Here is a 70,760-nt window from a genome sequence, read left to right as displayed (position 1 = left end):
ACTTCGCCATCGCAGTTATTCCTCAAAAGACTTCTTCGGTGATCTAAAAGCCAGTTTGGCAAAACTAAACAATTAGCAGTACTCGTATGAGAGAGAGATAAGTTCGCGTCATTCCCCCATTAAAAGAATATATAGTTATTGTTATTAATATTATTATTTATTGTACATGGTAGTTGATTATAAATTGTCCATGATAATCTTTTATTATTGAATTTTACATATAAGTAGCGTATTTGCATATTTATTGTATTTTCTTTTTTTAACGTTAACAGTATCGAGTATTTAAAGTTTGTATGTTTAAATGTTCAAAATATATTTTACTTGGACAACCCGACATTTGCCATTTATTTCAGTGGCGGCGGAAGGTTCATATTTTGGGGGGGGGGACAATATATTTAAAAATGGATGAAAGCTGGTTGTATCAAGGATCCTATATGTTAGAAGGATAGGTAGCCCTCCGGCCAGCCCGTGGTTCCAGAACGCCGGCAGCGCCGTCGATATTAAGAGAGCCTCTAAACGTGGGACGTCTTGTTTCTATTCCCTCAAGGACAAATTTTGGCGGTGCCTCCTCCATGTTTTGTCCTTGACGGAATCTAAAGACGGATTCTCTATCGCGCATGACCCACCGACGGCGCTGCCATTTTTCGTCCCTCGCCAGGATCCTTGGTTGTATACTTGTTAATCTTTTCTTCATCTTTGTGCTTTGCGACAGATGGTGAATCTGAATCATCAGATTTGGCCCTATTTGATTTTTTTGCTTTATCACCAAAATTGTTAAAATAGTCCTTTATTGTTCTCTTACCGTTCATTTTTATTTTTAATTATGGTTTTATAATAACAATAATAAAAAATCAATAGATTATTAGATCCACTGATCCAGTCGCCGTCGGTAAAGTTACTGAAAACTGTCGGTTGCAGAATGCTAACCTAAGCTAAAGTTTTTTTGTTTTTTTTTTAGAGTCACACGATATGATGTCGGCTAGAGCCTTAGACACCAACCCTAAGCTAAAGTTAGACAAGCCGTTGTGGTAGTGTATGTAGTCTCTAAACTAATTTAATTATTTATTCGTATCACCAGTATCATTTCTTGATAAGTGGCTGGCTGCTAGCGCTACAATTTATACGCGTGTGTTTTGTTGTTATTTAGTCATTTCGAATGTTTACTCGAGCATGAAGTTCAATAAAAAAAGCCTTTTGGGGGGGGGGGGCAACATATACCTGGTCCCCACCACTGATTTATTTAATTAGTAATTATACCCTAGACCACCCTAGCATTAAAGGTAATACCTCTAGACACTTTGAGACCAGTATTTTCTTTGGTAACGAGAACCTTATTTGCTGGCGCTAGGGAAACCTACAACACATTTTAAGGTTACTATTTACCTTGGAGTAGATAAACATGGAGGGGAAAATTCCGTATCTCTAACGTTGAGTGTCTTCCCCCATCATTACTACCAAAGGACTACCATAATTCCTAGCAGTTTTGGTAGGGTCCTACGTTTCGGCGACACCTATATTCGAAAAAAAGTATACTTATCGTCTGCTCGTATTCAAACTTGACAACAATAAAAGTTTGCTGCTTGAATTAAATTTTATGAATTATTATAGTTTTAATTAATTGCTGCTATTATAACAAAAGTTAGTTGTCTTTGCAATGAAAAAATACTGTTGTTTTCAAAACTGTAAAAGTGATTCAAGCTATTTTTCTCAGGTAATCCATATTTTCACGAAAAAAAGTACCCTTTGAAGGCTTTAATGCTCCTTTTATTTGTTTAGATAAAATACTATACGTATGATCTCCAAAGTTAAATCTTTTAAACGACATTTTAAAAAACAATCGCGAAAGAAATTCTATTATCACAGGCTTAACAGCTGATACTCATCCGAGCTACTCCAAGGCGACACGTACGCGCCCCTACCAAAACCGCAAGGGCTTCTGGGTACCGTACAGCCGTATAGATGACGCGCTCTAATTTCCTCTCCATGTTTATCTACTCCAAGTATTTACAACGTAAGAAATAGCGTTATTTGAACTTATTTCTTAAAGGATTCCTTAGAGCGTGAATGATCCGCGCAGTAGAGTTGAAAATCCCAGTTTAACGAATTTTGGCGGCCTTAAGTGTCCAAAAAGGGAATCTTTTCCTGCTCGTAACTACGCTATTGACAACGACGGTCAACTTGACAGTATTTGCGATACCAGATTCAATTCTTCGACTGGAGAGGATTACAGGGCATATAACCTCTAGTCTTCTGTAGCTTCTCTCCCAAAAGAGTTCCAACAAAGGGCCTCTCCTCCCAAAAGAATTCTAACATTGACCGCTCGCTCCTACTGGCTTTTGTTGGACAGGTACTCGGATCTACCATCTCTTTTCTTCGAAAGCCTTCAACTTTCGTAAGGTGATACCTGAAAAAGTAGACGTTGTAGCCTATGAGATTCCAATCTGGCCACAACACCCCTCTGATATCATCCGTAAGTTCCCAGTAACCCGGTTACTTTTGTCTTCTTTTGGGTACAAAAAGGCTTTTGTTTAAATAAAATGTATCATAAATACCAGGGGCGTAGGAATGTTCTAGAAGTTGGAGGGGGCAAAGAGAAACGGAAACGGGTCTGGAGAATGGTTTTAAATTTTTAATGGAGTGTAGCTTCTCCGAATGCGTGTGTACTTTTTACCACTACGTAAATTGGACTGAAAAGACTGAAATTTAAACACAGTTGAGGTAATATAAGCTTCATATGCTTTTAAAATGAGAATTTGAGCCTTTTGAAGATTTCAACTGACCAAAAAGTTGGAGGGGGCAATAACATTAGTTGCCCCTCCCAGCAAAATTATAGGGAGGGGCATTGCCCCCCCTGCCCCTCCCGGTTCCTACGCCCCTGATAAATAAGTTAGGCCCAAAGGTTTTAACGTAGGCGCATGTCTAATTGGTCTATTGCTGCAGTGCTACTGGCTACAGCAGCGGGTTCTAACTAGGAGGATTCAAGTAAACCTGGAGTGGTCGTCTCCAGTTTTAGGCGGCGCAGTAAAAAATAATAATAATAATAATAATCAGCTAGGCTAATACCCAAGGACATAACAAGTATCGCCATCTATCGTAGAGCCTATACACTTTTAATCGGATTTTCGTCTGCTAGTTTTTCTATTCGCGTATTTCTAGTCCCGTGTTTTTAGTAGGAATAGACAATAGATGTTTTTTTTTCGCCTGTTCTGGGTTTTTTGAGCAGGTTAAAAAGTGTAGCCCTATGACGTCAATTTACTGCAATTCTATCTTGACGAAAAAAACGAGTTGGAGTAAGAAGGGAGTAGTTAAAGGTTAAAGGTTATATATTTGTTTTGTTTTTAAGATGGCGACCGGTGGTGAGATCATCAATAGAGGACTCATTTTTCTTATTTATTTAATAATAATAATAATCAGCTAGGCTAATACCCAAGACACCACCTTAGGTCTAAGTCATCAAGCAACTTTTAAAGTCATTAAATAGCATTTAAAAATTGGATATTCGTTATTAAAAGCTTGCCACATGTGAAGATGTTCAAAACCCGTTATGTTTTCGTGAAACGAAATTTAAGCAGACGAATTTTCTATATAAGCTACACCTCCTTTCGAGGAGGAGTAAAAAGTGTAACGTTTGAGCTCTGGAACAACGGGACAAAATTCGGGACAGGGTAAATCTAACCCCGAGAACAGGCGAATAAAACGTTTTAGGGTAAAAAGTTTCACTTTTTGTCCTGGGACAGGCGAAAAAAAATCACCTTATGAATTTTAATATTTGAAAACTAGCAGACCAATTTTTTAAAAACATGTAGAAAAGGTGGGGCTAAACTCGTATGTCCGCGATTCTGGCTCGCGCTGCGTTGCCGTAGAGATAGAGGGGGGAGGTCGTAGTGGGGGAATACACTTTTCTATTCCAGGGTACCGAGTTTTCATATTCCTAGGTTCTAAAAGGTGTTCCACGGAACATACTCTGTAAAATGTATTTATTTTATTTAACCTACGTTGTCATTATCTTCAGCTATCTGAAAATTAAGACCTGAATAACCTGATGAGTTGGTCTTTGGAAGCACTAGTCTTCATACTCTGTAAAATGTATTTATTTTATTTAACCTACGTTGTCATTATCTTCAGCTATCTGAAAATTAACACCTGAATAACCTGATGAGTTGGTCTTTCGAAGCACTAGTCTACATACTCTCTAAAATGTATTTATTTTATTTCACCTACGTTGTCAGTATCTTCAGCTATCTGAAAATTAAGACCTGAATAATCTGATCAGTTGGTCTTTCGAAGCACTAGTCTACATACTCTCTAAAATGTATTTATTTTATTTAACCTACGTTGTCATTATCTTCAGTTATCTGAGGTTCCGCCAGAATTAGGTGGATAATTTAGGGTTCCATAGCAAAAAAAAATTGGGAACCGCTGGGCTAGAAAAATTCTGTTTCCGTCGGAGAAAAACTATATTTTTTGAAGTTGGAAAAAAATAGAAACGGTTAAATCCTGCTAATTGCTTTTCGTTTTGGCCGAAATTCGGAAACTAAAAATAAATGGATTTCGGAAAAGGAAATATTCGGAATTTTTGTAACCAATCAATTTTACTCAGTGTCTATTCGTGGGGTTACTCTGAGATGGTTTAAAGAACATAATTTATCTTCCTCACTCATGCACGATTTCATAAAGTGTGTTCCCCTAATTGCGGCTGTCTAGCTTTTTCTAGAAGGACTGACGTCATCGACCACGGTGCTCCAATATTCAACATTGTTAAAGTAAATCCTAAATCATAACTCTCATTAAACTCTATGGAGAATTACACTATTTAGTAATTAATATTTCATAGATTTAAAAAAAAAATCGGAAACCAAATTAGTAGATTTGACACTACTTTCGGAAATAGAATGAAGTATTTTACAAAGTACAATACATTTCGGATCGGAATCGGGAGGGTGTTTTAAGAGGGCTTAATTTCGGAGCGGAAGAGCAAATGTCTCGAAGAGGCTCGGAGTGGCGGAATCGGGAGGGTGTTTTAAGAGGGCTTAATTTCGGAGCGGAAGGGCAAATGTCTCGAAGAGGCTCGGAGCGGCAGAATCAGGAGGGTGTTTTAAGAGGGCTTAATTTCGGAGCGGAAGAGCAAATGTCTCGAAGAGGCTCGGAGTGGCGGAATCGGGAGGGTGTTTTAAGAGGGCTTAATTTCGGAGCGGAAGAGCAAATGTCTCGAAGAGGCTCGGAGCGGCGGAATCGGGAGGGTGTTTTAAGAGGGCTTAAATTCGGAGCGGAAGAGCAAATGTCTCGAAGAGGCTCGGAGCGGAATCGGGAGGGTGTTTTAAGAGGGCTAAATTTCAGAGCGGAATCGGGAGTGTGTTTTAAGAGGGCTTAATTTCGGAGCGGAAGAGCAAATGTCTCGAAGATGCTCGGAGCGGCGGAATCGGGAGGGTGTTTTAAGATTGCTAAATTTCGGAGTGGAAGCGCAAATGTCTCGAAGAGGCTCGGAGCGGCGGAATCGGGAGGGTGTTTTAAGAGGGCTTAATTTCGGAGCGGAAGAGCAAATGTCTCGAAGATGCTCGGAGCGGCGGAATCGGGAGGGTGTTTTAAGATTGCTAAATTTTGGAGTGGAAGCGCAAATGTCTCGAAGAGGCTCGGAGCGGCGGAATCGGGAGGGTGTTTTAAGAGGGCTTAATTTAGGAGCGGAAGCGCAAATGTCTCGAAGAGGCTCAGAGTGGCGGAATCGGGAGGGTGTTTTAAGAGGGCTTAATTTCGGAGCGGAAGAGCAAATGTCTCGAAGAGGCTCGGAGTGGCGGAATCGGGAGGGTGTTTTAAGATTGCTAAATTTCGGAGTGGAAGCGCAAATGTCTCGAAGAGGCTCGGAGCGGCGGAATCGGGAGGGTGTTTTAAGAGGGCTTAATTTCGGAGCGGAAGAGCAAATGTCTCGAAGAGGCTCGGAGTGGCGGAATCGGGAGGGTGTTTTAAGAGGGCTTAATTTCGGAGCGGAAGAGCAAATGTCTCGAAGATGCTCGGAGCGGCGGAATCGGGAGGGTGTTTTAAGAGGGCTAAATTTCAGAGCGGAATCGGGAGGGTGTTTTAAGAGGGCTTAATTTCGGAGCGGAAGAGCAAATGTCTCGAAGAGGCTCGGAGCGGCGGAATCGGGAGGGTGTTTTAAGAGGGCTTAATTTCGGAGCGGAAGAGCAAATGTCTCGAAGAGGCTCGGAGCGGCGGAATCGGGAGGGTGTTCTAGGAGGGCTTAGTTTCGGAGCGGAAGAGCAAATATCTCGAAGAGGCTCGGAGCGGCGGAATCGGGAGGGTGTTTTAAGAGGGCTTAATTTCGGAGTGGAAGAGCAAATGTCTCGAAGAGGCTAAGAGCGGAATCGGGAGGGTGTTTTAAAAGGGCTAAATTTCAGAGCGGAAGAGCAAATGTCTCGAAGAGGCTCAGAGCGGAATTGGGAGGGTGTTTTAAGAGGGCTTAATTTCGGAGTGGAAGCGCAAATGTCTCGAAGAGGCTCGGAGCGGCGGAATCGGGAGGGTGTTTTAAGAGGGCTTAATTTCGGAGCGGAAGCGCAAATGTCTCGAAGAGGCTCGGAGTGGCGGAATCGGGAGGGTGTTTTAAGAGGGCTTAATTTCGGAGTGGAAGAGCAAATGTCTCGAAGAGGCTCAGAGCGGAATCGGGAAGGTGTTTTAAAAGGGCTAAATTTCGGAGCGAAAGAGCAAATGTCTCGAAGAGGCTCAGAGTGGAATCGGGAGGGTGTTTTAAGAGGGCTTAGTTTCGGAGCGGAAGAGCAAATATCTCGAAGAGGCTCGGAGCGGCGGAATCGGGAGGGTGTTTTAAGAGGGCTAAATTTAGGAGTGGAAGAGCAAATGTCTCGAAGAGGCTCAGAGCGGAATCGGGAAGATGTTTTAAAAGGGCTAAATTTCGGAGTGGAAGCGCAAATATCTCGAAGAGGCTCGGAGTGGCGGAATCGGGAGGGTGTTTTAAGATTGCTAAATTTCGGAGCGGAAGAGCAAATGTCTCGAAGTTGCTCGGAGCGGCGGAATCGGGAGGGTGTTTTAAGATTGCTAAATTTCGGAATGGAAGCGCAAATGTCTCGAAGAGGCTCGGAGCGGCGGAATCGGGAGGGTGTTTTAAGAGGGCTTAATTTCGGAGCGGAAGAGCAAATGTCTCGAAGATGCTCGGAGCGGCGGAATCGGGAGGGTGTTTTAAGATTGCTAAATTTCAGAGTGGAAGCGCAAATGTCTCGAAGAGGCTCGGAGTGGCGGAATCGGGGTGTGTTTTAAGAGGGCTTAATTTCGGAGCGGAAGCGCAAATGTCTCGAAGAGGCTCGGAGCGGCGGAATCGGGAGGGTGTTTTAAGAGGGCTTAGTTTCGGAGTGGAAGAGCAAATGTCTCGAAGAGGCTCGGATCGGCGGAATCGGGATGGTGTTTTAAGAGGGCTTAGTTTCGGAGCGGAAGAGCAAATGTCTCGAAGAGGCTCGGAGTGGCGGAATCGGGAGGGTGTTTTAAGATTGCTAAATTTCGGAGTGGAAGCGCAAATGTCTCGAAGAGGCTCGGAGCGGCGGAATCGGGAGGGTGTTTTAAGAGGGCTTAATTTCGGAGCGGAAGAGCAAATGTCTCGAAGATGCTCGGAGCGGCGGAATCGGGAGGGTGTTTTAAGATTGCTAAATTTCAGAGTGGAAGCGCAAATGTCTCGAAGAGGCTCGGAGTGGCGGAATCGGGGTGTGTTTTAAGAGGGCTTAATTTCGGAGCGGAAGCGCAAATGTCTCGAAGAGGCTCGGAGCGGCGGAATCGGGAGGGTGTTTTAAGAGGGCTTAGTTTCGGAGTGGAAGAGCAAATGTCTCGAAGAGGCTCGGATCGGCGGAATCGGGATGGTGTTTTAAGAGGGCTTAGTTTCGGAGCGGAAGAGCAAATGTCTCGAAGAGGCTCGGAGTGGCGGAATCGGGAGGGTGTTTTAAGATTGCTAAATTTCGGAGTGGAAGCGCAAATGTCTCGAAGAGGCTCGGAGCGGCGGAATCGGGAGGGTGTTTTAAGAGGGCTTAATTTCGGAGCGGAAGAGCAAATGTCTCGAAGAGGCTCGGAGTGGCGGAATCGGGAGGGTGTTTTAAGAGGGCTAAATTTCAGAGCGGAATCGGGAGTGTGTTTTAAGAGGGCTTAATTTCGGAGCGGAAGAGCAAATGTCTCGAAGAGGCTCGGAGTGGCGGAATCGGGAGGGTGTTTTAAGAGGGCTTAATTTCGGAGCGGAAGAGCAAATGTCTCGAAGATGCTCGGAGCGGCGGAATCGGGAGGGTGTTTTAAGATTGCTAAATTTCGGAGTGGAAGCGCAAATGTCTCGAAGAGGCTCGGAGCGGCGGAATCGGGAGGGTGTTTTAAGAGGGCTTAATTTCGGAGCGGAAGAGCAAATGTCTCGAAGATGCTCGGAGCGGCGGAATCGGGAGGGTGTTTTAAGATTGCTAAATTTCGGAGTGGAAGCGCAAATGTCTCGAAGAGGCTCGGAGCGGCGGAATCGGGAGGGTGTTTTAAGAGGGCTTAATTTCGGAGCGGAAGAGCAAATGTCTCGAAGATGCTCGGAGCGGCGGAATCGGGAGGGTGTTTTAAGATTGCTAAATTTCAGAGTGGAAGCGCAAATGTCTCGAAGAGGCTCGGAGTGGCGGAATCGGGAGGGTGTTTTAAGAGGGCTTAATTTCGGAGCGGAAGCGCAAATGTCTCGAAGAGGCTCGGAGTGGCGGAATCGGGAGGGTGTTTTAAGATTGCTAAATTTCGGAGTGGAAGCGCAAATGTCTCGAAGAGGCTCGGAGCGGCGGAATCGGGAGGGTGTTTTAAGAGGGCTTAATTTCGGAGCGGAAGAGCAAATGTCTCGAAGAGGCTTGGAGTGGCGGAATCGGGAGGGTGTTTTAAGAGGGCTTAATTTCGGAGCGGAAGAGCAAATGTCTCGAAGATGCTCGGAGCGGCGGAATCGGGAGGGTGTTTTAAGAGGGCTAAATTTCAGAGCGGAATCGGGAGTGTGTTTTAAGAGGGCTTAATTTCGGAGCGGAAGAGCAAATGTCTCGAAGAGGCTCGGAGCGGCGGAATCGGGAGGGTGTTTTAAGAGGGCTTAATTTCGGAGTGGAAGAGCAAATGTCTCGAAGAGGCTAAGAGCGGAATCGGGAGGGTGTTTTAAAAGGGCTAAATTTCAGAGCGGAAGAGCAAATGTCTCGAAGAGGCTCAGAGCGGAATTGGGAGGGTGTTTTAAGAGGGCTTAATTTCGGAGTGGAAGCGCAAATGTCTCGAAGAGGCTCGGAGCGGCGGAATCGGGAGGGTGTTTTAAGAGGGCTTAATTTCGGAGCGGAAGCGCAAATGTCTCGAAGAGGCTCGGAGTGGCGGAATCGGGAGGGTGTTTTAAGAGGGCTTAATTTCGGAGTGGAAGAGCAAATGTCTCGAAGAGGCTCAGAGCGGAATCGGGAAGGTGTTTTAAAAGGGCTAAATTTCGGAGCGAAAGAGCAAATGTCTCGAAGAGGCTCAGAGTGGAATCGGGAGGGTGTTTTAAGAGGGCTTAGTTTCGGAGCGGAAGAGCAAATATCTCGAAGAGGCTCGGAGCGGCGGAATCGGGAGGGTGTTTTAAGAGGGCTAAATTTAGGAGTGGAAGAGCAAATGTCTCGAAGAGGCTCAGAGCGGAATCGGGAAGATGTTTTAAAAGGGCTAAATTTCGGAGTGGAAGCGCAAATATCTCGAAGAGGCTCGGAGTGGCGGAATCGGGAGGGTGTTTTAAGATTGCTAAATTTCGGAGCGGAAGAGCAAATGTCTCGAAGTTGCTCGGAGCGGCGGAATCGGGAGGGTGTTTTAAGATTGCTAAATTTCGGAATGGAAGCGCAAATGTCTCGAAGAGGCTCGGAGCGGCGGAATCGGGAGGGTGTTTTAAGAGGGCTTAATTTCGGAGCGGAAGAGCAAATGTCTCGAAGATGCTCGGAGCGGCGGAATCGGGAGGGTGTTTTAAGATTGCTAAATTTCAGAGTGGAAGCGCAAATGTCTCGAAGAGGCTCGGAGTGGCGGAATCGGGGTGTGTTTTAAGAGGGCTTAATTTCGGAGCGGAAGCGCAAATGTCTCGAAGAGGCTCGGAGCGGCGGAATCGGGAGGGTGTTTTAAGAGGGCTTAGTTTCGGAGTGGAAGAGCAAATGTCTCGAAGAGGCTCGGAGCGGCGGAATCGGGATGGTGTTTTAAGAGGGCTTAGTTTCGGAGCGGAAGAGCAAATGTCTCGAAGAGGCTCGGAGCGGCGGAATCGGGAGGGTGTTTTAAGAGGGCTTAGTTTCGGAGCGGAAGAGCAAATATCTCGAAGAGGCTCTTAGCGGCGGAATCGGGAGGGTGTTTTAAGAGGGCCTAATTTCGGAGTGGAAGAGCAAATGTCTCGAAGAGGCTCGGAGCGGCGGAATCGGGTGGGTGTTTTAAGAGGGCTTAAATTCGGAGCGGAAGAGCAAATGTCTCGAAGAGGCTCGGAGCGGAATCGGGAGGGTGTTTTAAGAGGGCTAAATTTCAGAGCGGAATCGGGAGTGTGTGTTAAGAGGGCTTAATTTCGTAGTGGAAGAGCAAATGTCTCGAAGAGGCTCGGAGTGGCGGAATCGGGAGGGTGCTTTAAGAGGGCTTAATTTCGGAGCGGAAGAGCAAATGTCTCGAAGAGGCTCAGAGCGGAATCGGGAGGGTGTTTTAAGATTGCTAAATTTCGGAGTGGAAGCGCAAATATCTCGAAGAGGCTCGGAGCGGCGGAATCGGGAGGGTGTTTTAAGATTGCTAAATTTCGGAGTGGAAGCGCAAATATCTCGAAGAGGCTCGGAGTGGCGGAATCGGGAGGGTGTTTTAAGATTGCTAAATTTCGGAGTGGAAGCGCAAATATCTCGAAGAGGCTCGGAGTGGCGGAATCGGGAGGGTGTTTTAAGAGGGCTTAATTTCGGAGCGGAAGAGAAAATGTCTCGAAGAGGCTCGGAGTGGCGGAATCGGGAGGGTGTTTTAAGAGGGCTTAATTTCGGAGCGTAAGAGCAAATGTCTCGAAGAGGCTCGGAGCGGCGGAATCGGGAGGGTGTTTTAAGAGGGCTTAATTTCGGAGCGGAAGCGCAAATGTCTCGAAGAGGCTCGGAGTGGCGGAATCGGGGGGTGTTTTAAGAGGGCTTAATTTCGGAGCGGAAGCGCAAATGTCTCGAAGAGGCTCGGAGTGGCGGAATCGGGAGGGTGTTTTAAGATTGCTAAATTTCGGAGTGGAAGCGCAAATGTCTCGAAGAGGCTCGGAGCGGCGGAATCGGGAGGGTGTTTTAAGAGGGCTTAATTTCGGAGCGGAAGAGCAAATGTCTCGAAGAGGCTCGGAGTGGCGGAATCGGGAGGGTGTTTTAAGAGGGCTTAATTTCGGAGCGGAAGAGCAAATGTCTCGAAGATGCTCGGAGCGGCGGAATCGGGAGGGTGTTTTAAGAGGGCTAAATTTCAGAGCGGAATCGGGAGTGTGTTTTAAGAGGGCTTAATTTCGGAGCGGAAGAGCAAATGTCTCGAAGAGGCTCGGAGTGGCGGAATCGGGAGGGTGTTTTAAGAGGGCTTAATTTCGGAGCGGAAGAGCAAATGTCTCGAAGATGCTCGGAGCGGCGGAATCGGGAGGGTGTTTTAAGATTGCTAAATTTCGGAGTGGAAGCGCAAATGTCTCGAAGAGGCTCGGAGCGGCGGAATCGGGAGGGTGTTTTAAGAGGGCTTAATTTCGGAGCGGAAGAGCAAATGTCTCGAAGATGCTCGGAGCGGCGGAATCGGGAGGGTGTTTTAAGATTGCTAAAATTCGGAGTGGAAGCGCAAATGTCTCGAAGAGGCTCGGAGCGGCGGAATCGGGAGGGTGTTTTAAGAGGGCTAAATTTCAGAGCGGAATCGGGAGTGTGTTTTAAGAGGGCTTAATTTCGTAGTGGAAGAGCAAATGTCTCGAAGAGGCTCAGAGCGGAATCGGGAGGGTGTTTTAAGAGGGCTTAATTTCGGAGTGGAAGCGCAAATGTCTCGAAGAGGCTCGGAGCGGCGGAATCGGGAGGGTGTTTTAAGATTGCTAAATTTTGGACCGGAAGAGCAAATGTCTCGAAGATGCTCGGAGCGGCGGAATCGGGAGGGTGTTTTAAGAGGGCTTAATTTCGGAGTGGAAGCGCAAATGTCTCGAAGAGGCTCGGAGCGGCGGAATCGGGAGGGTGTTTTAAGATTGCTAAATTTTGGAGCGGAAGAGCAAATGTCTCGAAGATGCTCGGAGTGGCGGAATCGGGAGGGTGTTTTAAGAGGGCTTAATTTCGGAGCGGAAGAGCAAATTTCTCGAAGAGGCTCGGAGCGGCGGAATCGGGAGGGTGCTTTAAGAGGGCTTAATTTCGGAGCGGAAGAGAAAATGTCTCGAAGAGGCTCGGAGCGGCGGAATCGGGAGGGTGTTTTAAGAGGGCTTAATTTCGGAGCGGAAGCGCAAATGTCTCGAAGAGGCTCGGAGTGGCGGAATCGGGGGGTGTTTTAAGAGGGCTTAATTTCGGAGCGGAAGCGCAAATGTCTCGAAGAGGCTCGGAGCGGCGGAATCGGGAGGGTGTTTTAAGAGGGCTTAGTTTCGGAGTGGAAGAGCAAATGTCTCGAAGAGGCTCGGAATGGCGGAATCGGGAGGGTGTTTTAAGATTGCTAAATTTCGGAGTGGAAGCGCAAATGTCTCGAAGAGGCTCGGAGCGGCGGAATCGGGAGGGTGTTTTAAGAGGGCTTAATTTCGGAGTGGAAGCGCAAATGTCTCGAAGATGCTCGGAGCGGCGGAATCGGGAGGGTGTTTTAAGAGGGCTAAATTTCAGAGCGGAATCGGGAGTGTGTTTTAAGAGGGCTTAATTTCGGAGCGGAAGAGCAAATGTCTCGAAGAGGCTCGGAGTGGCGGAATCGGGAGGGTGTTTTAAGATTGCTAAATTTCGGAGTGGAAGCGCAAATGTCTCGAAGATGCTCGGAGCGGCGGAATCGGGAGGGTGTTTTAAGATTGCTAAATTTCGGAGTGGAAGCGCAAATGTCTCGAAGAGGCTCGGAGCGGCGGAATCGGGAGGGTGTTTTAAGAGGGCTTAATTTCGGAGCGGAAGAGCAAATGTCTCGAAGATGCTCGGAGCGGCGGAATCGGGAGGGTGTTTTAAGATTGCTAAAATTCGGAGTGGAAGCGCAAATGTCTCGAAGAGGCTCGGAGCGGCGGAATCGGGAGGGTGTTTTAAGAGGGCTAAATTTCAGAGCGGAATCGGGAGTGTGTTTTAAGAGGGCTTAATTTCGTAGTGGAAGAGCAAATGTCTCGAAGAGGCTCAGAGCGGAATCGGGAGGGTGTTTTAAGAGGGCTTAATTTCGGAGTGGAAGCGCAAATGTCTCGAAGAGGCTCGGAGCGGCGGAATCGGGAGGGTGTTTTAAGATTGCTAAATTTTGGACCGGAAGAGCAAATGTCTCGAAGATGCTCGGAGCGGCGGAATCGGGAGGGTGTTTTAAGAGGGCTTAATTTCGGAGTGGAAGCGCAAATGTCTCGAAGAGGCTCGGAGCGGCGGAATCGGGAGGGTGTTTTAAGATTGCTAAATTTTGGAGCGGAAGAGCAAATGTCTCGAAGATGCTCGGAGTGGCGGAATCGGGAGGGTGTTTTAAGAGGGCTTAATTTCGGAGCGGAAGAGCAAATTTCTCGAAGAGGCTCGGAGCGGCGGAATCGGGAGGGTGCTTTAAGAGGGCTTAATTTCGGAGCGGAAGAGAAAATGTCTCGAAGAGGCTCGGAGCGGCGGAATCGGGAGGGTGTTTTAAGAGGGCTTAATTTCGGAGCGGAAGCGCAAATGTCTCGAAGAGGCTCGGAGTGGCGGAATCGGGGGGTGTTTTAAGAGGGCTTAATTTCGGAGCGGAAGCGCAAATGTCTCGAAGAGGCTCGGAGCGGCGGAATCGGGAGGGTGTTTTAAGAGGGCTTAGTTTCGGAGTGGAAGAGCAAATGTCTCGAAGAGGCTCGGAATGGCGGAATCGGGAGGGTGTTTTAAGATTGCTAAATTTCGGAGTGGAAGCGCAAATGTCTCGAAGAGGCTCGGAGCGGCGGAATCGGGAGGGTGTTTTAAGAGGGCTTAATTTCGGAGTGGAAGCGCAAATGTCTCGAAGAGGCTCGGAGCGGCGGAATCGGGAGGGTGTTTTAAGATTGCTAAATTTCGGAGCGGAAGAGCAAATGTCTCGAAGAGGCTCGGAGCGGCGGAATCGGGAGGGTGTTTTAAGAGGGCTTAATTTCGGAGCGGAAGCGCAAATGTCTCGAAGAGGCTCGGAGTGGCGGAATCGGGGGGTGTTTTAAGAGGGCTTAATTTCGGAGCGGAAGCGCAAATGTCTCGAAGAGGCTCGGAGTGGCGGAATCGGGAGGGTGTTTTAAGATTGCTAAATTTCGGAGTGGAAGCGCAAATGTCTCGAAGAGGCTCGGAGCGGCGGAATCGGGAGGGTGTTTTAAGAGGGCTTAATTTCGGAGCGGAAGAGCAAATGTCTCGAAGAGGCTCGGAGTGGCGGAATCGGGAGGGTGTTTTAAGAGGGCTTAATTTCGGAGCGGAAGAGCAAATGTCTCGAAGATGCTCGGAGCGGCGGAATCGGGAGGGTGTTTTAAGAGGGCTAAATTTCAGAGCGGAATCGGGAGTGTGTTTTAAGAGGGCTTAATTTCGGAGCGGAAGAGCAAATGTCTCGAAGAGGCTCGGAGTGGCGGAATCGGGAGGGTGTTTTAAGAGGGCTTAATTTCGGAGCGGAAGAGCAAATGTCTCGAAGATGCTCGGAGCGGCGGAATCGGGAGGGTGTTTTAAGATTGCTAAATTTCGGAGTGGAAGCGCAAATGTCTCGAAGAGGCTCGGAGCGGCGGAATCGGGAGGGTGTTTTAAGAGGGCTTAATTTCGGAGCGGAAGAGCAAATGTCTCGAAGATGCTCGGAGCGGCGGAATCGGGAGGGTGTTTTAAGATTGCTAAAATTCGGAGTGGAAGCGCAAATGTCTCGAAGAGGCTCGGAGCGGCGGAATCGGGAGGGTGTTTTAAGAGGGCTAAATTTCAGAGCGGAATCGGGAGTGTGTTTTAAGAGGGCTTAATTTCGTAGTGGAAGAGCAAATGTCTCGAAGAGGCTCAGAGCGGAATCGGGAGGGTGTTTTAAGAGGGCTTAATTTCGGAGTGGAAGCGCAAATGTCTCGAAGAGGCTCGGAGCGGCGGAATCGGGAGGGTGTTTTAAGATTGCTAAATTTTGGACCGGAAGAGCAAATGTCTCGAAGATGCTCGGAGCGGCGGAATCGGGAGGGTGTTTTAAGAGGGCTTAATTTCGGAGTGGAAGCGCAAATGTCTCGAAGAGGCTCGGAGCGGCGGAATCGGGAGGGTGTTTTAAGATTGCTAAATTTTGGAGCGGAAGAGCAAATGTCTCGAAGATGCTCGGAGTGGCGGAATCGGGAGGGTGTTTTAAGAGGGCTTAATTTCGGAGCGGAAGAGCAAATTTCTCGAAGAGGCTCGGAGCGGCGGAATCGGGAGGGTGCTTTAAGAGGGCTTAATTTCGGAGCGGAAGAGAAAATGTCTCGAAGAGGCTCGGAGCGGCGGAATCGGGAGGGTGTTTTAAGAGGGCTTAATTTCGGAGCGGAAGCGCAAATGTCTCGAAGAGGCTCGGAGTGGCGGAATCGGGGGGTGTTTTAAGAGGGCTTAATTTCGGAGCGGAAGCGCAAATGTCTCGAAGAGGCTCGGAGCGGCGGAATCGGGAGGGTGTTTTAAGAGGGCTTAGTTTCGGAGTGGAAGAGCAAATGTCTCGAAGAGGCTCGGAATGGCGGAATCGGGAGGGTGTTTTAAGATTGCTAAATTTCGGAGTGGAAGCGCAAATGTCTCGAAGAGGCTCGGAGCGGCGGAATCGGGAGGGTGTTTTAAGAGGGCTTAATTTCGGAGTGGAAGCGCAAATGTCTCGAAGAGGCTCGGAGCGGCGGAATCGGGAGGGTGTTTTAAGATTGCTAAATTTCGGAGCGGAAGAGCAAATGTCTCGAAGATGCTCGGAGCGGCGGAATCGGGAGGATGTTTTAAGAGGGCTTAATTTCGGAGCGGAAGAGCAAATGTCTCGAAGAGGCTCGGAGCGGCGGAAACGGGAGGGTGTTTTAAGAGGGCTTAGTTTCGGAGCGGAAGAGCAAATATCTCGAAGAGGCTCGGAACGGCGGAATCGGGAGGGTGTTTTAAGAGGGCTTAATTTCGGAGCGGAAGAGCAAATGTCTCGAAGAGGCTCAGAGCGGAATCGGGAGGGTTTTTTAAAAGGGCTAAATTTCGGAGCGGAAGAGCAAATGTCTCGAAGAGGCTCAGAGCGGAATCGGGAGGGTGTTTTAAGAGGGCTTAATTTCGGAGTGGAAGCGCAAATGTCTCGAAGAGGCTCGGAGCGGTGGAATCGGGAGGGTGTTTTAAGAGGGCTTAGTTTCGGAGCGGAAGAGCAAATATCTCGAAGAGGCTCGGAACGGCGGAATCGGGAGGGTGTTTTAAGAGGGCTTAATTTCGGAGCGGAAGAGCAAATGTCTCGAAGAGGCTCAGAGCGGAATCGGGAGGGTTTTTTAAAAGGGCTAAATTTCGGAGCGGAAGAGCAAATGTCTCGAAGAGGCTCAGAGCGGAATCGGGAGGGTGTTTTAAGAGGGCTTAATTTCGGAGTGGAAGCGCAAATGTCTCGAAGAGGCTCGGAGCGGCGGAATCGGGAGGGTGTTTTAAGAGGGCTTAGTTTCGGAGCGGAAGAGCAAATGTCTCGAAGAGGCTCGGAGCGGCGGAATCGGGAGGGTGTTTTAAGAGGGCTTAAATTCGGAGCGGAAGAGCAAATGTCTCGAAGAGGCTCGGAGCGGAATCGGGAGGGTGTTTTAAGAGGGCTAAATTTCAGAGCGGAATCGGGAGTGTGTGTTAAGAGGGCTTAATTTCGTAGTGGAAGAGCAAATGTCTCGAAGAGGCTCGGAGCGGCGGAATCGGGAGGGTGCTTTAAGAGGTCTTAATTTCGGAGCGGAAGAGCAAATGTCTCGAAGAGGCTCAGAGCGGAATCGGGAGGGTGTTTTAAGATTGCTAAATTTCGGAGTGGAAGCGCAAATATCTCGAAGAGGCTCGGAGCGGCGGAATCGGGAGGGTGTTTTAAGAGGGCTTAATTTCGGAGTGGAAGCGCAAATGTCTCGAAGAGGCTCGGAGCGGCGGAATCGGGAGGGTGTTTTAAGATTGCTAAATTTCGGAGTGGAAGCGCAAATATCTCGAAGAGGCTCGGAGCGGCGGAATCGGGAGGGTGTTTTAAGAGGGCTTAATTTCGGAGTGGAAGCGCAAATATCTCGAAGAGGCTCGGAGTGGCGGAATCGGGAGGGTGTTTTAAGATTGCTAAATTTTGGAGTGGAAGCGCAAATATCTCGAAGAGGCTCGGAGCGGCGGAATCGGGAGGGTGTTTTAAGATTGCTAAATTTCGGAGTGGAAGCGCAAATATCTCGAAGAGGCTCGGAGCGGCGGAATCGGGAGGGTGTTTTAAGAGGGCTTAATTTTGGAGTGGAAGCGCAAATATCTCGAAGAGGCTCGGAGTGGCGGAATCGGGAGGGTGTTTTAAGATTGCTAAATTTCGGAGTGGAAGCGCAAATGTCTCGAAGAGGCTCGGAGTGGCGGAATCGGGAGGGTGTTTTAAGAGGGCTTAATTTCGGAGCGGAAGAGAAAATGTCTCGAAGAGGCTCGGAGTGGCGGAATCGGGAGGGTGTTTTAAGAGGGCTTAATTTCGGAGCGTAAGAGCAAATGTCTCGAAGAGGCTCGGAGCGGCGGAATCGGGAGGGTGTTTTAAGATTGCTAAATTTCGGAGTGGAAGCGCAAATATCTCGAAGAGGCTCGGAGCGGCGGAATCGGGAGGGTGTTTTAAGAGGGCTTAATTTCGGAGTGGAAGCGCAAATATCTCGAAGAGGCTCGGAGTGGCGGAATCGGGAGGGTGTTTTAAGAGGGCTTAGTTTCGGAGCGGAAGAGCAAATATCTCGAAGAGGCTCGGAGCGGCGGAATCGGGAGGGTGTTTTAAGAGGGCTTAATTTCGGAGTGGAAGAGCAAATGTCTCGAAGAGGCTCGGAGTGGCGGAATCGGGAGGGTGTTTTAAGAGGGCTTAGTTTCGGAGCGGAAGAGCAAATATCTCGAAGAGGCTCGGAGCGGCGGAATCGGGAGGGTGTTTTAAGAGGGCTTAAATTCGGAGCGGAAGAGCAAATGTCTCGAAGAGGCTCGGAGCGGAATCGGGACGGTGTTTTAAGAGGGCTAAATTTCAGAGCGGAATCGGGAGTGTGTGTTAAGAGGGCTTAATTTCGTAGTGGAAGAGCAAATGTCTCGAAGAGGCTCGGAGCGGCGGAATCGGGAGGGTGCTTTAAGAGGGCTTAATTGTGGAGCAGAAGAGCAAATGTCTCGAAGAGGCTCAGAGCGGAATCGGGAGGGTGTTTTAAAAGGGCTAAATTTCGGAGCGGAAGCGGAAATGTCTCGAAGAGGCTCGGAGCGGCGGAATCGGGAGGGTGTTTTAAGAGGGCTTAATTTCGGAGCGGAAGAGCAAATGTCTCGAAGATGCTCGGAGCGGCGGAATCGGGAGGGTGTTTTAAGAGGGCTTAATTTCGGAGCGGAAGAGCAAATGTCTCGAAGAGGCTCGGAGCGGCGGAATCGGGAGGGTGTTTTAAGAGGGCTTAGTTTCGGAGTGGAATCGGGAGTGTGTTTTAAGAGGGCTATAAATTATACGTTTCAATTTTCCGTTCCACTCCATGGAATCTAAGATTAACATTTCCAGCGTTAATGAAATCTCGAACGGTGTTATGCCTTGGTCTTCTGTCAAGATAGCGTATAAAACCCAGATTTTCTTCTCCGGAAAATTTACTATAAAATAAGGAACTATAAGTAAAGTAATACAAGTAAGGATGACAATTAGCAAAACTTATCATATTATATTATTTTGAGCGCTATTGTGCAATCAAGGTTTAGTTCTCAGCACAGAGCCCTAGTGTCTAAGTATGCCTAAGGTGAAATACAACTACAAAGGACCAAAATACAACTCACAAGGAGAGTACCCAAAACGAGACGTCGCACTACCCATTCGTTTTTCCATGGCAACCGAAAATGTTTTTAAAACCAAAAATCTCCATTTAAAAATGCATGGGATTTTCTCAGTTTCCTACGAAAATATTTAAAAAAATTTAAAATCACGAAATGGGTAATTTGAACACATTTAGGTAAATTTCATCAAGTTTGGGTAAATTGGAACATTTTTGGGGTAAAATTGTAAAACCTTTTGGGTAAAATAAGGAAAAAATCTTATTTTTGTGCAGGTGTAAGTCCCAGTCGGAGCTAGCCTACAATGTCGGTGTCGAAACAAGAGTCGGTCCGAAAATTAGCATTAAAGCAGAAGGAAGTGTCATACTTATAGAAAGTGGTCAATTTTACACTAATTGTGCTAATCATTAAAACGTAAATATCTTCAATTGTCTTATGGTAAAAATATAGTAACACATCTAGTACATTAAAGGAAGGTAATCAGCTAGGCTAGGCTAATACCCAAGGCACCACCTTAGGCCTAAGTCATTACCGAAATTTATGGACAAGCCAGGGCCGGCGCAAGGAATTTCGGGCCCCAGGTAAGCGGTCTCAGGCCCCGGCCCATCCCCCAATTTTGTTAGGCACCCGGGCCAGCGGGCCCCTTTCGGTGATCCGGGCCCGGGGTACTTTGGCCCCGCTTACCGCCCCTAACGCCGGCCCTGTGGACAACGCACAGATAAGTCGATTTTAAATATGAAAGGTCCGTTTCTAGAACAAATTAAAATAGGTTTTAATTATATTTATATGTGGTGGGGTGACAACTTCAAAATGGCACCTTTGACCTCATTCAGGTTATATTATCCGCCATTTTGAAATTAAACTGTCTTCGGGCGCTAGAATTCATTTAGAATCGAAAATGTTCCTATACGAGCCTACGTTTCAGAGTTGCGAAACAATTTATGTACAAGAAAGTTCATTAATTGAAGCCCTTTTGAGGGCTATAGTTGGTTATCATGGTAACTATGGAGGTTAATTTTTCGGAATTCCGGCAGGAAGTAGGTAAACGATATTGACTACGAGTGAGGCAGTGAATTCGAATCTAGGGTACACCCTTAAAAAGGTTTATTTTCAAACCTTTAAGGGTTTTTTTAACTTTTTTCTTGTTTCAAATTGAACACCTTAACAGGTTTATAAAGGATGTTATTCTACAAATAAAGTTCAAAAGAGTTAAAAGGTCAAAAATATATATTGCAGGCATTTAGTTTAATAATTCCTTCTGCTATGATGCAGATCGCGGCCCGAGTAACCGTTTTGCGAAATGACCTCTGAATCATAGGTGTCACGAGACGGCAAGCGTCGATGATTCTCTGTCGCAAGTCGTCAAAAGTGATGACATATATACGCTCGATATACGTGATCCAAGATGAAACCCCACTGGAATAAGTCGAGCGGATTTAAGTCTGGCGATCTTGCAGGCCAACGAAAGGGACCGTTTCGGCTAATCCATTGCTGGGGAACTCCGCGTTGATATATTTCACAACATCACGCTGTTGGTGTGCTGGAGCACCGTCGTGCTGGAACCAAATGCGTCGAACCTTGGTCAAAGAAAGTTCTTCCAACACGTTCGCAACTTCGTTTTGTAAGAAGGCCAAGTTTGTTCCCTCGGAGAGGTAAAAATGCCGTTCTCAAAAAATATTTTCATTTCCGAAATAACTGCTTTCAACCGTTTTTTAAGTTCTTTTATAACTTTTTTCTTATTCATATTTTGATCTATCAGAACTTAATAACATTATAATCAACTCCACCAAAGACCCTAATTAGCAAGCAGACAACAGAGCAAACGCGAGGGGTCGGACATTTGGCCAAATCCCGTACAAAATTTGGAAAAAATCCACAAATCCAAAATCCAAGAAATTTGCTCCCATAGACTTTGTATGACAAATCCACAATAAAAAATCCTGGATTTTTAAAAAATCCAAAATCCCGTACACAAAACAGGCAAATGTCCGACCCCTCGAGCAAACGACACATTAGTCACGTGGTTTTATGAAAGGAGGAGCTAACACTCGACTTATAAGCTCCGTCTACTATGTACTACACCTAACGCCGACTGTTCATTTGGCCGACTTCTCAGTCGAATAAATGGGCAGTCGGCCAAATGGACCATGCGTTTTTCCGACTGTTCATTCGGCCGATTGCTCGTTTGGCCGACTGCTCGTTTGGCCGTCTGCTCGTTTGGCCGTCTGCTCGTTTGGCCGACTGCTCATCTGGCCGACTGCTCATAATACTAATAATAATAATGTTTATTTACTAGCTCCAATAAAGAAAGATCTACAAGAATAAAAGTAGTAATAATGTGGCCAAGTCACAGAAGACTTTTAGGCCACTTACAACCTTTAGGCAGGATTAGATAAGACGGTTAAGTAAAAAGATATATATATATTTATACATATATATAAATAGGACGAGGGGTATTAAAATTAGGGAAGTTTGTATAGTTTAGTTTGTATAATATTTTTTGCAACACTTTTAAAATGATGGTTATCCAACTGTTAAATAATTTAACACCACTGTAAAATATTGATTTGAATTTCTTAGCGGTTTTAACGCTAGGAACAGTTAATACATTATTCCTTCTAGTATACGTTAGTTTGGCTTTGTTACAGAGGAAAATATTATAAATATAAGTAGTTATTGACTTAAAGATAAAAACTATACAACAAAAATCGTAGATTTGATAAATATTTAGAATATTTAGCTTAATAATTATCCTTTTTTGTAAAATAAATAAGCGTTTATTGCCCCATATTGATATGCAGAATGAAATGCGAGAATAGATCAAGGTATAATATAATTGTTTACACATATTGGTTGGTAAAGCAGTTCTATTTTTACTTATCGTATAGATACTGTAGGAGATTTCTTTGTCGATATTAGAGGTGTGCTCATTCCAATTTAACTGCTCATCAAATATTACTCCTAGATATTTATAACTCGTCACTCTTTTCAGATAAGTATTATTTATAGAGATTTTCTCATTATAAGACAAATTCTTATTTGAATTAGAAAAGATCATGTAGACCGATTTGTCAGTATTCAATTCTAGATCATTGTTTTTTAACCATTTAAAAATATCGTTTAATTTTAGGTTAAAGTTCCTAATGATTATATTAAGGTTATTACCGCCTTTAAGTCCTAAAGTATCGTCTGCATACAGATAAAAGAAGTCGTCCATTGAACTAGTCAGCATATCATTGATATACAGATTGCATAATAAAGGCGATAAAACCGAGTCCTGTGGTACCGCACATTTGATTTGGACTTTACTAGATAACACCATTAGCTTTGGTTTGACATTGTCTATTAGAAAGATATGAGGCTAGCCACGCGTGGCTGGGTCCTCGAATACCCATTAAATAAAGTTTATGTAATAAACGCTCATGGTTTACATAGTCGAAGGCTTTTTTTAAGTCTAAAAAAACTCCTACAACGTAGTTACTATCGTCTAGATTATCTATAATTTTCTTATACACAGTATTTATAGCCAATCCCACACTACTGTTTGTTCTAAAACCAAATTGTTTGCTGGATATTATTTTGTATTTTTCACAGAATTTAATCAAACGAGAATAAAAACAATTATCGAATAGTTTTGCAAAAATGGATAGAAGAGAGATAGCTCTATAATTATCTGCCAGATTTTTATCACCACGTTTATATATTGGAATAATTACAGTATTTTTAAGCTTACTTGGGTAGTTCCGACTAGTTACCAGTCGTAAAGGACAAGTTAATTAAATACGTGAGATGGGTTTTTATATATTGTTCGGCTAAATTAATATTTTTTGGGGAAATATCCTCTAGGCCTGGAGCTGAGTCGGAATTTAAGGTTGAGATTAATTTTCCCATTTCAATTTCAGTTACATTGGTTAAGAATAGAGAATTGCATATGTTTTTCACATTTTTAAATGAGTTATTGCTATTATTATTGTTTGCTGGCACATGGGAATTAAAAAAAGCGTTTAAATTTTCCGAACTTACATTTACAGGTTGGTTAATTTTCTTTGATTTCCAAATTAAGTTGTTTATAATTTTCCAAACCTTTTTAACGTTAGCTTTTTTACCTCTCCGAGGGGACAAAGTCCCCTAGGAGGGGTTATACAACGACCGTGTCTGTCTGTGGGTCTGTGGGTGGGTCTGTGGGTGGGTCTGTCTGTCAGGACTGCGAACGCGTTCGCATTTTCGGTGCAAAGTGTAATCACTGCGTACGCAGTTTCTCAAAGGGTTGGCAAAACCACCGTGTGACGGTGAGCGTTAACGGATGCATTTGCGGTTTGGTTTGGATGGTGTTTTTTCGCTCACCGTCGTGACGGTTTGGTGTATTACGTTTTTGTAATGTTTATGCGTAGGTTGTGAGTGTTGAATTTGTTGTGTTTGTGTTCTGATGGTTGTGCATGTTGAGTCTGTTGTGTTTATATGGGCGTTTTCTCTCCAACTTCTTCTTAATGACTTTGGGACGGACCGAGTGCTGAGTGTAATGCTACCTCTCAACGTCCAATGGCAGGGTTTCCACCAGTTGTACACGGTATTCGTCTTAGTATCAATTTGCGATCGCATCGGGCGGGATTTGAACCCGAGCCCTCCTGATTGACAGGCGGACGTTCTACCACAGAACCACCGACACTTGTTACGCCTTATTGAAAATTAAACCTTCAGCTTTATCGGAAGCGTATTTAATAGAGTACGAAATTTTGGTTTAATTGAAATAGAATTGAAATTGAAATTATTGCATCGAAGAAATTCTAATTTAGCGTTTCTCTATTGATTAAAAACAAATGCGCCACCCAGGTTTCGAACCCAGACCATTCGGCTTGGCAGTCGAGCGCTCTACCACAGAACCACCGATAGCTGCTTAGATTCACTGAAATTAAGACCGGCATCGTAAGCATAATAGGTAATAAAGTCTTTTTTTATTAATGAATTTATGAAGGCCTAATCTGGTATTTTTTAAAGGTTAAATCTTGTTTTAGCGCAGTCAGCCGAGATTAGAGGGTTAAAGGGTAGACCCTGTGGGTGGTCCACTTTCTTAACGACCTATATATAGTTCTGTTAATTCATAGGAGATAATTTAACGAAATTGCTTTAAGAGGTGGCGGTTAGTCAAGTGGCTCTCTGTGCTTTGTTGATGGTAAGGTTTTTGCTTCTTGTAAATACATTTGGTGTGGATATTTGGATATCTACGATTTCTAACGCAGTCAATGATTTCTTGGGTGTGCGAGTCATTATATGATATTGGAAATTGGACGGCATTGGTCTTTTTCATGTGGTATGCGTCACAACGTCAACAGGAAGTGAACGAGTCGTCCACTACCAGATATCTACGGTATCTTCATCAAGGGCGAGTGTTGAAATAAAATGAGCGTTAAAGATGCGGCAAGTATTTCGTAAGCGAGTAATTCCAAAAAGCCTCTGTAGATATTTCTTTCATTAAAATTTGCTTCGTATTATATTTAACTGATAAACTTGTTCTGTAAAAGGGTTTAATTCAATTGTGCATTGTTATAGTACGTCTAACTTACTGTTGTAACTACTTAACTTATGATATTCTGAATAAATTAAAATTGGTCGTTCGTCTCAATTATTTTAATTATAATTAAAATTTTATACCGGGCGGGATAGAAATGGGTTAATATTTTTAACAAATAACTCTAAATTGCGGAGATATATCTTTAAGGGTTATCTCGAGAAATTAATACCACTAGGGACAATTCTACCGAGGAGAGGTATATTTTGGCTTGCCAACTTGTCATTATCTAATAATTGTTTTTTAATGTTACTATTTCTGGCATTTCTTGTACAATTATTACATTGATTTCTTGCAGCTTTGTAATTAGTCAAGTTTAAATCATTTGGATTAGAGTCATATGTTTTTTTTATTTATTTTTTAACTTAATCTGATTTAAAATTTCTGCAGTCATCCCCCGCGACGAACTTTTATAGTGTTTAATTTTACGATAAGGATAGTTTTGGTTATAAATATCTAAAAAAGCGTTTAGGAAGAGATCAAAGGCGAAGTCTATTTCATTACATTGCTAGATATTGTTCCAATAGTTGATTTTATAAAATAAAAAGTGGTCTTGCCCAACTTGTTAAAATGTTGCTCTTACGTCACAAGACCCAGCTTTATTTGTGTATTTTTCGCACGAGCGATTTGCACGCGCTCTAGAAAAAGCTATTTTCCTCGCGACTGTAGCGCGCGCTAGTAGGCTTGTCAAAGTAAGAGACTGTGACGTAAGAGCAACATTTCAACAAGAAGGCCACGTTAGTTTATAAAAAGAACTATTTAATTTTTTTAAGGCTTCAATAAAATTGCCTATGTTTTTTTTTACTGAAATCTCTACATTCTTTAATTGGTTTTTCAGAAATAGCTTCATCATATTTAATTGTTATAGCTGTGTGATCGGTAATCGACCAGTCGTTCTTCATTTTAATATCAATATTTAAGTTAGAGTAACAGTGATCTATAAGAGTTTGAGATTCAGCAGTTACACAAGTGGGACTGTGGGCTCACATATTAGTTGATTTAAACCTAGGCTTATATGTAAGTCTAGTAAAATATCAGTATTTGGGTTAGGATCTAGAAGATTAATATTATAATCACCAACTATAATTTTTTTGTCATTTATATTTCCAAGATTTAGTAAAATAGCTTTAGAAAATCGTAGAGATTGCCGGTACGATAGATTCCACATAGATGAATATTATCAATTTTTATGCCGTAAGACTCAATATGTTCATTATTTACATTAACCCTATCAACAATCTCAAAGCCTATATTATTTCGGACGTAGAAGTTGTAGAACCCTACTCCTCCCCCCCCCCTTCATTCATTCATTCCCATACGAACAAAAGTATAGTTTTCAAGGAAATCCCAATAGTTATTTTTATACCAAGTTTCACTTAAAATATAGACGTCTATTTCTTCAGCAATATAGGCCCTGCAATTGTCCACTAGATTAAATAAATTAGCTGACGCACTTTTGATATTACAATAAATGATATTTAACATAATATGGATTAATTAACAACGATACAGTAAACACTCCTATTCTTTTACGACTTTATCTGCTAGAAAATCATATTTGTATATTTCATTACCTATTATTATCTTTGTAGCTCCTATTATTTTAGCTTTTTCATGGAGTTTAGTTTTTGCGAAAAGCCGTTTCCTGTTCAGGAGTGTAGTCATGGCTTAAATATACGTTCGTGCCTTTTAATTTAGTGCTTTTAGATAATAGTTGTAGTTTAAAATAATGGTTTTCAGCTTTATAGACTACATGTATAGTCCTAACCTTGCCTTGATTAAAGGGACCTTTTCTATAGACTTGACTTTGCATGATTCTTGTTTCCATGGACTAATTAACAACATTAATTAGTCCATGTTGTTTCTATCTCTAATTTACTATAAAATAAATTACCAATTTTTTCAGTTAAAGCTAAACGGGATTCGGTTTCAGACCCTTAATTAATAAATTATTGCGCCTTAAAGTTACATCTTGGTTTTCTAGTCTTAGCCTTTGTTTCTCTAATTTTTCTTCGTAGTGTTTAAATCTATTATTAGTCAACGCTTCTAGGGTAGTGACATCGTATCTAATATCCTTTATATCATTTGTTACGTCGGTAAGTTGATTTTCAATCGCATTTAGTTTAGTATTGGTATTATCTAGTCTATCATTCGGCCGACTGCTCATTTGGCCGACTACTCATTTGGCCGACTTCTCATTTGGCCGACTGCTCATTTGGCCGACTGCTCATTTGGCCGACTACACATTTGGCCGACTTCTCATTTGGCCGACTGCTTATTTGGCCGACTACTCATTTGGCCGACTTCTCATTTGGCCGACTTCTCATTTGGCCGACTACTCATTTGGCCGACTTCTCATTTGGCCGACTGCTCATTTGGCCGACTGCTCATTTGGCCGACTGCTCATTTGGCGGACTACTCATTTGGACGACTTCTCATTTGGCCGACTGCTTATTTGGCCGACTACTCATTTGGCCGACTTCTCATTTGGCCAACTACTCATTTGGCCGACTTCTCATTTGGCCGACTGCTCATTTGGCCGACTACTCATTTGGCCGACTACTCATTTGGCCGACTTCTCATTTGGCCGACTGCTCATTTGGCCGACTGCTCATTTGGCCGACTACTCATTTGGCCGACTACTCATTTGGCCGACTTCTCATTTGGCCGACTACTCATTTGGCCGACTTCTCATTTGGCCGACTACTCATTTGGCCGACTTCTCATTTGGCCGACTGCTCATTTGGCCGACTACTCATTTGGCCGACTGCTCATTTGGCCGACTGCTCATTTGGCCGACTGCTCATTTGGCCGACTACTCATTTGGCCGACTACTCATTTGGCCGACTGCTCATTTGGCCGACTACTCATTTGGCCGACTTCTCATTTGGCCGACTTCTCATTTGGCCGACTGCTCATTTGGACGACTGCTCATTTGGCCGACTGCTCATTTGGCCGACTACTCATTTGGCCGACTGCTCATTTGGCCGACTGCTCATTTGGCCGACTACTCATGTGGCCGACTACTCATTTGGACGACTTCTCATTTGGCCGACTTCTCATTTGGCCGACTGCTCATTTGGCCGACTACTCATTTGGCCGACTGCTCATTTGGCCGACTGCTCATTTGGCCGACTGCTCATTTGGCCGACTACTCATTTGGCCGATTTCTCATTTTGCAGTTGGACGATACTAGGTGCATTTTGGCTAGGTACTGTCCTCTAGGTCGCGTTTTAGAAGGCCCAGCTTGATTATAAAGAACGGGGCCTGGGGGGGTGCCGGTGTGGCCCCCCAGTGCTCGAGCGAAGTGAGTGCGCGGTGCCGTCGGGCGCCAATACTTAGAATATATATCCCGTTCTATAAGTCAACCGAACACTAAAGACAGTATAGGACAGGCTATAGTATAACAGTCGGCCAGTTGAGCACTCGGCCAAATGAGCAGTCGGTTAAATGAACTTTCGGTCAAATGGGTGGCTCATTTGGCCGACCAGAATATCGGATACAGGGCCGTAGACAGGCTATAGATGTAGACCGGGCGAACCGTAATTTAGGAGGGGCTAGAAGTATTCAGTGCCGTCTTTATAGATTTAGTTCGAGGTACGCCAGGTCGGGCGAAAAAAAACCCAGTCCCCCCCCCCCCCTGGCTACGGGCCTGATCGGATAAAGGAGTAGTCGGCCAAATGAGCAGTCAGCCAAATGAGTAGTCGGCCATATGTTCTGCCACAACGGCGGGGCTTGGATAAATAATAGTAGTTCCTACCTGGATATAACACTAATACACTATATAGTCCCGCGTGCATTTGCTATGTGTTTGTTACGGGATGTATCTTGTAGAAGGCTATGTGTTACGGGAGTTTCGGAAATTTTCCGCTAACTCCGCCGAAGCGGCGCTGCGGTCGCAAAAGCCATTTGCTGGTCAGGTTTTTTCCCAAGTTATATATCCAGGTAGGAACTACTATTATTAATCCAAGGGCGGGGAATCGAAGCCGTTATTCATTCCAAGTAGCGTTATGGATTCGTGATTGAACATATGAAAGCTGTCTGCTCGTTAAAACACAACAGCTGAAAGTTTCAACCAAAAATAGTGATATTCAAAAGTCCTCTGCTATTTCTTCACATATTTAATTCACGCATATTAAGGCAGATGGTGCTTTTTTTCCTAAGCTCGAAGTCTATGTTAGAATAGTAAGGTATGGAAGATAAGCAGTTTTCACAATTTTTTGTAATGATTCGGTGCCTCTCTGGCCGTCGTGGTCGTCTGAAGGCAAAGGCTACGTAACATCAATTACGTTGTTTCTGTTTTAAAGAGTTATTTAATTCCAACAGTTTTGTCACCGGTATCATAGTCTTTATCACAAATATTCGAGAAAATATCAACTTTTATAAAAAAAAAAAAAAACCATCACGTGCCTCATATTTAAATCAATTCGTGACCGAAACCTATCACTACGCCTCCTATAGATTGCCAATGAAACCTAGATAGGTAGTAGCTAAAGCAGACAGTATTAAATTAACCTCGTTGTTCTTCTTAAATTTGACTTTATAAATAATGATACTTGCATCTTTATATAATTTTTGCATCGATTGCTTATATTTTGCTAAGTTTATTTAAGAAAAAACGTTTTTATGACTCTTTAATTTGACTGTAGCAGACGCTAGATCATAGGCCCTATCTCGGAAAAGCTAGCACCGTTACGCCACCTAGAATCGTTTCGGTCGCGAATATTTTTTAAAGGTTACTTAGTTTTTGCTTTTAGGCGACAGTGCTGTTTTAATTTTAATCCTAATGTTCAGACACTAAAAATATGTGAGAATTTGATGTGCATGTTCATGTTGATTCATTTTCTGAACTGTCTGTATGTACAAAGTAATACCAGAAGTAAATGAACCAAAGTTATCGAAATAGCTCAGAATCGGAGGGCGTTTTCCTTATGAAAATGATGAGAAAATCGAGTTAAATAAAAGCTTATTTTTCGTTCTAGGAGTGCGCAGAATTGTAACTTCATAAGGAAAACGCCTCCAACATGGGGAGTATAGTAGTCTGATAACTTTGGTTCATTTACTTTTGGCATAAGTCTATAATATTGTTCATAATAACAATATAATCAGCTTTGGCCTAAGTCATCAACCGATTTTTAAAGCCATTAATTCAGGTGGCCGGGTTACAATGCGTAGGTGGGTGGTGTCAAGCCCTTCACGCCACGCGAGCCAACAGCTCCCTACACTAACTATAATTACCGTTAACCTCCACAAGTTTTTATGGAATGGGAAACCGAAGAACTCGGTGGAAAACCCCTTAAACCAATGGGGAGAGAACTTTCAAACTCAACACAGAAGGAGGCGTTCCCAGTTCCCACCCAATGCCGCAAGCTGGGATTGAACACGGCTCCTCTTGCTGCGAGGCGAAAGTGCTAACCACTCCGCCACCTCACCTCACCTGTAATATTATACACTTATGCTTTTAGTAATACCATAGACTAAGAAACCTTTCTTAGTCTATGGTAATACCATATTTCTTTTTTGGCGGGGCGATTCGAATGCGCTTTAGACTGTTTAAAGCGACATCTGTAGGTATTTCTTCAGAATCGAAAACACGTGGGTACTGGTTGTCTGTTAATCTGTTACGACGGCTGCTGTAGCTTCGTTACGGTTTGAACACACGTGTTTTTGTTAATTTTGTCTTTTGATGTAAAAATTAATTATGTTAAAAAGAAATTCAAAAGCAACTAATTTGATTGATGAAGATGATGATTCCAGTGTTTATTCTGGATTAGAAGAGGAAGACGAAGTGAGTTTCATTCTTGGAATCCAAACCTTAGAGTTTGCTTTACATAACTTCAATGAAAAAACCATAGTTAATTTTTATTTTCTTATTAAAAAATACAATCAAAATTTTTATCCCTCGAATTTCTAATTTTTCAAAGGAAAGCAGTCAAGAATTGTCTATCAAAGAATCTTCCGAAGAAGATATATCTGATGGAGATGATGCAGTTAGCGATCTATCGTTTGAAAATGAAATTATTAATGAAGAGAATCATAGATCAAAGAATTATGAAGATGCCACTGATAACGTAGAAGATAAAACCGAACCCAGAGAAAATGAATATGAAGAAGATTCATCTGATGAAGAAGTAAGTATTTGGTCTAGTTGTTTGTGATAGTTTTGGTTTGATCACCGCAACCTGCATATTCAACAGAAATTATTTTGATAGGATTTGAGGACCACTATAGGAAATGTTCCACTTCACTGGTACAATGATTATCCACATTTGGGCTATGATTGGGATGGTGAAAAAATCTTAAAACCCATCCAAGGAGATGAATTAGATGAATTTGTGAAGAAAATGGATGACCCTAATTATTGGCGCACGGTTAGAGATCCCTCAACTGGCCAGGATGTTATTTTGACAGATGAGGACTTACAACTAATAAATAATATTCAAAAAGGAAGATATCCTGATGGGAATTATGACCCTTATCAAGTAAGTTTGAAATGAAAAAAAAAAAAATTTAGAAATTTTAACTATGTTAATCATATATCACAGCCATTTGAAGATTTCTTCACATATAAAACCATGATTCACCCCGTTACTAACAGACCTGAACATAAAAGGTCATTTATTCCCTCTAAAAATGAAAAGGAAAAGGTTTCTCGTATGGTACATGCTATTAAAATGGGTTGGATGAAACCAGAACCCCCAAAAAAAGAACCTAAAAAGTTCTTTCCATTGTGGGAAGATGAAAATGAGGTAATACATGCCATAATTTCCATTCTTAATTTCGCTTTAAATGTTGCAAATCTTTCATGTTTCTTGAATAGAATGAAATCAACAGCAGAATGCAAAGGTACATTGCTGCTCCTAAGTTAAAATTACCTGGGCATGAGGAATCATACAATCCTCCCCCAGAGTATTTGATGAATGAAAGTGAAATTCAAAAGTGGAAACAACAGGAACCAGAATTAAGGAAAATCAATTTTATTCCGAAGAAATATGACAGTTTGAGATTAGTACCTGGATATGAACATTTTACGCAAGAGAGATTTGAAAGATGTCTCGACCTGTACCTTTGTCCACGTCAAGTGAAAATGAAAGTGAATGTAGATCCTGAAGATCTGATTCCTAAGCTACCAAAACCAAGGGATCTTCAGCCATTTCCCACAGCCTTGGCTCTTGTTTACGAAGGACACACTGACATGGTTAGGACAATCAGTATTGAGCCTTCTGGTCAATTCTTCGCATCTGGTATAACTACACCATATATTTCAATTAATTTCAACCTATTACGTTGTAATTATATAATTATTTACTTTATAGGAGGAAATGATAAAAGTGTTCGTATTTGGGAAGTATTAACTGGACGTTGCATAAAAGTGATTGAATTTGAAGAAATTGTTAAATGTGTTGCTTGGTGTCCAAATTCTTCCATTAATTTATTAGCTATAGCTTCGTAAGTATTGCTGATTTGACAATTTTAATTTTTTTCATATATGGCATTTAAGGAAAATTTAAATTTTCTTATTTGAATAGAGGGAAATATGTGTATATTGTTAATTCTGGCGTTGGAAACAAAACTGTTGTTAATGACACTGATGTAGTCCTTCAAGCCGTGTCAGATACTATTGAAGTTCTTGATAATGAAGTGGAAAAAGGTTAATACTAATGTAATTTTCAACATTTGAATCCATTTAAAAAATTTAATTTATAATTTCCAGTAACTTCAAAATCATCTGTAGCGTGGAAAACAATTCCATTGGATGATTCTAAATTCCATAAAGGAATTCGTATTTCAATTGAACACTTTAGTACAGTTGAGCAAATAACGTGGCAAGCCAAAGGAGATTATTTAGCAAGTGTCACCTCACCCAATACCAACCAAATAGTGTTGGTACATCGTTTATCAACCAGAAGATCGCAGGCCCCATTCGCAAAGACAAATGGCTTGGTTCAGAAAGTCTTATTTCATCCTAGTAGACCTTATTTCTTTGTGGGCACTCAACAACATGTTAGGATTTTCAATCTCTTGAAACAAACACAAACAAAGAAACTGCTCTGTAATTGCAAATGGTTGTCTTCATTGGCTATACATCCAAATGGTTAGTGCAAGAAATTACCAAGAATAGTTTTGTCCAATGATTAATATATGCGAAAAATTTCAGGAGATAATCTGATAATTGGCAGTTTTGACTGCAGATTGAGTTGGTTTGATTTGGATCTTTCTGTTAAACCGTATAAAACTATAAGGCATCACAAAAGGGCAATAAGACAAGTTAGTTTTCATCGAAAATACCCATTATTTGCCTCTGCAAGTGATGATGGCTCTGTTATCATTTCTCATGGAATGGTTTATAAGTAAGTTTAAAGAACAACATGGGTGTTGCTTTGTTAAATTTTATTGATGGGTGCTTTTTTTTTCTAGCGATCTGCTTCAAAATCCCCTGATTGTGCCAGTCAAAATTCTTAAAGGACACCAAGTAAACAATGACATGGGTGTCTTAGATTGTCAATTCCATCCCAATCAGCCATGGATATTGTCCGCAGGGGCTGACAAAATGATTCATTTGTACACATAAGTTTAGTAAATTGAATTTTTTATTCTAAATAATTTGGTGGCTATTGTAATTTTCTTTGGAAGATTCTACAGACACATGTTATTCTATACATTGATTTGAGGCTATTTTAAGTCCAGTCTCAATGGTTGTCCTGCTTTGTCTAATTCCACACCATTTACTAGATGATAATCCCTTTTACAGTAAGCAAACAATAAGTCTGTTACTAGAAAGATCTGTTAACAAAAGAGAGTTGCACAGAATTATTGAATTATCACAGTACCACATTTACATTTCCTGCTGAATACTAGTAATATACCTGAGCAGTGTTGAACGCCAAAGTTATTCCAAAATAGAAATTAGAGTTGGCACTGCCTGCATGGATCCAAAGATACCAGAGTAATGGAGCTAGGACGAATGTCACTGCCAGAATACAGCCAACTAGGAAACTTTGCCTCATAACTAAATTTTGAATCACATTCATTAAACACATGTACTTCTTATCTCTCAGCCAAGATATATAAAAAAAATATTTACATGGAAAGTTATGTCTCCAGACAGGTAAAAATGCCAAAGGAATAGCATAGTCTCCTATACTTGGATAGGATTTGAATATAGCAACCAGAAACAACTGAACATAAAATAGCATCATTGGTTCATGCCTGATTTAATAAATTAAAAATATAAATTTCCAAAAAAATCTACGAATCCTAAAATTAATGTATATACTTGAATCTAATTGCTAAAGGCAGTGCGTAAATGAAGACATTAATTTGGAAGGTCCATAAGAAAAGCACGCGAAATTGGTCAAACATTTCTGTAAAAAAATACCAAAATAGACCAATATTCGGTGTTAAATCAGGAACAGTTAATCTAAAAAAAGAAAAACAAATTTATTTATTCTTTGCGATCTTTAAGCCCCCAAGCGGACAAGTTTGAGCAAAAAAGATTATTTGGTTTGTAGAATTTTTTGGAATTACACACAAGCTTAGTAAAGGAAAACGCCCATACAATTAGGGACAATTCATAAATTACGTAAAGCATTCAGTGTTACTAAATGTTAGAGTGGGAGTGGTCGCTCAAATGGTAGGTAACAAGGTTTTAATTATTACAAAATTTGGGGGGTAAGGTTTTCCCAATTGTTACTCCTGGTTACAAACATTGTAACAAAAAATATAAAAATTTGCATTATCACTACCCCTGAGCAAACATTAAGCAAGTTGAGATACTGACTTCTGAAAAAAATTCTAAATAAGAAATCTCGTGGTTTTACACAGGGTTAGCCCATGCCATTACTTATATTTAATGTACCTTTATTTTTCTTTTTGGTATATTTCAGTTATTAATTACTATGGCAATTATTATAGATAAATTTTTTTCTCAAAATGGAGATTTTTGATTTGCTTGACCTTAGCTGTAAGGTAGCGTTATGTAGTTTGTGAACATCCCAATAGCACAAGTATCTTTCTAACAATTTTCAAAACTGCCTCTCTACTCTCTCTTACTCTTTGAGCATTATAAGAGCAAAATACACTCACATAGAACCATATGTTGGAAAAACAAAGTCCCAATTGCCCATGTACAACTTTGACAAATAAAGTAGACCAGCTATCGTAACAATAGATATAGCAACGGCAGTTACCATCTTGATCTTGCCAAATTTCTACATAAGAACAATACACCAATTATTAATAAATCAAAGATAAAAAAACAAATGTTTTTACTTGGTCATTTAGAATCCCTGTTAATAGAGGAATTAGTAACACTACAGGGTATATGGAATGATAACTCAAAATTGAAAGCCCTATTGTACCTAAAAACCAGCATCCTGAAATGAATTTAAAATTAGTAAAGTAGTTTAAAAAAAATTACTAGACCTTTAAATACTAACTGGAAGCCACTGAGATAAATACAAATGAAAAAATTAAATTTGTTAATGATGTTGTAGCAAGTCCAACACATGAAAACACTGAATATGGACTGAGGAGGTAGCTAAAATTATAAAAAAAAAGCCATTTAAGTTAATTTAAAAATTTAAATTATTACAAGTACATACATGCAAAACACGAAGAATGGTATAGCTCTTATTGAACTAGCATTGACAATGATGGATTTGGATGAAGATGGGACTTTGAGATTGGATTCTTGTTTCAACTGAAAATTTAATAGATGCACGTAAATCTTATATATTAAGTATGATTAGACAGGAGCTATTACCAAGTTTGTAGAGTATATCTTGGCACTCCATGCCAATAATAATGATGTCAATAAATCACAGATCTGAAGTATGATTGATTAAAATATGTTTAATGTTATTAGAGAATCAATTAACATGTCTATGATACCATAAATAAAATGGGAAAATATTCTGGAATATGCTTGAATAGTTTTGTATAAAGCCATAGAGCCAAAGGGACCTGAAACATGTTATATAAATAATTAAAATAATAAAGATATTTTTCAAAAATCGTAATATTAACTTCATGAAATGTATCTCCGGAATAAGGAGATATATCAGAGTTTTCCAGATACACCCCTTCAGTTACTGTAAATATGAAAAATTATTATTATATTGCTATTAACTATTATAAAATTTTGACATTTTGACCAAGTGTTAATAATACCTCTTTTCCACGCATTTATAGGCGTTGATATTTCTATTCGGTTTTTAAATATGCCATGCAAAGAAGATTTAAAACATAGTAATCGAACTAATATACCGAAAATTAAAACAGAAGACCATTTGAGAAAACTTTTAAACCCCATGCCAGCTAAGTCAAAATATAGCGACCATTTTAAAATGCACCGTAAATAAATTTTTCAAATTTGATTTAGCCGACAACCAATCGGCTTATTAAAAAACTATGTAATTACCATTTGAACGAATCGGGAGACGTTTCGGCCTATGACGACATTTTTTGTGACGTCACAAAGAATGTCTGCAAAACGGTTACGTAATAACACAACCGCATCCGCTAGTTAGAGATCCGGGGAGTAGCTGCTGCGCTAATAGAGATGGGAAACTACGCTGAAAACGTGAAATTAAAAATCCTAACATCAGCGACGCCCTGTGGACGGGAGGAAGTGCAAGTTTCGAACCGAGTTTTTTAGACAAAATTTGAAACACGGTTTTTGTTTTCGAAAAAATCTTTCATTCGAGTATTATAGTTTGCTAATGGCTGGAACCCCTGCTGGAACTTATTTTTAGCACTTTATTGTAAAACTAATAAAAACAGCAAATTTCTATATTTAAGTTTGCTTAAGAGAAAGAACGGTGGGATGTAAAGTAAGTGGTTTTTATTAGGCGCAGCATTCTTAAGAACAAGAATGAAGAAAGTCGTCATTTGAACTCCCTCCTTGAGGAAGTTTACATGAGCGTACTTCGTTCGATATTTTGCACGGCAGATTTTAGTCTGATCATGTAAACGCTCATGTTTAATAAAAAAGATCGTACTTAGTACCAGCTGAATAGGCGCGTTCCAAGCTTTTCATGTAAACGGGTTATCGCACCGTTACAGATGTAAGTTATATTTAATTAAGCCTACAGGGATACAGCAGTAAAAATAACAATGAATGTATTCGCGACCGAAACGAGTGGCCTAATTGTGCTAGCTTCTCCGAGAAAGCGCCTATGATCTAGCTATGATTTGCTACAGTCAAATTAAAGTCATAAGAATGTTTTTTTTTTTTAAATAATCTTATCAAAATATAAGCAAACGATGTAAACAGTATATTAAAATGCAAGTATCATTATTTATAAAGTCAAATTTACCAATAACGATGAGAAAAAACTAATAGCTTCTGCTTTAGCCGCTACCTAATTAAGTTTCAATGGCGAACCAAAGGGGGCGTAGCGGTAGTTTTCGGTTGCGAATTCATTTCAACCATGAATATCGAACTATATCATAACCCTATCTATCATCTGGGGCTTAGATGTGCGGTGCCTTTCTGCGTTTTACGTAAGCATAAGCACTGAAGCCAATCAGGAGAAGCTTTGGTCGTTGACTCAATCCATAAAACGTGGATTGCATGATTTAATCGGCGAAGAAAATAGATTTATTTTATTTTATTTATTCAACAATAAGCTGTACATGAAGCCCTGAGGACTTGTATATGAACATCTTAATCTTAAAGAGAAAAAAGACGTAAGTAAATAATGTTATAACATTGAGTTGCAGGTCCGGACTGGGACCTTAAACCAGCCCGGGCATTTTAGAAACGTCGGCCCCTACTTCCCACAAAAACCCTACACTGGCTAGACGGCTTCACGGCCTTTTGACCACACCGGCCCATTGGGCATTTGCCCGATCTGCCCTATGGCCAGTCCGGGCCTGTTGAGTTGAGATAATACGAAACTTTTCCCCGAAAGGTTTTGCGACAAGAGATGGTTACAATTTCAAAGGGAAGCTTATTCCAGTCATTTATAACAAAGAATTGAAGACACACTGTGGAGCTAGCGAGCGTTTTAGACAATTTTAACTGGTGACCTCTACGTGTAATTCCAAGAAAAATAAAAAAAATTGAAAAAATAACATTTACATTTTTATTAAAGAAGTCGTGCAGAAGTCAGAGATTATTGACTTTGTGTCGAATAGCATCCGAATCGATATTTAAGGCTTTAAGTCGGGAAGGGGCAGACAGGGAGGAAAGTTCATGCGGTAATTTAAAAAATAAATTTTGTGCCTTCTGTAGAACTTGCATATCTGTAGCCAGATGAGGAGGCCAGATAATAATCGATTACAGGTAATACTGGTGAATTAGGTGCTTGCTCGTAGCGTCGTAGGCATACGTCATAACTAAGCCCCGCCACACGATCCCAAGGTTCGTAAAATACGATCCTGGTAAATAATCACGTGACATATACACGTTACCATGGCAACGAACACAAGCCCTGCACACCCACGAGCAACCCTTACGAAAAAATCATTCGAAACCAATCAAATTCAAATTGGGACCGTATTTGCACCAATTCGGATATGTTAGAGGCCAATTAGGGAACACTTGGAGATGAAATTTACAATTGGTACCAATCTGACCTCAATTGAAACCAACTGGTTATAATGAAAATTCCAATTGGAGTATGCGCAACACAATTGGAACTAATTCGATATGAAAAGGTACCCAATTGGAGTAATAATGACCAATAGACTCATTTAAACCATTTCATACTTTTGCCTCAAATAGTATCCCAATTGAGACCAACAACCCGGAGGTTGGATCCAATCCCTTACGAAAAAATTAGGTGGTACCATTACATTACCTAGTGGTTCCATGCATTTGGTTTCCTGGTGGTATCTAATGGGGTCCATATGGGACAACTATTAATTCAATGGGGTCTATGGTGTTCTAATGGGCTCCATTGGTACCATTTGGAAATCAAATGGGCTCCAATGGTTCTTGATGGATGTCAACAAGCTCCGAATGGTTCCTGATGGAAGTTTTGAGGCTCAGAATGGTTTCTGATGGAAATTTCCAGACTGCGAATGGTATCAGTTAAAGTTGGTTTTTAAACCAAATGGGTTCTAATGGTTTCAATTGGAACTCAATGGGCTCTGACTGTGACTGGGTTTTCTTTAGGGTACCATTTGGAAACCTATCTTTGATTTAAATCACCTATTATATTTCAATGTAATTTTAAATGTCAATTTAGTGAAAATGCTAGCTACAGCTATGGGTTAGTGATGGCCCACTGCCATACTTTTTCAGACATAATTGCTGCCAGTAAAACTAATTTATCCAACAAATACCCAACTTGTTTTTTTTTTCTATTATAGTCTCCTCGGAATTGCTTTATCATCCAACTAAACTGACTGTAATAAAATTAGATACAATTTTTCTTTAATATTTCCATGCAAATTCACTCGTCTTAAAGGTAAATGCAAACAGTAACCGATCAAATGCTCTCCCTAATTACATTTCTTGAATTGTCACAGTCATATTAATTACTGTAAACTGTAAACATATAATCTTATCGGCAAAGTGTGACTCAGTTCAATAAGCACTTAACTACGGTGTAATCATTATAGTTGTAGTTCATTCATTACACTATGTAACGTTTAATTCTTGTGTGAGTACCAAAACCACGTAATATGAAAAACGTGTTTATATCTCAAAATGGGTTGTCACGACACGTGTACAAATCGCGTAATTGTGTTAACAAACTGGTTGGCTGATTTAACAGCAATTTGAACCACTGTAAAAATGTAATTGAAACCATTATCTACCTCTAATTGGAACCACTATCGACCTCCAATTGGAACCACTATCGACCTCCAATTGGAACCACTATAAACCTCCAATTGGAACCAATATAAACCTCTGCACTACAATTGTAAAATCTACAGATCCCATTTAAAAAAACAATTGGAAAAATGAAATATCCCATTTAGAACCAATAAGCAAAACCAATTAACTCTACAATTGGAAAATCAAAAGGGTGGGGTGCATTTGGCCGACTCCTCATTTGGCCGACTGCTCATATGTCCGAATGCCCATTTGGCCGACAGCTCATTTGGTCGACTTTTCGGTCGGCCAAATGAGCAGACCATATGGCCGACTACTCATTTGGCCGACTACTCTTTTAGCCGAAATTCTGGTCGGCCAATGAGCAGCCCATTTGACCGACTGCTCATTTGTCCAACTACTCATTTGACCGACTGCTCGTTTGGCCGACTACTCGTTTGACCGACTGCTCGTTTGACCGACTGATCGTTTGACCGACTGCTCATTTGACCGACTGCTCATTTGAACGACTGCTCTTTTGAACGACTGCTCATTTAACCGACTCTTATACTATAGCCTGTCCTTCTCTATGTCTTTAGTGATAGGCTGACTTATAGAACGGGACTGTATTCTAAGTATTGGCGCCCCCCCCAGCCCCGTTCTTTATAACCAAGCTGGGCCTTCTAAAACGTGACCTAGAGGACAGTACCTAGCCAAACGCACCTAGTATCTTCCAAATGCCAAACGAGCAGTCGGGCAAACGAGCAGTCGGCCAAACGAGCAGTCGGCCAAATGAGTAGTCGGTCAAATGCACGGTCCATTTGTCCGACTGCCCATTTGGCCAACTTCTCAGTCGGCCAAATGGACAGTCGGACAAATGTTCAGTCGGCCAAGTGAGCAGTCCATTTGGCCGACTGTCCATTTGTCCGATTTCTCGGTCAGACAAATGTGCCGTCGGACAAATGGACAGTCGGCTTAACGTGTATTTTGTGGTCGGCCAAATGAGAAGTCGGCCAAACGAAACTCTCCCAATCAAAATATCCCATTTAAATACAATAAACAAAACCAATTGGAAATAAATAAATTCAGAACCAATAACAAACCAATTTAATCCATCAACAATACCAATGTGGAAACAAATGGGAATGGTCCAAAAATACAAGTGGAACCAACTAATCGTTACCAATGTGTAAAAAACAAATGGTTTCTATTGATTTTTTGTAAGGGAAGCTACGAATTATATAATGCTTTGACTAAACGGGGGGAACGGAAGTACAGAAATTACGTCGAATAATAACAGCAGTAAAACGAATACGTTTTGAAATTTTATTAGTGTGGGCGGAAAAATTAAAATTTCCATTCACAATCACCCCCTTGATTCCGCTCCGATAGAGTAGTACGAAAAATTCGGGTTCTTACTGCCCAAATGCAGAACCGAGCATTTGGCAATATTGAAGGCCAAACCACGAGCGTCCGCTCAGGACACTGCCTCATTGAGGTCAGATTGAAAAAAGGTACAATCAGTAAGAGAGTGAATTTTGAGGTACAACTTAGAATCATCAGCGCGAGAGAATGGAGGCAATTAATAAAGGCATCAAACAAAAGAGGGCCAAGGACTGAACCAACATCAACAATTAAGGAAGTCTTTGGACGACCACGGGAGAGGCAATAACAAAGACCAGTCTAAGGTTGGGTAATTAAAATCTCCAAGGATAACTAGACCACAATGAGTATTTTCACAATAAAAACTGATGACATTAAAAAACTTAGATAAAAGATCATGATTAGCATATTTGAGGTTATTAAAGCGATAAATGGCAAAAACATTAGTAGAATGAGAGGAAACAGTTAACATTAAGATATCAAGATCTTGTAGGTTAGGGGCAAAAAGGGGTAAATTAATTTCTTAAAAGGAAAGAGGCTTGGCTAAAAGGGTATTATCATATGTAACATAATTACTCATAAGTATGCTACTAGCTCTATTTCTTCACTAACGGTTTGTTTCACAGATATTGCGTCATCCGTACCCTACGTAATATTTGACGTCATTGAATCTGAAATGCCGATAATTGCCGTCGCCCAATTAGCTCTACGTCTGATAAACCGACGGCCATTATTTTAGTAAACAAACCGGTTTGAACAACCAAGGCTTAGGAGCTAAAATGAACTACGATATAGTGTCAAGTTCGGTTAATGTAATTAATTTGCAAATTAATGAAGTTCTCGGAGACTCACGTTCTAAAATAAATTTGTATTGTCAAATAAAAGAAGAATGTTTATTGGAAAAATAGTTGAAATTCCGGTTGGCCTTTTTTGGCGCATCTACAAGGTTGGAGTCTTTAAAGATTCTTTTGAGCCTAGGCCTAACTCTTCTAGGCTTGATATGGGTTTTAATAACGCTGGTGGAATATCCCACTTCGACGACTTGTTCCATTTTCGGAAAGCGATTACTTATTGGTCATTTTCCCCAACCTTTTTTTTTCTAAATTACTCATTATTTATCTTCATCCGCATAAACCAAGCGAGTTTATAAATTTCAAAAAAGCCACATTGGGCTGACTAAAATTCCTTCTCAATTTAGAGGTTTTCCATTGGCTTAAATAAATATGTTAGTAGCCAATAGTGTGACTCCCAAAATTACCAGGATGAATAAAAAGGTTAAAATCTAACCGTTAGTGAAGATTTTTGAATGGAATAAAGGTACAGTGGCATACTTATGAGCAATTAACAAATTATGTTACATATGGTATTATGTACATAAATGTCAGCTCCACCATAGGAGTTAGTTATTCGATCTTTTCGGTAGAGATTAAAGTTAGGCAAAGCAAGTTCACTATCAGCAATATCTGAGGACCAAAATGTTTCCACTACAGCAGCCAGAACAACATTTTCACTGTTTATGAGAGCACAGTTAGGGTTCTGCCAGTTTATAGAGACTATTTAAACTCCGAAAATTGGTTGCAGCCAACTGGTAGGGAGACAAATTAGGGGCAGAGCTGACAGATGACAAAACCGGGAGACTTGAATTAAGAGATAAGTCAACTGTAGGACGGAAGGGTGGTACATTAGCATTAAGTCCACTACATAAAGGGCTGGGTCAAAACAGGGTTAGGACTTAGAATGGAATTGGGATGGGTTGCTTAGCCCATGGACGCAATATAAGCGTCCATGCTTAGCCGATAGTTATAGTTATTCGGGGTCCGGGGATGAGATTGACTCTGAAGAATTAGGTTTAGCGCTCAAATGTTGAAAAATACCTGTACTTTCACAAATTACTGGATAATCATAATTAAAAGAATTTATTATTAATATTCTTACCTATTTTTATCCAATCAAAAAGATGTGTATTAAAATTTTAGAAACGAAAAGCAAGTCAAGTTTCAAAACGTTGCTCTTCAGGTTTCAAAACAATGTTTGAGCGGTGGCGCGTGACCAACGTCATAGTACTAAACCCCTCCCACCTAATGCAGTTCCATATACACTCTTTTTAGATACGTTTACTGGGCGCCGCCATTATCGTACAGACAACCAAAGAGCAAGCGCTCTACCGCAGAAATTACATCCCCCAAAACCGGTTTTTTTCATCATCACCCTCCCCGTAGACTGTAAGGTAATGGCGGTTGATTGGGAAGGCGCGTTTAAGAGTCTATTGAGGTTGGTGTATATGGCTGGAAGCCTTCACACCATGCACACAGGAGAGGAACTCATTCACTCATAGAGATAGAAAAGATATAGAGGGAAGATTACCGCGTTAAGGCACCCCTGTTTTTGACCGAGAATATTCATCGCCCCCCCCCCCCCCCCCCACGCATGAATGAAAGCGGAGATGGGCAGAATTTGCAACGCCATCTATCCTTCCTTTGTTCGGGGTCGGAATAAAGTTGTACAAGTTTTTGGTGTATATAGCGGGGGCCTTCACACCAGGCGCGCAATTTAAAAACAAACAAAACAAAAAAGAAAAACAATAAAAAGCCCGAAGAACACTGGAAAACAAAATAAGGAAACCGATCAGAATGTCAATGCACCGCACGTCACAGAATAGCACAGGTGGCAATAATAATGTCCATATGACCTCCATGTACTGCTTTAAGAACCCCCACGAGAGTGTTCAGAAGATTGCGCTTCTGGAGCGCTGAAACCAGCGCTGGGCGACGCCCAGTGTGATAGGGGCAGGTGAATAAGATGTGGTACGCATCGTCGATAGCTCCGCAGTGAGTGCAAGAGGCCGCCACACTGAGGTTGAACCAGTGTAGGGTCGCGTTTGTGGGAAGGCGACCACAACCTAGTCGCGAGAGAAGGGTATCGTCCTTGCGCGAGAGTTTCAAGTTAAGTATAGCACTAGAGCCGGGAAAGGGTTTAGCCTCACGAAGAGGCCGCACTACCCTACTGGTCTGCCAGTCCGTACTCCACTCAGCTGAGAGAGCCCGACGACACGCACTCTTTATTTCTACAAGAGTAGACGGGAGGAGGAAGTCCACTCTAGAAGGGCGCTGGAGCCCAGTGACCGAGGGGAGACGATCGGCCATCTCGTTTCCGGGAACTCCCACGTTTGCTGGACACCAGATTAGAGAAACCGGATACGGGTACTTATCGCAAAGCTCCTGGATACAGATGGCTACCGGATCCATAGACCGTAGGAGAGAGCCATCAGGATGACAAAAAGCTCGACCCGATTAATAGGATGACCGGAGTCCACTAAATTAACCGCACCAACGTTGAGGGAGGGAATTGCGAAGGCAGCACCCGCGACCCCTGAATCGGGGGAAGCCGAACCGTCCGTGTAGAGAACCATCGCGTCCTTCGCGTGAGGCTCGAGAGTGGCGAAAAACAGTAGGTACTGTCCTTGGTAAAATGTCACAGGTGGCCGCAACGACGTCGGACAATCCGGGGGAAATAAAAGAGGGGAACCACCAGGCTCCCCGCCAGCAATAGGCACAAGTAGGCACGTGCCTACGTTGAAAAAGTGTAGGCCTACTTTGGGGGCCTCTAAATTTTTGAAACGGTGCCTATTATAACCCTCAATATTTTTAGTTACTAGTTTGTAAAATAAGATTTGATATTTCCATTTTTAGCCTACTAAGAGTAATATAACAGATTGGAAACGAAGAAAATCGAAAGTTAATTTTATCGAAATGTACTATAATTAGCTACGGTTGGCAACGCTGTCCGTGATTATAGATTTTCCCCTTGAAAAAACTTTTTCTTTTGAATTGACTGATAAGAGATGGTGACGGCGGGGGGGGGGGGGGGAAATACGTCATGCTAGGCCGCAAAGTGCAGGGACACCTGTCTTTTTGCCTCGGTGTCAGTGAGAAGCTACAATACACACAACAAAGACATTTAGTTTCTTGGAATTTGACGACGTCAGTGAAGAGGACCGGAGGGGGGGATTGCCAAAACTGGATTTCTCTCTTTCTCGTCCCAGCAGAGGTAAAGCCCAAGCCTATTGCTTTGATAGGAAGGGGTTATTCTTTCAAATATTGAGGAATTTGGGTTTCCCCTTTTTCCCTCTTTTGCGAAGTCACGTGATTTCAGTGACCATCGAACGGGGTCCGTTTGTGATTAGGGCCTCGCATTTCGTCAATCGTCATTTCGATTTCGTCTCCTGAGCAAGATAGTTCTCAATTTCGAGTCTCTTTTGGCCAGAATTTAACTAGATTTAATAGTTGATTTTTCAACAGCCTTTTTCAAGGCTAATAAGCTATTGTAGCTTAATTTTCCAAACAGCCTTTTTCAAGACTAATAAGCTATTGTAGCTTAATTTTCCAAACAGCCTTTTTCAAGGCTAATAAGCTATTGTAGCTTAATTTTCCAAACAGCCTTTTTCAAGGCTAATAAGCTATTGTAGCTTAATTTTTCAAACAGCCTTTTTCAAGGCTAATAAGCTATTTGTAGCTTAATTTTCCAAACAGCCTTTTTCAAGGCTAATTTGCTATTTATAGCTGATTTTCTCACTGCCTTTTTGCAACCTAATTAGCTATTATATTTACATATACTATAGCTCTGCTTAATCCAAACAGTCTTTTCGAGACTACTAAGCTATTACAAGCTTCGTTTAGAATAGGTTTTAAATTAAGTTTTAAAATATGAGCACCCGAAAGTTTTTATCTGGGGCCCAAAAACGCCAGAAGCGCAAGAGAGAAGATGGTGTTGTTAGTAGTCAGAAAGGCGCAATGGAACGTTTTTTGAAATCGTCAGGCAAGAGTCATAATGATGGTCCCGGGGAAAGCTTGGGAAAAAAAGAGGGTGGTAATATTTCTGAGGTTCTTCCAAACGTCAGTTCTGCTTTAGACATTGCACTAAGTAATGAAGCCGAAATTATTAGAAACCCTACTATATCTGCCGATGTGCATGATTTAACTAATTTAACAGAAGTGCGCTTACACGAATTGGATATTAGTTTAGATAAAGATTGCCCTCCAGTTCAGCCTAAACTCAATCCTTTTCCTAAAACTTTAATGGGTGGTAAAAATCGTGGTTTCATTTCTTCTTGGTACGACAAATATCGAATGCTTCAGTTGCAAAAAAAGCAGTTTACTGCTTTTGTTGCCGTCATTTTCTAGGCAGTAGAAATACTGGATTTGTGAACGGATTTTCGGATTGGAAAAAATTCGAAGAACATTTCACTTCGAATAAATCTTCCCACCAACTAGCCTATAGAATGTATTTAGACTACACTGAATTAAAATCTCGTGGATCAATAGCGTGTCAGGTTAATGGCCACCATAGACTTGACGTAATTAGAAATAGAGAGGTATTATCTTCACACGTGGAAGTCATAATTTTATGTTATCATCAAGATTTAGCACTTCAGGGGAATACATCTGCCGATAAAATTGGAAACAGAGGAAATTTTATTGAAATTTTAGAACTTCTGAAAAGAAAATGTCCTGATTTGAAAGCCAAATGCGAGAGTATTCCCAATAATGCAAAATATATTCACAGCACTGTACAAAATGAAATAATTGACATTTGTGCAAATTTAGTAAGGAAAATGATTATCGAAGAGGTCCGGTGGGTTTTACTCTGTAATTGCCAATGAAACCCGAGACAATGCAGGGGTGGAGCAGCTAAGCGTTTGTATTCGATATACTAGAATGGAAATAGGTGTCGTAGAAAGATTTCTAGGTTTCACTGATTTACATAAGTTCGATTCTGAGAATATCAGCTTGGCAATTATAAATCTTTTGACAGAGGGTGGTTTAAAACTGGAGAATTGCGTTGGACAGACATATGACGGGGCAAGTGTAATGAGCGGACACGTAAAAGGAGTGAGGGTGAAAGTAGAAGAGGCAGTAGGCGGACATTGTCCGTACGTGCATTGCTACGCGCACCGCTTAAATTTAGTTTTAGTTGACTGTTGCTCCAAAATATTGTCAGTTAGGGAACTACTTGGTTTGGTTCAGGCCATATACAATTTTCAAAGCAATTTGGTTATTAGAAGCGAATATTTTGAAAACTCCCAAAAATATCTGGGCTATGAGATAGTTAAAATGCCACAAAGCTGCGACACTCGGTGGTGGAGTAAAAAAAAGGTGTTAGTTATTTTAGAAATAGACTCGATTCCGTAGTTTTAACGTTAGAGAATCTAATTGAAAACGGAAAACCAGAGGAAGATGCTGAGTGTCGTGGGTATATATCCCAATTACATAACTTTAACAACTTAAAGGGGCTCTAAAGTTCGGTGGCAAAATGTGTGTAAAGTCAGTAAAGTGCGAAATTTACGGTTGACTCTGCCGCCTCTGCCAAGGCCGAGTGAGGGGTTGGGGGGAATGAAAAGCATGCTCAATTTTTTTTTTTTTTTGCCACCGAACTTTGGAGCCCCTTTAATATTAATTGTCGCACTAGACGAATTCCCTGTCGGAATACTTGTAAAGTTCGAAAGTTATTTTAACGGAAGCCGTTGCCATTTGCCAAGCTACCGTTAAGACCTTAGAAGAATGTAGGAACTCGGAACGTTTTGATTTAATTTGGGTAGAAGCTACCGCAGAATCTGCTTTTATTGCAATACCTGATCGTAACAGCGAACCGATAGCTTTACGGAAACGTAAAATAATCCCTAACAAGAGATTAAAACATAGTGTGGTAACGAGTACAACGGGTAGCAGGGAAACGGAAGCAAAAACCCTGATTGAATAGTTGAGGTCCACCTATTGATAAATTTATTTCAGAAATGAAAATTCGACTATTGGAAAACTCTGGCTTATTCAAAGGTATAATGGCGTCTGACCCTAACTCGGAAAACTTTCTTAACGAAAACGATATCGTAACCCATTGTAACACTTATAATCGGTTTCAATTCGACCTGAATTCGTTAAAAAGCCAAATTAAAATAGCCAGAAATTTAATTATCCCCAAGAAATTTACCAGCGTAATCGACTGCTTCCACTATTTAATTAAAATGGCAGATGGGTTCCCCGACCTAGTGAAATACTACAAAATTGTTTCTTGCATTCCTGTGGCAAATACAATCTCAGAAAGAAGTTTCAGTTCACTCAAAAGAATTGAAACACGTCTACGGACAACTAGCTATGGGAGAATTTAGGCTTTCAAATCTGGCTACACTGTCGATAAATCGTGATTTGTCGAATTGTTTAAAAGAAAACCCAAAGTTAGTAGTCGACGAATTTGGAAAAAAAAACTAATCGAAGAGTGTCATGCCTTGATTAAAATGCCTTTAAAAAATTCAATGGGAAAATAGAAATCATGTCAAAATTTAAAACATTTAAATAAAAAAAATCCTTGAAACTCGGGAATTTTTTAAATAAACATTATAGATGGGGCCTCTAATTCAGGCTGGGCCTACGTGCATAAAATCCCTGGTGGGGCTACTGGGAACCTCTTGTCGAGAAGGATTCCTCCCCTCATACAGATGGCGCTGAGATCGGCGAAAACTTAACAAAGCATCTCGACAAGCGAGAGTGTGGGGGAGTTCATTGAATTGGGAATAATACTGCTAGAATTAAAATTACGATTTCGGTTGCCATGGTTACGCGGGACCTGTTCTGATAAGAGTGTATGAAATTCATCTTCATAATTAGGCGGTAGCGCCATCTATATTCTGTAAAGTTATATGGCTAAAAATAAATAATTATTAGCTAACTCACCGTAACTTGAGTTAAAAAAGGATCGTGTTGACAGAATAAAATTATTTTTAAACAACTTTAAAGGTTTGTTTGTTACGAGTAATCATACATTTCAATTTCGCATCAGATTCGCGAAAACAATTCAATTGCAATATAGTTTCCACCACTAGAGACAGATGCCGCCATGGTAGAACGATAAAGTTGATAAAGTCTCCTTATTGAACGAAATTGGTCACACGCCAGCCAGATTTAGTTGTACCTCTATTTATTCCCAACTCAATGGGGGAGTTCTAACTTCTAGACAAGCACAACAAGGCAGCTACGAAGAGGAAATCTCATTTTTGTTTAAATGCATTTACGTAGTAATTAAAATATGCATTCTACGGAATTATCAAGTGTTAGTAGTGTGCCGGCTTTTATTACGAAGCTTTGGAGATTGGTTGAAGACCCAAAATGTGACGATTTAATTTGTTGGGGAAAGGTAATACCAAAGTTTTTTTCTCAAAAAGTGAAAAGGCTTACACAGTAGGTTCGAGGCCGAATAGCAAACGGGAGGATAGTCGTGGAACGGCGATGCGGGTAAAAAAATAGGCCGAGATAACATGGGGGACGGCCGCAGCAGTCACTGCCATTGGGCAACACCTGGTACTTAAATTAGTAACTCATATTTTTGTTTACCCACACGAATATATTGTAGCTGTAGGTGTTAAATTGGCTACTCTTGGTCATGTCAGTTACATAACCAATAAGTTTTTGGTACCAAATATGGACTGATATTGATATTAAAAATATTCATAACTTTAAGAGCTACACACTAGTTTTGTCTCATTTTTATATATTTTTGGTACTTGGGGAAACCTTAAGCTTTTTAATCATTTTTGTCATTCTCAATCATAAATTTCAGGATGGCTTGAGTTTCTTTATTCATGACCAAACTCGATTTGCTAAAGAACTGTTGCCCATGTATTTCAAGCACAATAATATGGCTAGTTTCATACGACAACTTAACATGTGTAAGCTAATTAAATTAGATTAAATTAAAAGTCCTACATGGCATTCAATTTACCTTTTTGCAGATGGTTTTAGAAAGATGATGCACATTGATCAAGGAGGGCTAAAGTCGGAAAAAGATACCATGGAATTTTACCATCAATATTTCTTGAAAGGTCGAGATCAGTTGTTAGAATACATAAAAAGAAAAATTTCAATACCGGTACGATTCAGTTTTTATATGGTTTTTCACATGATTAAATTCTTATCATAATTAATTTAACTTAATTAAACAGGCTACAACCAGTCGCGCTCCTGTGCCGGAGGATATTAGTGTTAAACCTGATGTAATGCATGAGATTCTCACAGATGTTAAAGCGATAAGAGGTAAACAAGATAGTGTGGATTCTTTATTGAACAATATGAAGAGAGAAAATGAAGCCCTGTGGCGGGAAGTGGCCTTTCTGAGACAAAAACATTTGAAGCAACAGCAAGTTGTTGAGAAGCTTATTCAGTTTCTAGTCACTTTGGTGCAACCTGGAAACAGAAACATAAATGTGGTGCAAAGGAAATTGCCGTTAATGCTGTATGATAGTGCAACAAGTACCAACATCGCAGGACCTTCTGAACCTAAAATTCGCATAACAAGACAATATGCTGTTAGTATTATTTTCATTTAGCCAACAATTTGAGGTTTTCGGATTATTCTAAATACTTGACAATCAACAATGTTAAACGAATTAAGTTGATTATTTTAGGAAATACGTGTACTTTTACCACACTAACCCTTGAAAAACCATTATAATTTTTTTATTTTTGGCTTAAGATAAAATTCCCATAAATCTTCTTTTATTCAGTCACAACAAGTGATAGTTTTAGAGGTGTGCGAGTATTCTAGGACTAGAATGAGTACCCTAGTCCTGCACCAAGACCTAGAAATTACTGTAACTGATCTCAACCAATTAAATTAATAGTTTAAAGTAATTTTAATTTTGTTACACCACAGCCAACTTTGATCTCTCGCTATATTGGCCAACCCATTTGCCAAAATTCCGTGAGCAAGGCTATATCGAGCATGGTGCTGCACTCGTCCAGTTTTTTTTATTGGCTTCAATGCAAAAACTATTCTAAAAATAATATTCCGCTAGGTTCGCTCAATCCGTACAGATATCTTTTGCTCGTAGGTTAACATAGAAACTTCAACGAATGGGTTGGCCACTATAGCTCGAAATCATAGTTGGCCAGGGTTACGCTTATCATTTAGTAATTAGTTGAAAATTGGGCTGATTTTCTTTAATTGGCTTAGGGATAAATTATGAACTTGTATAGACCTCGAGACCATTTTTCAGGACTCGATGTCACTCGAGTGAGTCTTATTTTCCAGGACTCGAGAGACTAATGAACCCAATTTTCCAGGACTTGACTCAAAACCCAAAAATCAGGACTCTCACACCCCTAATTTTTTTGGTTCAAGAGTTTGTTATCAGCCAAATTATGACTATTACCTAATATTAAAAAATTCTTTAACTTATGTGTTCATTTTGCCTAAATAATGTTCTAACAATGTGCCAGCTTTTTCTTATTTGCTTCATTTGGTATTTTTCAGTCCACTAATGATCCAATTTTATCAAATAATGGACCGGTTATTCGAGATGTAACTGACACATTGGAAGGAGGAAAAGTTGCGAATGAGGGTGGAGAATTGCCAGATACTGTTTTGAATGAATCTCTGCTTAATCCGAGCACGAGCGTCGAACATCAGGAACAGAGCCCATTATGTGAAGTTCCTCTTGTAAATAGCCCTTCTGTAGACAGTCCATTGAATCCGGATGACACGATGGAGCCTTTAAGTGTTCTTATACCCTTGCAAACACCGACGTAAGAAATATTGCTAGCGAAGTTTCTGTAGGCTTAAAACCCCATACCTCTAAATTTTTTATTTTTTTAAGGGGTACAATTTTAATGTCGCCATCGGATAATAATCTGGAAAATGATTATCTAAACTCCCCTCCTATGCCTCTGAACCTTAATGACTTAATTAGTAATGAAAAATTAGAAACCAGCCAAAAATCAGAGGAAATCATTTTGCCTGATGTTGAAAATGAGGACCTCACAACACCTGATCTTGAGGAAGGCGAACCTGAACCTTCTACTTCAAATGAACCTGACATGACAGTGGCGTTAACGGATCAGAATCCTTCGTCATTGTGAGTCTTCACTCTTTGTTTTCTACTTTTTTTCTATTTCTGTATAACTTCATTCCTAAAACTTTAGTTCGTTGTTAAGTCCTGGTTTCAAAAGATTTGAATTGGAGAGGTAACAACGAAAATCATATTAATATTGAAATTATCATCAGCACTTTTGAATGTACTTTCATTCCTTGAAATTTATGGAGGACTTCCATCTTTTATTTTAACAAAAAAGTTAATGAAAATTTTGCATAAATTATTGTTGATGAGTTTCATTTTTTTGTAATAAGTAAATTAGCATTAATTGAATTTTGAAAATTTAAAGATCTACATTCTCAGACCATTTGGAAGGCATTGATAATGAGTTGGATTGGTTAACGGAACAATTATCAGGAAATTCCCTGAGCATTGATACAAGTAGTTTACTTGGAGTAAGTTGGTGACAACTTTATTCAGAGAAAAGGATTTTAATTTCTTTTGACTAAATATATTATTAAAATTTATAGTTATTTGGAGCTGATGATACAGTACCAGGAAATAATTTGCCAACAGTAAGTTTTTCAGTCATTTTTGATAGTGTGTTTCAGTAGTTTATGGGCTTTTAAAAATTTGACAAAAATTATTTGCAATGCTTGAAAACTACTATTTTAACAACCATTGTTATTTTAATTTCTTCAGAAATTGGCATTAGGTGGCTAATAGTATTTTTTTTTAACAAACTTATGGTGTCGGCCAAAGGCCTTAGAAACCAAATGCTAATACAGGGTTGCCACGAAATTTTCAAAACCACATTCCCTGACTTTTCCAGGTTTTCCCTGACACGTTTTTGTGTTTTTCCCTGACATTTTTGAAGTAAAAACCAGCGAATTCTGTATAATGTTTTCAAATTTTTAACATTTATTGTAACTAAGAATTAGGCCTGTGCGAGTCCTCTTTTTATGGTTTTGAGTCGAGTCTCGAGTCCTTTAGAATTGTACTCACGAGTCTCGAGTCCAATTCCCGAGTACTCGTTCGAGTCCTCGAGTCCTTAAGAATTAGTTCGAGTCTGTTCGAGTCTTAATTTTCTGGTCGAGCCCAGTTAAAGTTAAAAAATTTTGAATCTCCAACATAGTCATTTGAGTCCCAAATTTGTCAAAGCCATTTTAAGTAATAAGAACTTAGAAGCAATTTTATTTACTATTTGTTGGTATTTATTTAGAAAAAATTATATATTCATTTTCTGGTCGAGTTATAAATACTAAAAGTCTTAACTTATACTTATTTGTAAACGTAAAAACTCAAAAAGTAATCTAAACTTACTAAAACCACGTCACCAACACAAAGGAAAGACCTCTCTCTATTAAAGAATTCAGTGATCAAAACTAAAACTAAAACTAAAATTGGAAAACATGCCGGCTTGGTGAGTCACGCGATCTCCGTTTGGAATTCAAAGTCCGTGGGCAAACGCTCCATAAAAAACAAAAACCACTACCATAGCGTGATTACGGGATTTCACCTGGTGGTGAGCTGTTGAATGAAACAACGCGTTAAAAAAATTAGATAAAAAAAAACTTGGAACTCCTAGGACTCGTAAGACTCGTCAAAAAAAAGGACTCGTTGTAATATTTAATAACTCGAGTCCACTTCGAGTAATTTTTAAGCCTTGAGAAAGGACTCGGGTACTCGTACGAGTAATATATTAAGACATCGCGAGTCCGAGTCCGAGTCCGAGTACTCGGACTCGAGACGAGTACTCGCATTTTTCGAGTACTCGCACAGGCCTACTAAGAATTACAATTTACCCTTCAAACATTTTAAAATGACCAGAATTTTACTTTTATCACAAATTTTATGGAACTTATGCATCACAGACGTAGTGTAATTTGAATCAACTTTTCCATCACAGACTTTATATAGTGAAATGAAGCTCGGTAGGGGTTATAATAAAATTCCCTGAAATTTCCCTGACTTAATAAATTTTTTTCAAATTCCCTGACTTTTCCCTGACTTAATAAATTTTTTTCAAATTCCCTGACGTTTTGGGTCCATTTTTAAATTCCCTGTTTTCCCTGTTTTTCCTGACGCGTGGCAACCCTGTAATAGTATTTCAATTTATTTGCTTGAGATTGGCTTCAAATCTGTCTTCATTGCCATTATACTCTCTGAGATTGAAAGGCAAATGGCAAATGTTATGAATTAATAGTGGTTGCATGTAATAAATGCTTGCGTTATTTAGAATATTATATTTGTTGTGTTATTTTGTTCAATTTTATGGCTTGGTGCTCAATCTTGAATTCTTTAAAAGGTGAAAAATAACTTATTTTCCATATTAATTAAACAGGATGCATTTCGATTTACCAAAGGAGATGTCACAGGTAATTAGTTCAATAAAAAAATTTAGTTTTAACTTCATGTAAGAGATTATAAAATAAGCCAAAAAAATTAAATGGTTCTAGGGAATGAAGTGGTTCAGTATTTACCAAATTTATTTGATTCGGATATTATCAATCCTGAAAATGTTAAAGATAAGAGAACTATGGATTTGGCCAAGCAAAATGAAGACAGTTCGGAATATGTCCTATCTGATGACCCCATTTCCGAGCTGTTATGTGCAACTGAGTCGACGCTGTTCAAGAATGCATCCGAGTCTGTTTCAAATGAGGCGAAAATGATTGAAAAACTTCAATCTGATTTAAATTCTCAAATTAACAATCCAAATGAGATTGGTAAAATATCAGTTAACTTGGAAAATCCAGCCAAACTACAGAGAAAGAAGGGAACCCCATCAAACGCAGTTATTGCCAAGAAGAAACGCCTTAGCTAGAAGAATTTTTTCATTGAAGATGGTATGTTGTTTTAAAAGACTTGCAATAACTCTATAATCTCGAGATTGCAAAGACAAAAATTCATAACTGAAAACTACCATTAATCTTCAACATGCTAAAGCTAAATTAATATAACTATTAAGTTTCTAATTGTTTCACATAAATGTGTCAGTTCCATATCTTTCACACGTTACTTTCTTAATCATAGTCATAGAATCATAGTGTGCGTGTGCAGAGAATTGTAATAAATAGAGGTTTGCATATACCCTTTTTTTGGGGACCAAATTGAATGAATGTAAAATATTGGTTTTCTAGCCATATGTATATAGTGTCGGCTAACTGTTCAGAAACCAAATATTATTAAGAAAACCAAATAATTTGGCTTTACAGTTTTAATTATCTTTGCTGTTTTAAAAAATTGTTCTATATACAGGGTGTCCAGTAAAAAATGGTAAATAACTGAAAAAATGTATTTTCTGAAAAATTTCAAATTTCTATGGAACATTCCTCTGGTATACATTATTAGTGTAAAATTGAATGACCTTGAACCATGTCTTCAAGGTCATTCAAAAACTAGAACCATTGGGTTTACGGATTTGATTCCAATTATAAAGTTTAACGACGGAGTCCAATTATTCTAAAACTTGTTGTCATGACAATTAATCTTACAGAAAGCAGGTTAATTCATTAACCTTAAATTTCTCGACTTCTGATTTGTCAAATCAAAGTTATTTGAACTCATAAATGTTTTTTTGAAAAATTTTAAATTTCTTTCAGTTATCATTTTTTTGTTTTTCAGTGGACACCCTGTATATTTATTTCTCTATCTATAATTTAACCAATAATAGACTTAACAGCTTTCTTAGCAACACCATACTTTTTTCTTTCAATGGCCTTGAAAGTCAACCAGAGAAATCCCATAGTTATTCAACCAGTTTTGCAAACCATTTGAAATACCAAATATTTTCTACCACGCTATTTGATCAGAGAAAATGAATATTGAAACTCTATTCGATTTGGTATTCTATCAAATTATTTGGTTTAACCAAATATCTTGCATACTCTTAGTAATAATTTTTTAATGGCGCTAATCTCTTGTGGTGTGACATCAATTCTACGTCATTCCACATCAGTAATAATTTCGACTAACTGACACACTTATGGTATACAATTGTACTTATGATTTAACTAAAGAAAAGTCTTTCATGTCTTCGTTTAGGTGGTTCTAACAATGTTTCTTTTTACTTTAATAAACAGGAGTTTGGTGAACTAATGAAGTTTTTACAAATTGTATATATAAATTCATAATGAACACTAACATTGAAACTAGTGAAGAACAGTTTCAATCTAACCACAGTATTTAGCTTCATTCATATTCTATTTTAATTAGTTTTGTAAAGCCGCTTGATCAACTTTATTTACTGTACAGCATATGTGTATCTTTGCAGTTATTATTAACTTCCTAGTTTGTTCCTAACTAAAAATTTTGTTCTATTAGCCCCATGCGCTTCATTTCATATAGTTCCACCAGAGCTCAATAGTAATCGAATATATGATGGATAAACATTTCCACTGGCACACTGTATCTTTTAATGCCTTATAAATACTGTACTCTTAAAATGTACCTTGTAATTAAAATAAAATGCTACCTATGATAAAATTTAATGTCCGTGAGAAAGATACATGTGTTTTTTATTTATAATTCAAAATTTTTGAGATTGCTAGTTGCTGAACTTTCAGTTTTAATCAGAGATATATTATCCAAAAATTCCAAATCATTTTCTTCTGAAGCTTTACTGTTACTCTCACCTATTTCCACCATAGATGCTGCGTCTTTGGCTCTCAGTTGGGATTTTAGAGTTAGTTCTTCAATTTTCAGTCTATTTACTTGATCTTGAAATTTCACCATTACCGCCATTATTAAGCTTTCTTCTTCTTTGAGGTGTTTTAAAATTCGTAATTCAGCCATTTTTAGTCAATACTAACCTGCCTGCTGTTAACTAGAGGACTGTTAGTATTACAGTTGAGTGGATATAGTTCAAATTTCTTTATCGAAGTACTTTTTTTGCACGTTTAGTTCCTCTATGGCTATATAGATTGCAAACCAGCATCAATTGAGAATAATCGTAATGTAACTATCGTTTATTCTATTTGAACTAGAAATCGACTTAAATCTTACTTCAAAAATTAATCTTAGTGATGGATTAAATTACGTGACGCACTCTGGACGGGATAAACAAAAACAAAAGTACCTATTGTTAAAAATAGCCGATTGTAGAAATCACAATCATGTTTCTTTGAACTGTTTCGACTGCTTCGGAAGTTGATGGGTTTCCCAATGAGTTGACGAGTGCAGCAGATCCCATATAATACACTAGAATACTTTTGGCCTTCCCATGTGCAGCCAGGGACGTGATTTGGGGAGGGGGTGGATTGAGTTTTTACGACCTAAAAAAGTTTACAATTTGTGTGCTTGCTCGTAGCGTCGTGAGCATACGTCATAACTAAGACCCGCCTTGAAACGGCCGCCATGACATTAATTTCACTTCACAGATCACGAGGCAAAACGACACACGATTCTGCGAAATAATTACGTCATGGCCGACCTATACACGTTACCATGGCAACGAACACTAGCAACACCCAGTGGCGTAGCGAGGGGAGGGTATGTGGGGCATCCGCCCCGGACGCCATTCACCAGGGGGCGTCAAAAACGGTTTACGACCTTTTTGTCAACGAACAAAATGGAATTTTAGAGATTTTTAAAGCAAAAGGGCACCATTTAAGAGATTTGCCCATGGCCACACCCACGGGCAAGCTACGAATAAATTTGCATTCAAAACATTAGAAACGTGTATTTATTGTTTTGGCTTGAATTTTGTTATTGCAAATATTATGCAATAACTCTATCGATTAAAAAAACGAAAAATATTCAATTTGACGCGCTATTAAAAAACCAGCCAACAACTTACGGCCAACAGGTGCTTAATAAAAGTAAATCGCCAAGAAGTAATATTTCTAGAGCCACGACCTGCAAGTTACTGTTTATATAGTGCTTGTTGAAATAATGGAAACTTTTCAACTGTAAATAGAACGTTGTGTTTTTGCTAAGCCTTATTATATCAAAAGAATCAACCTGCTTAAAAGGAAACACTTGTTGCATACTGTACCGGTGAAAAGTTTCCTTAATTTCAACAAGCATTATATAAACGGTAACATGCAGGTACTGTCTCTCCGAAAGATTACTTCTTGGCAATTTCCTTGAAGATGTTTTATTGAAGTAACTATTTCAAGCTACACCTTTGTAACATATTTTATATAACTATTTTATGAACGCTCCCCAAACATTTTAAAAATCCCTTTCATTATTTACATAGTTGGGTTTTTAGCAACGCGTCCGCTCATCGAAGTTCTAGAAGTGGTGAAATCGGTCGGAATGCTGGACTTCTCGCGGCTTCTGGTCACTTGATGCCCCTTTGTTTATCCTTAGGGTTAAAAGATTTCGCCCAGACTCTATTCAAAAGATTGAGTGCATCGTTATCACCAAAGACTATATAAACTGTAGCGATAGCTTATAGTCTTTGGTTACCAGAAATATTTAATTGTTGGCCTGACTAGCTATAAGCACTGTTAACTCATTATACCAATGACGTCACTAAAGCCTGATCCGGCATTTTTGACAAAGAGTTGTGCGCCAAGGAAATAGTAGTAACATGTGCGAAACGGCTAGCTGAGATCGAGCTTGAAGTGGTGGATTGCTTATATGCCATTTTCACCAAAGTTTGCTAATAAACTAATAAACCACTTTTAAATAAAACCATGTAATCTTTTTTGTATTGTTGTTTTTTGCACACAGTCCTAAAGAATTAGTGTGTACTGGGCCACGTACAGTGCCGCCGATGCCTCCGTATGCAAGAATTACGTTTAGACATGGCCGCTATGAATTTTGAAGATCGGGGGCTCATAAGTTGGTCATTTCTCATTTTAGTGCTTTTTGGAGATATTCGACTTTAAATAAATAAATTAAGACCGATTTGGTTGAAAATTATATTTTTAGTTAGTACTGATCATTTCTCAACTACTCTTTCGGTTGCATAAAGAAATTTTATTTAAAGTGAGATTTCTGGCCAATTCGCGGGACACCACAACCGCGTACGCACTTTTGTGATATTTGAATTTCGTACTAATTGATACAAGCGCCATCTAACTCCAAAAAAATTTGAGTTTCGCTACCTTATTTACAAAACCAGGTAACTTGAAAAATTAATTTTTCGATAAAATTCCTCTGGGTTTAATAAGTTAATGTTAAGATGATTGGAAATATGCAAGAACAGTATTCCCAAAGTCAAAATTAGCCTGACCCAATCCACGAAACCTAGGTACTACCATAGACGAAGAACGGGTTTACCCGTTCTTCGTCTATAGTATTACATTACCAAACTGTTGAAAGTCACTGACAGCTCGCTTTACTGTATTTAGGGACGGCTTTTGGTTGGGATGTCGCACTTGAAAAATCTCACACACTCTTCATGGATTTAGGACACCTTCTCCAAAGTACAGGGCAACTATTTCGGTACGCTCCGCTCTTGAATAACAAACCATAATTCGAAAGATTGACGATCTGGATGATATTAAAAATTTTAAATTTCTACCTTAAGTAGTTTTCGTAAAAAATCAGTTGTCCGGACTAAAAAACACCCTGTATATAACCAATAAACCACGTTTTGAAACCACCATCTGCCACGTTAAAATAGACGATGGAAGTTAAATACATATCACTAATTGTGGTTTATTATCTAATGTAAAACTTTAACTTAAGTATATTCCAATTAATTAACATAATCCCCTAGACAACGCAAGCTTAACTTTAATTACTTAACTTATTTTATGTAGCATTCAAAAAGTGTTATACTTTTTAGACTGGAGGTAGGGACAGCTTAGAGCAAGTGAATAATTTTCAGCTATTGGGACGTTGCTCCGAGCCTCCGACAGGTCAGCTTTTTTGCTCAAATTTCCCGGTGAACTAGTCCATAGAGTAGTATCGCTCTGTAGCTTTGGGCTATGGCCGCCATTTTGAGGGCAGTTTTTTATCTATAGGAAAAATCATCGATGACGTCGACATACGTCACGCCGATATTACTCTATAGAGAACAGCCAATTTTTGGTAATAAAACGTACATAGATTACTGTACCGTAAAAATTAATTAACCTTCTAGTGTTCTCGAAGGTTCCTGAGTTATCGCAGCTTTCGCCAGACGGCACTATTCCTACGCACTTTCATCCTCCTAGGATGGACAGTCAATGACCATACCACATGGTAAAGACGGTAAAGGTCCAAGGAATCGTCTGAATTTCGGAAATAGGTTTTGAGAAATGTCAAATTATGATAAGTGGGATCTTCTATCACGAGGTACAGAAGAGAGCTACCTGAAATCTATGCCGAATTTTTCAAATGATTCCGTGGACCTTTAAATGGCTTTTGTCCCATTGGGTCGATTCTCATTCAACCGAATCCCATTCGACCGACATTTTGTTTGCTCACAAGTGAAAGCATGAAACCTAACCTAAACTAACCTAAACTAACCTTACCTAACCTAACCTAACGAAATAAACAGATTTCAATTTTATATTACTTTATCGAATAAATGGGATTCGACCAAATGGGATTGCAAAATTAGAATTCGATCAATTGGGAAAGTATATTTTTTGATTCGATCCATTGGGAATTCGACCCAATAGGATTCTATCCAACGGGAATATACCCTTTAAATGCAGCACTGCCAGATCTCTTCGTGACGTCTTTGAATGTCGGAGATGAAATATTTCGAGATAGATGGCGCCGGTGTTTTAATATCACTTTGTTACTAAATGAAATTTCGCAATAGTTTACGCATTTTCATGAGTTCCTGTAACCAAGCTGTAACTGTCAACTCGAAACTTTGTATCAAGACCATAGATGCAACAAAGACAATATAAACCTCGTACCCTAGTTTCGAAATAAGTGCCTCGAGCGTAGTCAATAGCATTTACCCACTTTCTGCCGGAACTCCGAAAAAATTAGCTCCATAGTTACTATGGTAACCAACTTAGATAAGACTATGGCCAACTTTGATGACGCGCTGTTCGGAAAGCTCTCAGAATTCGAATTTAGGGTACGGAGTTCTATATTAGGTGTTTTTTTTCGCCTGTTCTGGGTTTTTTGAGCAGGTTAAAAAGTGTAGCCCTATGACGTCCTTTTACCCCAATTCTATCTTGACGAAAAAAATGAGTTGGAGTAAGAAGGGAGTAGTTAAAAGTTAAAGGTTATTTATTTGTTTAGTTTTTAACTAGCATTTAACAATTAGATTTTCGTTATTAAAAGCTTGCCACATGTGAAGATGTTCAAAACCCGCCATGTTTTCGTGAAACGAAATTTAAGCAGGCGAATTTTCTATATAAGCTAGATTACTCCCTCTACACCTCCTTTCGAGGAGGAGTAAAAAGTGTAACGTTTGAGCTCTGGAACAAGCGAACAAAATTCGGGACAGGGTAAATCTTACCCCGAGAACAGGCGAATAAAACGTTTTAGGGTAAAAACCGTAAAAAGTTTACACTTTTTGTCCTCGGACAGGCTAAAAAAACCCACCTAATATCTTTGGATGCAGGCACGCTGTTATAAATAATAAAGGTTTTAAAATAAAATATTATATTATATTATTATTATTTTTTTTTTTTATTTTTTTTTTTTCGTGCAAGACTACCTGTATACCAGGTAGCCGTTTATTATACACTCAAAAGATTTTACAAAATTCATTTTTTGAAAAAATGTACAAAAGAAAAATAGACTAAAAATCTAAAACACTGAAATATATGGTTTTAAAAAGGTGAAACATTACAAATTAAAAAATGAAAGTAATATACAAACAAAATTACTAATCCCAGTTATTACGACACTTTTATATAAACTCTAAAAAGAAACGTTTAAATCAAATTCGCCATTTATTTCTTTTATTAAGCCACTCACTAGAAATTTAGAAAATAATGATATTTTGTATTTTTTGTGGCATTCTCGTTCCATTTCTACGAATTTGAGTAATCTTGATTTGAAAGCGATTTTCAACATCTCTAAGGCGTTATCGTTACAACCATTAATTTTTCTATGATAAGTGAAATATATGGATAGTTTAGAGATGGCCAGGATTATTTTAATAATATTGCCTAGTGGATCGGTCTTCAAATTGTAAAGCCAATACTCATTTTTTGAAAATTTAAAATTTTTGTTATATTTACAAATAAAAAGAGATATAGTGTTTAAAAACTTTACGGTTATTGAACATTCTAAAAACATATGTTTTGCATCGCCATCGAAAGCTAAGCAAAAAGGACAAATCGGATCTAGACCAAATAGTTTTGAAGCCAATTTAGGCGTAACTACATAGCTATACATTAGCCGCCATAAGATGTTATTTTCATGATATACAAAGGAATTGTTCCAAATTATTTTACAATCTATATAAATTTGTTTTTCAGAGTCTATTTCAATATCACATATTTTAAATGGTTTTTGTTTATATTCAGTAGGAGGCGGATTTAATAAAAATTCCAGATGCTTATTTTCGATATCGACTATTAATTCTTGGTTTGTTTCGCTTAAATTGAGGGCCATGTGAAGGTTTACAGGTACAGCTTCGCCAATCTCACTTTTACTAAAAAAAACCGCGGGAAAATGTTCAGATAGTTTTTCTTGGATTTTCTGGGTTTGACGAACCAGTGCTCGTGTGGTAGCCGCGGTGAGGTTAGTATCTGTTTCGAAGAACCCAAATTGGTGTTTGTTTTTATCGAAAATGTTTCGGAAATAGCGAAAATTTTCCGCTTTCCACTTTGGATGGTAAAGAATTAGATTTAGGAAAGGGCATTTCCAAACTGGAAAATCTAGTAGACTAGCCAAATTTGAAGGCCTGATTAAAGTAATTCGTAAAGATTTCCAGAATTCAAATGTATTTCGGTGGTATACTGGTAGATGTTCCGTCTCTAAATCTTGGTCTTCGTAGGTAAGTATAAGTACGTCCATGTTCATATTGTTAGTTTGCTTTAAATAGAATTTAATGAAATTCAACTCTATACTATGTCCTTCGTTTTTAAGTAGCTTCCTTAGTTTTTTAAAAACGAATTTCTTCCACTGGATTTCTATGGTTTGTAGGCCGAGTCCACCATGGCGAATGGCGAGTGTTGTGTTTTTGGCACTGCACCAGTGTTTATTTTCATCGTACCAAATGACTTCTAAACATTTGAATAGTAGAGCGTCGCTTAATTTTTTCGGCATCTCTATATGCGGAAGCAAGTAGTAACATTTGCTAAGGATTGCGTTGCAGACCTGAGCGCGCGCTTTATAAGATAGTTTCGGGGTAACAGATTTTACATTTTCGAGGGAAGTGCAGATTTTGTCCTTGATTGTCTCGAGTTGTTCGCCACACCAGTTTATTCCCGTTGTAAAATTAACCCCTAAGATTTTGATACATTTATCGCTCCAGTAAATTCCCAATGGTGAATCTTTTCGGTTTTTCCACTGGCCAATCCAAAGCCCGCTGCTCTTTTCTAAATTAAAACTTGAATTGCTCGCCTTACCGTAGCGTATACATTCCGATTTGATAATCGAAAAACCATGCTCTGAAGTGACGAAAATGTTTACGTCGTCAGCGAATGACGAAACGGTGAGTGGCCTCGGTAGAAAAGACAGATTAATAGAATACGCGCTCAATTTGATTCTGAGATGGCACAGAAAAGGTTCCAATGACAAATTGAAGAGATAGGAAGACAAGGGATCTCCTTGTCTTATACCTTTGAGTATTTTGAATTTCGAAGTTAATACGTTATTTAACTTAACGCTCGCTTCAGCCGATGTATAAATTGACTTTATGAAGTTTATTATAATTGATCCAAAACCAACATGCTCTAATATTTTAAATAAATACCTATGATTGTTTAGTTTTTAACTAGCATTTAACAATTAGATTTTCGTTATTAAAAGCTTGCCACATGTGAAGATGTTCAAAACCCGCCATGTTTTCGTGAAACGAAATTTAAGCAGGCGAATTTTCTATATAAGCTAGATTACTCCCTCTACACCTCCTTTCGAGGAGGAGTAAAAAGTGTAACGTTTGAGCTCTGGAACAAGCGAACAAAATTCGGGACAGGGTAAATCTTACCCCGAGAACAGGCGAATAAAACGTTTTAGGGTAAAAACCGTAAAAAGTTTACACTTTTTGTCCTCGGACAGGCTAAAAAAACCCACCTAATATCTTTGGATGCAGGCACGCTGTTATAAATAATAAAGGTTTTAAAATAAAATATTATATTATATTATATTATATTATATTTTATTTTATTTTATTTTATTTTATTTTATTTTATTTTATTTTATTTTATTTTATTTTATTTTATTTTATTTTATTTTATTTTATTTTATTTTATTTTATTATATTTTATTATATTATATTATATTATATTATATTATATTATATTATATTATATTATATTATATTATATTATATTATATTATATCATATTATATTATATTATATTATATTATATTATATTATATTATATTATATTATATTATATTATATTATATTATATTATATTATATTATATTATATTATATTATATTATATTATATTATATTATATTATATTATATTATATTATATTATATTATATTATATTATATTATATTATATTATATTATATTATATTATATTATATTATATTATATTATATTATATTATATTATATTATATTATATTATATTATATTATATTATATTATATTATATTATATTATATTATATTATATTATATTATATTATATTATATTATATTATATTATATTATATTATATTATATTATATTATATTATATTTAAAATATTATTATGTATATTCGCAACCGAAATGAGTCTAGGTGGTGTAACGAGGTAGCGCCTATGATCTAGCGTCTGCTACAGTTAAATTAAAAAGTGATAAGAACGTTTTTTTCTGAAAAAAACTTATCAAAATATAAGCAAACGATGCAAAAATTACATTAAAATGCAAGTATAATTATTTATAAAGACAAATTTACGAATAAATATAAGGAAAAACTAATAGCGTCGTGCAAGTTTAAATTTTGGTTACAAGTATCGCGGCGGCGGCCTGAATTGTATGTGTTAAAGTTTTTGCTAGTTCAAGATTCTCACTATACAATAGCTGAACATTTAAGTCTAAAAAAAATGAAATCCAAACATCGTCTGCTGTTTCCTCGCACATTTAATTAACAGTTAATAAGGCAGATGGCGCTATATTTCCTAAGCTCCAAACCGATACTAAACAAAATGAATTTTAAGTTCCACCAATTCTTGGTACTGTTAGATAATAAATTAATAAATACTTTCGCTGCGTAACTTTACCCTTTTCCAGTGTCCAATATTCGCAGAATCTATTCTTTATAATAAATTATGCTGACTAGCTCAAAACGTTTAGTCCCAGAAAATCGTTCTTTCAATAATTTTTGGCAAAATAACAAGAGAGTAATTGGCAGTCTTTCACAGGTGCTAGATTATTTTTAAATAGCATTTTTATCCTTTAACTTTCGCTCGCTTATCTTTGTCGTTTTTCTTTTATTCCTGGGACAAAACTTTCCTTTTTATTTTCGTGTGCCGAATTATGGTAAAGAGAATTAAATTATTTCGGTTTTAAAACCGGGTTGAAACCTTGTCCTTCTATTTGAACAATGACTCAATGTGAACTTTTAAATTTCTGAAAAATTTTTAATATAGGCAAAAATCATGAAATCAGGACTGCTTAGCAAACTACTTTTTTCCAGGTTATTTATTTATTTATTTACTTGGAAAGCCTCAGGGGCTTATGCCCAAGCTTCGGAATACAGGGAGTAGGAACAAAACCAACAATAATATAATTACACTACAAAAGAGAGATACAAAAATTACTAGTAGACAAAGAAAAAATAAAAATACTACAAAATACACTAATACAGATAGGGAGACACTAGGTTTACTCAGCTAGGTAGGTCCGTAACATTATGAGAATAATTTCAGATCTTCAACAGTGAATAGTTTTAATTAAATTTCATTTGCTCATGATGTAATCCAAATAACAGATCCTTTAATTCTTATAATTTTCAAATGATCCCGTAAAATTCTATAATAATTTTTTTGTCATATTTCATTCATTTTTAATATATTGGTTAAAATTAAACTGAGGAAGTTCTAAAGCCGCAATAAATATATAATTTTGCCTTTTTTATGGAAGGATTTATCATCTACATCGCAAAAATTATCAAGTATCACCCGTGATCTATCTTAAGAGTTTTTAGATTCCTATTAAATGTATCCTATAAAACTATAAGCCTATCATAAAAAGCTTATAATAAAACTCAAACATTTCAATATATTTTTCCAATAAATATGTAAGTGCTGTTCTAAAAATAATAAATACTATAGCAAAAAATCATAATAAATTTTGAGATTTTTATCCTATTAATCCAGTATATTTTTGGAAGAGCTCTGAAATAGCTAATTCTCGCTTTCTTGCCCAAAAACCGTTTCGTTTTTCAGGAATCAGGACCAAAATATTTAAAGCGGAGACAAGGGTAAAATGCAGCGGAGAGCTTCCATATTTTTGGCCGTGGCGGTTGCGCTCGTTAATGTCTTAGCCACAACTGATGATTTTAAATTTAAGTTAGCTATAAATTTTATAAAATGGGAAGGTAAATTTTTTATATTACTGATTTTATAATAATTGTGATCTTTAGAAATGAAATCCATAAAGTAAACAATTTTGGGTAAAAATTTCGAATATTTGGTTAATTATAACGCAATCAGAAGTATCACCGTAATTTTGAAAATCTATATTTTTCCTATAGAAAGAGGGCGCCAAACAGTTCTTTTTCTATGCTACGTCACAAATATTTTACCGCGATACCCCCTTTTTTCACCCCTCAAATTCTCCCACCTGAGGGTGGCGGAGTTCTCGCATGGGGTGTGAATCGCGCGCCTTAGCTTGCTTCTTCTTCTTCCATGCCTGGAGGCATGCCAGAGGACTGGAGAGCAGCCTCGCTTTATAACCCTCGAATTTTATTTGAAACCATTCACGATATTCCTATTGTAAAAAATTCAATCGCTTCCGTATAACGTGTACTTCATCATTTGGAATCGAGCAATTTTTGGCCCCTGTAATATTCGAAATGTTCCCCTCCCTTCGATCTCGATGATTTTATAACTACACCCTTTCTTCAATTTCACAGTGGGACTCTGACTATAAAAAATCTTTGGCTCAATCGCCTAATCTGTTAAAGACTTGTTTTCACTAGGGCAAAAACGCGACGCAAAAGATCGCCGTAAAGAACAGTTCCCACTAGCGCGTAATAATGCATTTTTCCTTGTGCGGGTAAAACATTTTGTACGCCACAAAGTTAGATTTAGCGGAAACTAAACATTAGGCCTAATAATGTTTTTGCGTTGAACCCAATAATCTCACTAGCGCCTAATAATTTATTTTTCTTTACGCTGGTAAAAATGTGTGTACGTTACTTTACGCTTGTTAGTGGAAATCAAGCTTTAGGCCTAATACAATTTTTTTTTTGCGTTGAACCCAAAAATCTAACCTACCAGAGACCTACGATCAAAAATATCTCTCGGCGGAAAACTATTTTTAGAATAGTTTTTGCATTGAAGCCAATATAAAAACGAGTGTGGCGCTGAACGCCGATAGTTTATAGCATGGTTTATAGCGGGAAAATCTTTGTTCACGGAATTTCGGCGCATGGGTTGGCCGCTATTGCTCTAGTGTCAAAGTTGGCTGTGGTTGAAACTAAGCATTAGGCCTAATGCATTTTTTTCGTCGAATCCAAAAATCTCCGTCAGGCCCATTGAGTTGGGAATATTAATCTAGAGATCCAATCAAATCTGCTCCCCGCGAAAAAAGTTTTTGAAAAATACGAATGTGCCGTCTGCTCTAAAATGACGAGCAAACGTTATCATATGACCCGTGGCGTCATCCATTATTTTGAAGAAAAAAAATCTTTTTGCTTGACAACGCGTCTTATTTGAACGAATCGTTGAGAGATAGACGGCGCCACGGGTAGAATGATAACGTTTTCTCGTCATTTGGGACGCCGATGGGAGCAGACGACAGTATTCTTATTTTTAAAAACTTGTTTCGTGAAATACTGAAATCCGACGTTTCGATTGGACCTCTAGATTAATATTCCCAACTCAATGGTCAGGCCTAATACAATTTTTTTTTGCGTCAAGCACAAAAATCTTCGTTTGGCACTAGAGCCTAATAATTTATTTTTATTTACGTGTGCCAAAATGTTTGTACGTTACAAGCTTAGTGGAAATTAGGCTTAAATAATTTTTTGCGTCGAACCCAAAAATTTCCGTTATACCATGGTTATATCCAATACAATTTTTTTGCGTCGACGACAAAAATCTTCGTTAGGTCTTGCTAGTGAAAACTAGGCTTAGCTCTCAATAAAGAGAGAGATAGATAGAAAGAAATAATCCGTGGCTGCTTAACCTACATGACTTTAAAAAGTCGTGGAATTTTTAATGCCCTTTATCGGCTATAAAGATCGCTATGTTGGTCAGATTTCCTTTTCCTTTTTAGCCAGAGAGATCCGTGGAAAGTGTCTTTCGTTTCTTACGCAGAAAAGGTCTCCGGGAGTAATAATAATGATACAAGGCGCGCTACTGTCCCACACGGTTCCGCTGGCGTAATTGCCAGGATATTCGTTACAAACCATTGTTGTTAAATTATAATAACCATTCAAGCGGTGGTGACGGGGTTCCCGTTTTCTTTGAGAATTCTCCACCCCCCGTTAACGATCTCCACTTCTAAAGGGTGATGGCGATTATCAAGTTTGCGAAAATATTATCGCACCCATGCGCCGTTACTGCCCTTTCACGTGGTTGTCCTTCCTCCGAGCTATTGTTTGTAACTAGCTCCCGCTGTCAATTTTAAATTTTGTGCTTGTCAACCTTTTTGGCCATTCTATTATCAAGTCCTGATATACTTTGCCTCGTTGTAGGTGAAATATATCAGTGTCATGATTGTATTTGTTCTTTATAAACAGCTTTTTGTTGATATAAATGGACATAAGTTTATAATATTGTTTCGCAGTACCAGTGTTGCCAATGTTCGAAAGTCGAAAACTCCCATTCTTGGATGGTAAATTTCCCACACCCCTATTTAGCCCCGCCACCAGCGAAAACTCAACGGAAAACATGCCATAATTTTTAAAAAAATTTAAAATTAATTTTGATTGAAATTACAATTTTTAAACATTTTGGTTGCTAGGCCTATGCATTGATTGATTGTAGAATTAGGAGGCGCCTCCTTTATATTATTTATAAAATCCCAAGATTCACGAAAATACACTGCTCTAGATAATTTTGGGCTTTCTATTGATAAGTCAAATTAAAAATAACATAGGATAAATTGCCGCAGACATGAAAATTCCCACAAAATCAACGTTTTTTTTAAAAAAAAATCACCTTTTTCCCACAGAGCTAAAATGGTCCCCAAAAATTCCCACAATATGGGAAATTTCCCACAATCTGGCAACACTGATAAGTACCAGTCTCCGACTTAGTAGCTTTATCCAGAATGCAGCAAGGAAACGCGAACATTAAGGTTTGGGTTCGTGTGATAGGTGAAAAAGGACTTTGTAAACAAACAGTATTTAAAGTCCCTGCTGCTTGGTTTTGCGCTTGTTGCAGCCTACTTCCAGGGACTAGTAGGCCACACTTTGAAGCTCTCTGGCGCTCTTTAAACTCATCGTAGGGAAATTTGGGAAAAAACAGGCATACTTCTCAACTCACCCCCTACAACTCCTTCAAATTTTGCATAACCTGTTTGAAACACCCTGTATATTGTTAAAGTTAGAAATAAGCGCGTTTTCAAAATCCGCTTCATTAACTTCCGATTCCTATATTTACAAAAACGATGACGCGTTTTTCGGGACGTAATTTACGTCACATCCCGTGAACAAGGTTTCATTGAAGTAAATGTTTTTATGAGTGATTATGGTACGTATGCTAGCATTCTTAGCAATAATTATTTCGACTAACTGACACACTTACCGAAAATAATTATGTACTTATGATCTGACGTAGGTTACTCCTTTGTCTTTTAAACAACTGTCAGTTCCAAATTTGAAGTGCTACAACTACCGATATGTTCCAAAAAACCTTATGGTGTGAAGTTGAGTTTTCATTGTGAGCTGTGGATAATTTTCATATTTACTTTCATATTTTAAAGAACGATTTTTTCATTCTTTTTTTTTTGGCATACGACGGGCACGCGGTGGTCCTCTTCAGGGCAGGTAAGCAGCAACGGCCCTGTCAATAAAATCTTGAGCGCGTTCTACATTTCATTTCCATTTTACAGTTCAATTATAGGAGACAACCTTGGTAACAGTTGGTATACATATTCGCTCCGTACCTTCCCTAGATTTTAAATCAGTTAACGATATCCGTTCTTTGTTTTATTGTAATAAGAATTTAATATCTTAATCCGCTAATTAAAATTAATTTATATGTTACGATAACCCAAAAGTTCAAGACCGTTTCATAAAAGTTTGAAATTTTACATTTAATTGTCCCTTATTTTTTCGGATAGGAGAATGTTTATCAGTCAAACCAAGAATATATACAGGTTTACAGAGAATATGTTGGGTTTGTTTTTTTTTGTTTTTATGATTCCTTGAAAATATTGCTGCGTTCAGTGGTAGTCAACGGAGGGGAAATTGATTATTAATCGATGATGGCTACCGAATAGACGCTTAAATAAATCATCCTCCCTGGAAATCGCCAAGAAGTAATATTTCCGAGAGGCAGGACCTGCAAGTCACTGTTTATATAGTGCTTGCAGGAATCCATACCTCTACTTGGAATGCTTATCCTGGCGTATCGCGTATGGTAAGATCACTCTGACGGCTTTGGCCCCTCCTACGAGAGAAAAAATCCCCTCTGCGCGTGCTCCCCTCTCACGTAGTTGTTTGTTAAGATAACATAGTGACGTCAAAAAAACCGTCAGCCACATCGAGACGAAAATCTGCCTGGTGCTGGTTAAAATAATGGAACTTTTTCACCTTTAACCAGGTAGCTTTTTCGACATATTAAGGCTTGACAAATACACGACGTTCTGTTTACAGGTGAAAAGTTTCCATTATTTCCACAAGCACTATATAAACAATAGCTTGCGGGTCCTGGCTCTCGGAAATATTACTTCCAGCCGCTTACTTCGTTGACTCTCCATATGCAAACGTGACGTCAAAACCGGAAATGTCGTACAGTTGCCAATACCATAAGTCTATAAAATATATTATTCCATACGTTTGTCACTTTGGTGATTATTTTAC

The 70,760-nt window shown here is 39.3% G+C and overlaps 4 protein-coding genes across 7 annotated transcripts; 2 read left to right on the top strand and 2 right to left on the bottom strand.

Annotated features, from left to right (window-relative positions):
• Positions 1-30,120: 30,120 nt before the first annotated feature.
• LOC149943615 (ribosome biogenesis protein bop1-A) lies at positions 30,121-33,118 on the top strand. Its single transcript, XM_090174484.1, has 10 exons — positions 30,121-30,310; positions 30,447-30,653; positions 30,735-31,004; positions 31,068-31,271; positions 31,343-31,766; positions 31,839-31,971; positions 32,052-32,173; positions 32,237-32,617; positions 32,681-32,873; positions 32,941-33,118. The coding sequence occupies exons 1-10, from the start codon at positions 30,224-30,226 to the stop codon at positions 33,092-33,094; spliced, it is 2,175 nt and encodes a 724-aa protein (XP_090030610.1). The 5' UTR covers positions 30,121-30,223; the 3' UTR covers positions 33,095-33,118.
• On the bottom strand, positions 33,096-36,562 carry PIG-U (phosphatidylinositol glycan anchor biosynthesis class U). The gene is made up of 14 exons (XM_090176126.1): positions 36,525-36,562; positions 35,945-35,973; positions 35,695-35,781; positions 35,551-35,615; positions 35,416-35,487; positions 35,288-35,350; positions 35,127-35,224; positions 34,962-35,062; positions 34,795-34,898; positions 34,609-34,733; positions 33,800-33,943; positions 33,608-33,732; positions 33,390-33,532; positions 33,096-33,306 (listed from the first exon to the last, which is right to left on the bottom strand). The coding sequence occupies exons 1-14, from the start codon at positions 36,560-36,562 to the stop codon at positions 33,196-33,198; spliced, it is 1,305 nt and encodes a 434-aa protein (XP_090032252.1). The 3' UTR covers positions 33,096-33,195.
• Hsf (Heat shock factor) lies at positions 36,384-56,028 on the top strand. 3 transcript variants are annotated; one of them, XM_090175206.1, is made up of 12 exons: positions 36,384-36,590; positions 49,283-49,391; positions 49,455-49,591; positions 49,665-50,027; positions 50,975-51,246; positions 51,318-51,575; positions 51,643-51,684; positions 51,883-51,988; positions 52,064-52,108; positions 53,878-53,911; positions 53,993-54,382; positions 55,619-56,028. In XM_090175206.1, exons 2-11 carry the CDS (start codon positions 49,340-49,342, stop codon positions 54,358-54,360), a joined length of 1,677 nt encoding a protein of 558 aa, XP_090031332.1. In that variant the 5' UTR covers positions 36,384-36,590; positions 49,283-49,339; the 3' UTR covers positions 54,361-54,382; positions 55,619-56,028. The 3 variants fall into 3 exon arrangements, with proteins under 3 accessions (XP_090031332.1, XP_090031331.1, XP_090031329.1); XM_090175205.1 differs by lacking the exon at positions 36,384-36,590 and adding an exon at positions 48,674-48,859 and having other exon boundaries at positions 55,622-56,028; XM_090175203.1 differs by lacking the exon at positions 36,384-36,590 and adding an exon at positions 48,674-48,859.
• On the bottom strand, positions 55,866-56,931 carry LOC149943612 (uncharacterized). 2 transcript variants are annotated; one of them, XM_090175207.1, is made up of 2 exons: positions 56,541-56,931; positions 55,866-56,449 (listed from the first exon to the last, which is right to left on the bottom strand). In XM_090175207.1, exon 2 carries the CDS (start codon positions 56,328-56,330, stop codon positions 56,058-56,060), a length of 273 nt encoding a protein of 90 aa, XP_090031333.1. In that variant the 5' UTR covers positions 56,331-56,449; positions 56,541-56,931; the 3' UTR covers positions 55,866-56,057. The 2 variants fall into 2 exon arrangements, with proteins under 2 accessions (XP_090031333.1, XP_090031334.1); XM_090175208.1 differs by having other exon boundaries at positions 56,614-56,931.
• Between the last annotated feature and the right edge of the window lie 13,829 nt (positions 56,932-70,760).

The sequence above is a fragment of the Leiobunum rupestre genome, chromosome 5 (genome assembly GCF_980474605.1).
Source record: "Leiobunum rupestre chromosome 5, qqLeiRupe1.1.hap1, whole genome shotgun sequence".
NCBI classification, from domain to species: domain Eukaryota; kingdom Metazoa; phylum Arthropoda; class Arachnida; order Opiliones; family Sclerosomatidae; genus Leiobunum; species Leiobunum rupestre.
This window is presented reverse-complemented; position numbering and strand designations above follow the sequence as displayed.

Bases quoted from the DNA above. Each gene is read 5' to 3' on its own strand.
- LOC149943615 (XM_090174484.1), top strand. From the start codon at position 30,224: ATGTTAAAAAGAAATTCAAAAGCAACTAATTTGATTGATGAAGATGAT. The intron at 31,767-31,838 runs GTATAACTACAC...TTTACTTTATAG, and splicing joins TGGTCAATTCTTCGCATCTG to GAGGAAATGATAAAAGTGTT. The intron at 31,972-32,051 runs GTAAGTATTGCT...TTATTTGAATAG, and splicing joins AATTTATTAGCTATAGCTTC to AGGGAAATATGTGTATATTG.
- PIG-U (XM_090176126.1), bottom strand. From the start codon at position 36,562: ATGAAAAGCTTGGAACGCGCCTATTCAGCTGGTACTAA. The intron at 33,533-33,607 runs GTAAATATTTTT...TTCAAAATTTAG, and splicing joins CTGGAGACATAACTTTCCAT to TTATGAGGCAAAGTTTCCTA. The intron at 33,307-33,389 runs GTATATTACTAG...TTTTGTTAACAG, and splicing joins TGGCGTTCAACACTGCTCAG to ATCTTTCTAGTAACAGACTT.
- Hsf (XM_090175205.1), top strand. From the start codon at position 48,752: ATGCATTCTACGGAATTATCAAGTGTTAGTAGTGTGCCGGCTTTTATT. The intron at 50,028-50,974 runs GTTAGTATTATT...GGTATTTTTCAG, and splicing joins GCATAACAAGACAATATGCT to TCCACTAATGATCCAATTTT. The intron at 52,109-53,877 runs GTAAGTTTTTCA...TTAATTAAACAG, and splicing joins CAGGAAATAATTTGCCAACA to GATGCATTTCGATTTACCAA.
- LOC149943612 (XM_090175207.1), bottom strand. From the start codon at position 56,330: ATGGCTGAATTACGAATTTTAAAACACCTCAAAGAAGAAGAAAGCTTA.